Source organism: Quercus lobata, chromosome 12 (genome assembly GCF_001633185.2).
Source record: "Quercus lobata isolate SW786 chromosome 12, ValleyOak3.0 Primary Assembly, whole genome shotgun sequence".
In the NCBI taxonomy this organism is placed as follows: domain Eukaryota; kingdom Viridiplantae; phylum Streptophyta; class Magnoliopsida; order Fagales; family Fagaceae; genus Quercus; species Quercus lobata.
Window position 1 is genome coordinate 30,932,110 of NC_044915.1, and position 72,089 is coordinate 31,004,198.

Below are 72,089 nucleotides of genomic sequence, written 5' to 3' on the forward strand. Positions count from 1 at the left end.
TACAAATCTGAAAGAAAACATGATGGCAATGTTCACTTGTTCTAGGGACCCACAATGGACAACTTGAAAAACATGATGGCAATATTCACTTGTTCTAGGGACCCACAATCGACAACTTGAAAGCCATACACGGCCAATTCTAAGATTTAATATATATACAAATATGTCTCACAATGGGGTTAACAGTGATTTTTCTAGAATATGACTTACACTTTTTTAAGTTAGATTACCCACTGCTCATCACATATATTCCTGAGTTGAGCCAGAGAATTACAAGTTCTAATCTATGATTATGGCTTACGTTTTTATTTCGGATATATATATATATATATATATATAATAAGTCAATGATATTGCCCACCGTTTTTCATTGACCATATGCTGTAGATGCCTAAACCAAAATTTACAGCCCACAAGTGACCAATTGCTTTTGATCTCTTGAATCCTGTCACACAATTGTCATGAGTTCTGACTTCTGACACATATACGACTATTTGGCCAAAAGAGTAATAGCAGAAGATCAAAGGAGAATTTTTGCGCTATAAAAAGGTCTGCGTCTAAACTCCGAAGCTCAGTATATATGCGAAAGAAAAGGAATACGATACTTTGGTACTTTTTGGCTTTAGCAATTAGCAGTAGCACCCAACACTAATTTTTTTTTTTTTTTATAATCACCCAACACTAATATTAATACCCTCCTGGTCTCTGCATAATTTATTTTTCAGCTACTCTGTCTTAAATCTTCACTCTTATACCCTGGTCTTTTTCTGCCGTCATAGTCACTCACAAAAATGTTGACTTCAAAATCCCTAATAAACCACTATTCACCTCCCTTGTTCTCTTCTAAAACCCCAAACACCAAAACCCGCATCACCGCCTACCCATTTTCCCACTCTCCAAAACCACGCTCTCTCTCCATCATAAACTCCGCCAATGAATCAAACTCACTCTCGCCCAAACCGGGTCAGTTCCGAGTCGACGTTCTCTCTGAATCGCTACCCTTCATCCAGAAATTCCGGGGCAAGACCATCGTCGTCAAGTACGGCGGCGCCGCCATGAAATCCCAAGCTCTCCAAGCCTCCGTCGTCAACGACCTCGTCCTCCTCGCCTGCGTCGGCCTCCGCCCCGTCCTCGTCCACGGCGGCGGCCCCGAGATCAACCTCTGGCTCAAACGCCTCAACATCGAGGCAGTCTTCCGTGACGGCCTCCGTGTCACCGATTCTCAAACCATGGAGATCGTCTCCATGGTCTTAGTCGGTAAAGTCAACAAACATTTAGTCTCTTTGATCAACAAAGCCGGCGCCATTGCCGTCGGCCTCTCTGGAATGGATGGGCAGCTTCTCACGGCTCGGCCGAGTTCCAATTCCGCGCAATTGGGGTTCGTCGGCGAGGTCGCCCGGGTCGACCCTACCGTTCTGAGGCCGCATATCGAGAATGGGCATATTCCGGTAGTGACGTCAGTGGCTGCCGACGAGTCGGGGCAGCCTTATAATATAAATGCAGACACGGTGGCGGGGGAGTTGGCGGCGGCATTGGGGGCGGAGAAGCTGATTTTGTTGACTGACGTGCCGGGGATTTTGGAGGACCGAGAGGATCCAAGTAGTTTGGTAAAGGAGATTAATATTAGGGAGGTGAAGAAGATGATTGAGAATGGGAAGGTGGGTGGTGGGATGATTCCTAAGGTGAATTGTTGTGTGAGGACGCTTGCACAAGGGTGTAAGACGGCGAGTATTATCGATGGGAGGCTGCCCCATTCTTTGCTTTTGGAGATTCTCACTGATGAAGGAGCTGGAACCATGATTACTGGTTGAGGGTAACACAAACTTTCATCTGATTTTTATGTAACTTCTTGTTGTAATGGAGTTCTTGAAGTTGAATATCATGCTTTTGTTCTTGTCTTTATTACAGTTCAAGCTAATTGCAATGATAAAGGCATAGCAAAAGCACAAGTGAAATTAAGCGCATGGTACCATATCATTCTACCTTATGTATTTGTTACACTAAAGTAGATGCACGGAAGACACATGAATGGTGAAAAATACCTCAAACATAGATACTTAAGAATGGTTCTGAGGCAAGGTTAGAGCTACAGACCAAATCCACTAATTTATAAGCACTGCGTGGGTTTCTTGTCTCTTTTTCACTGCAAACCCCGAGGCCATAATAAATAGAAGACAATAATGCATAAGTTGGATGGATAGTCAAGTTGAATCTCCATTCTCCTAACTAAAACCTTGTACAAGACAACCACCTTTCAGCTATTTAGATAAACAGAGTTCATGGAAACGAGACAAGAATACAAGTTCTGTTTCCAAGATACAATATAGTGAGAATAAATTTCCATGACACTTTTAGAAGACGTTAGTGTTTCAAAATTTCGTCTGCATACAAAATTCATGGAAAAACATTTTAGCCTGTGCACTCACTTGAATGTTAGGTTTCACATTTCCAAAAATCATTTTAGCTGTCACTGGCCTCTTCTGCAGTAGTACCTGGGGAAGAACTTTCATCTCTTGATATCTCTTTGTTTGTACTTTCTGGTACGTTTTCATCATCTGAATCTTCTGAATCAGGTACCACAACAGAGTTAAGGGCAGAATTGTGAGTGGGTCTTTGTCTCAACCTATTCTTTGCACCCAAGCTTTTAGTTTTCACTACAGCATTCTCATCTGCTTCATAATTTCCTAGGTCACTACCATCATTAATATCATCATCCTTGCCACGATAATCAGCATCCTCATTCCCAGAATAATCAGCATCCTCATTTTCATTATCAGAATTAAATTCTTGAAGCCTGTCACTTTCAGCGTCATTATCCATGGAGTCACTTTTTTTACCAGAACTATCCTTTGAGTCTGTATCCTTTTCTTGGCCCCCATTAGAGTCGATGCCATTGCTTTCATGTCGACTAGCCTTCCTTTCAGCAGTAGTTTTCCCCTTTCTGAGACAGGAATTGAAGTCACAATCACAAAAAACAATTCCTTCAAATAATATGAAATGTGCAAGCTGAATTAGTAGAAAATGGTTCTATTAATAAACATGTTAAGTCTAAGATAGCATATTATATGAAGCAGAAGAGGTAATGGAGCACGACAAAAGTAGCAATAGCATATTACATCAAGTGTAATATAAGTGCTACAGTATCTAACATTATAAAAGATAACAATCTTCGATTTGGGGGAAGTCATCTTCCTCTACGGGAAATGGCTTTTTATTTTTTCCTCACCTTCCTTTCGTGGAGGAAAGCAATCCAAGATGCAAGGGAAAGCAAACTAAAGCAGATTACCATCCCAATTAAATGATTTCGTGTTAATGTGATGTCTTGGAGAAGCATGCATATACCTTTACCTATATTCTGCTTAGTCTTTGCATAACAAAAATGACTTCCACATAAACATTTCCCTAAATAATAAAGTGAAAGGTGAATTTATCCATGGGCAGAACAATATCAGTCACATTTATGTACATCAGTCAACCCAATTCAATGAGCAATGCAGTCACAACAGACATGATAACTACCATAAGCAGGTTGTCCAGCAGACAGCAAAATATTCAGAATATGTTTTCCGACAATATACTTTTGGGAAGTTATGAAAAAAGTAGTTACTTAGGCTGTGTTTGTTTTGACTTCAAATCACTTCCAAAAATGATTTTCCGTAAATGCGGATGTTTGGTTGCGCATAGAAAATAAATTTTCCGGAAAATATTTTCAGTTGACCGTGTGTTTTAATGGCTTTGACCCGGAAATTGGTTTCAGTCAAAATTCACTTCAAACCATTTCCGGACTCACGCGCAGAGAGAGAGAGAGAGCTCGAGCACGAGCACACCCACAAAACCCAGATCACGCCTAACCTCAGCCAAGCTCCGGCCAGCCCAACCAAGCTCCGATCACGCCGGCCCACTGCCCAGATAACACGCCGGCCAAACACCCAAGACCCACAAACACCGGTCCACCCAGATCTCAGCCCACCCCTCCCTCATCACCAATCCACTTCTCCGATCGCCAGCCATGCACTGACGAGCTCCGATCTTGACAACCGACCGCAAGCCGTGCTCCACCAGGAGCTCCAACGCACTAGCCGCCGCCACCGATCGCCGATCTGGCCGCCACCAACCACCAGCCCACTCCACTCCACCCCCAAACCCACCCGCTCTGACCACCGCCGCCTCCATCCACTCCGATTCTCTCTTTCCCTCAATCTCTCGCTCTTTCTTCCCCCTCTCACTGAGTTTGTGAATAAATGATGTTTTTGTTTTGATTTTTGTTTCTTGTGTTGTTTATATATTTTGATTCTATGTAATAATATTTGTTTGGATCTTAAGAAAATGTGAGAAACAAGATAAAAATGGGTTTTCTAGAGCATTTTCAGCAAAACAACCAAACACTAGAAAATATTTTCCAAAGCATTTTTTGGAATGCAACCAAACACTTGAAAATATTTTCCTTTCCCGAAAATAGCATTTCCGGAAAATATTTATTTTCCGGAAAATATTTTACATGAACCAAACACAGCCTTAAATGTCAGTTAATATAGATAGTATCTATTTTCAACATATTATCCAATTTCTTGTGCACATACAGAAGGGATTGTGGAAACTTCACTGCAATCTTAGAATGATCATATTTAACCTTTAAGAAAATCTAGCAACCTTCCTTTCATAAAAAAATTAACTAAAACATCCCAGTTGCTTGCTGATTACAAAATATTTTTTGAACCAAAAGAATAGTGTTGCTAAAACTACCTCATTACGTCAAACTCGATCCATGAGCAATGGAAATAGCATGGTAAATTAATCTATTAATCTATAAAGATAAAAGCAGTAAGTTTGCATCTCTCTTACTTTGTTAGTTGAATGGCCTCATCAATGGCCCGGTCATAATCATCTGCACGTTATTTCCAAAATTGAAAGCAGTTTGTTAACATAAAAGAAGTTTAATTTAAAAAAGAAGAGTTAAACAGTGCACATTTGAAAATATATATATCAAGGACAGAACATGGTGAGAAACACTGATATAATTTTATGATTCAGTACCTACATGGATTAAGTTCCAAGGATAGATTTCACTCATTTCTTGGACTTAATGATCTCAAGAAGAAAGTGATATAACAGAGATAATATATTATTGAGGCAAAAAGAGAACATCTCTAAGATGGTGGCAAACTGATGTAGCAACACTTCAATAAAAGGGTCAAGCAAGTTACCTGTTGGATTTAAAGTAGGCAGCCATATGTCTATGAAAATTCCTAATTGAGAGTGGATCTTTTTTAATCTCTCTACAGTGACTCGTAGGAAGCCACTTTATTAAAGCTGAGTTTCAAAACAAAGAATTCATGCTACCTTTATTCAAGAGGTTTCTTTGATAGGTAATTTAAGGTCAACAGATCATCTGGTACTGACATAAATGAAGCAAGGAACAAAGTTATCGGACTCAGCTCAGTTGAGATAAAACAATATTCAAGGATGGTTCAAGTTTACTAAAACCAATTATGGAGTAATGAGCAATTCCCACCTCCAGCCTCACCAAAATATATAAAGGATGGCACAAGCATACTTTCAGAATAAACTCAATGCCATTGGTGATATATCAATATTTGAAGATATCTAACACAAATTGTTTTAGGTTAAGAGAGCAAATTCTTTAAACACATATGTTTCAAAGCCAACCCTAATACTTACCTAAATTCATAGATTTTTTTTTGGATAAGTAATGAAAGTCTATTAATCAAAAAAAGAGAATAGCCAGGTACACCGGTGGTGTCATTGAGTAGCAGTACATTTAATCTCTCGAATTACAATGCTCTAATAAATTAGAACAGTGAAAAGAGTTAAAAGCAGAACTCCAACCCAGAAAAAAGTGAAGAAGAAGAGATTAAATTAATGCACAAAATCAGCCAAATTATTTCACCAGCCATTTGGTCCATATAAAAATTTTGTTCATGATGTTGTACCTTCACTATATATGGTCCAGTTTACAGGAGGCCTTAAACATTTTACACAAAGTTCCTGTTATTAAATGCAATCGAATTTGCACAAAATAACTGATAATAACCAGGTTTATAAGTTGGTTAGTAGATTTATTCACCGAAAAAATAGTTTGTGAGGTTCCCTCTGGATCTATGCTACACGACCAGATAATACAAGCTACAAATACAAACTTTACAACGTACCAAATGTGTAGTTGATAGGCCTACGAGTGCGACAAGTGCGAGTAATTCCAGCCCCATAAGGATTCGCAAAACTATTCAGGAGCAATGCTTTCCGTTGCTTTTGTTTCAGTGCCCTTTCTTTGTTCTTTAACGACCAAAGATAATATTATTTCTAATCAATATGAACAATGAATCACTACAGAAGCTTAAAACTGTTAAAATAAACTTTACCTTTTGAAGCTTCTCAAGAATAGGAATGGCATCAGTTTCAATTATCTTACAAACATCAACTTCTGCAACAACATCGCTACCTGAGAGTTCATCCTGCCATTGCCAGAAATAGACAGTGAACTAGAGTTCCTAGTCCAGAACAAACAAGAAAATTCAACCTTACCACAACTTTGCGAAATTCCTCAAGATTGGTTGCAAGAGTTTCCCATTGAAAGTTGATAGCTGATGGAGTTAAACAGCCTTTACCCTTAGAGTTTCTCTTTGATGGATATATATTCAGTTCCCTGTACAATCTATAGCCAATAGTTTTGTTTCCATCATACCTAGCATGAACATAATAAGAATAATCAACAGTGATCATGCTACTAATTGATAACATTCATAACACATTCAAACTTACCAATAGGAAGTCCCATTTCCATCTCCTCCTATCTTATCTTTGCGGAAAGAAGATACTTCATTTCCTTGTTTTAAAGCATCATTTATATAAGAAACTGTATCATCTTGCTGTGAACAAAAGGAATGGGTTATAAAACTCCCTCCAGCGTATTATTAGTTTGAACATCTCCCTAAGGAGAGAGAAACACTCATATACAAACAAAACAAGCAGTTAAAAGGATCTCTAGGTAGAAAGCATGCCAAACAATCCTAAATAATTAAAAAAGAAATTACTTAAGGAGGAAAAGCCAGGATATATTACATGAGCCCGGAGTTCACAAAGTGCCTTCAAAATGAGTAAACGATTAGTTGAATCAAGCTGTTTGTATCTGGGTATTATCTCCTCTCTGTGAAAGAAACAGCATAAAACAGCACTACGACCTTAACATAACATCAAATAAATAAAAAATGGTCAAATTAAAAACAAGTAATACATGACTAATACCCTTTAGCTGCCACCAATGGAGTCTCCCCTTCAGCTACCTGCAGTAAAAGGCAAATTAATGTCAAAATTGTAAAATCTTCCTATTTATAAATGGGTAAAAAGAGTACACAACAAGGTCGGCTTGCCTAAACGACTTACCCATGGCCACCAAGTATCAAGTTTCTTACAAAGTTCAGCCACCCAAGCATCAGAACTGTTCAATTTTTTACTTACAGGTGGTATTCCCTGGAAAAAATTCAGGTCATATACACAACAATAAAGGGAAGGACAATTTATAGAACTCTTGAAAAATAATTGAGAAACTTGTAAGCTTGCAATAGAATTTGAGAACTTGAAAGCAAAACCGCTCTATTTTGGGTTTTCAAGACATTTGAGCTCACTTTGCTACTGTTCAATTTTTTACTTACAGGTGGTATTCCCTGGAAAAAATTCAGGTCATATACACAACAATAAAGGGAAGGACAATTTATAGAACTCTTGAAAAATAATTGAGAAGCTTGTAAGCTTGCAATAGAATTTGAGAACTTGAAAGCAAAACCGCTCTATTTTGGGTTTTCAAGACATTTGAGCTCACTTCACTACTGCTTATCATTTTTATATATTTAGAAGTAAAATCTTCAAGGCTAGAACTGAAAATAAACCTGTAAGGAATTTCATAAATTATCCCATTTTTTTACTTTTTCCTATAACGATTAAAAAGAAAATAAGAAGAATTAAACAACATATACCATTGAGAAAAATACCGTACTCAATCTGACAACATCAATATAAGGCACCATATTCAGCAACCAGAAGATATGAAAGTTTGTATGTAGTCCAATACCATCAAAAAGTAAAACTTGAATGCACACACAATCAAGCTTCTGAAACATTGTCTTTGTATCTGGAATCCAGTAGAGATACACAGTAATATAATGGAGCTTCATTACACACAAAGCACAGTGCAAACTACACTACCCACAAAAAGAAAAAGAAACAAAGAGTATAATGTACAAGCTACTGCCTTGTCTATCAGGATATCCAATAACACAAATACTTAATATATCCCAATAAAGAAAGTGTCAACAAATAACTGCCGTCTCCATCATTCACCAACTATGCAATTAACCAATTTACATAATGTTCTAAAATGAGCAAGAATCATCAGAAAATAGAACATCTAATAGATATTTTAAGGCATTGGCTATATCAGTTCCTGCCAATACCTTACTAAGGAAACGCCTTAATAATACTATGACTTTCAACTTCCGCAAATTTCCTGATCACACCAACTCTTTACACACACACAAAAGGGGACATGGTTTGTGTTCTGTTCCACACAGTACAAGCCACACCGGACACATGTCCTGATTTAGGACGCATATAAGGTGTGGCTTGAGTCCGCTTCATCTTATGAAATTGACAGAGAAATGAGCAATATCAAACAAACAAACAATGAGAAGGTTCATTTACACTAGCAATAAGCAATAAGCAATACTAAAGATGCCAACAATTTCAACTACACATAGATCCATGATTTTTTTTCTAGCAGTGAAACTGAAGAAATGAGCAATATCAAACAAACAAACAAACAATGAGAAGGTTCATTTACACTAGCAATAAGCAATACTAAAGATGCCAACAATTTCAACTACACATAGATCCATGATTTTTTTTCTAGCAGTGAAACTGAAGAAATGGATAACACGCACAAACATTGTGAGAATAAATATAGATACGAGTAAAAACCTTCAAAAGCGCAATGTGAAGCTGAGCGAGTGAACTGTTTGGCTTAATCAAACCCATCTCAATCTCTTCCGCCGAGAGCCTCAAACCACTCCCAATCACAGGCTCAAAAACCTACCAAAATATCAACAAACAAACAAAAATCACTAAAACAAAGTCCTGATTACATAACCATGACCACATTATCAAACTAAAATATCTCTCTCTCTCTCTCTCTCTCAAAATCAGAAACGAAGATGATCTTACGCCGAGGAAGTTGAGAACGGAGGCTAGTTCCCAACGTCCACGTAGCTTCGCAACCTCCGATTCCAAATGAGACTCGTCCAGAACCACCATTGGTTCCTCTGCGCTTCCTTCTTTCACCACCACTGGCCGCTTTTCTTCCACGGCGACCTCGCTCGCCGCCGCGGCCCTGGTCCGGCGACCGCCGTTCATGGTTTCTTATGAGAGAGAAAACAAAAAAGTTTTAGAGAGAGACTGGAAGATTGAGAGAGAGAGCGTTGGAGGAGTTGTGTGTGAGTGTGTATAGTTTTGGGGTTTTCCCGCCTAAATCATTTTTACCACGGGTCAGAGATCGTGGTTAAGTTTGGGTTAGCTTTACATAGTTCTTTCTAGGGTTAAATTAATTTCAGAAGCCGGCTTTTTCCTTTTCCGCTTTTATTATTCCTGAACTACTTGTTGCGTTTTCTTCCCTCTGTACTTTAGGCTCTCTATCAACCGCACCGTTTTGAAGTTTCTCCAATCTCCCACACACAATACCATTTCGTCAAAAAATATCATTTTTATCCGTTAACCTGTTTTCCAAAACAAGTAACCCAAGTAGAGACACTATGGATTTTGGACTATGGAAAATGGGCTTTTTGAATCACGTTAGGTTCGAAAATGGGCTTTTCAAAAATTATTTATAAAGGCCTAAAGTTTATACTATTGATTTCATATTAGGTTAACTGTTTTTAATTTTGGTAATTAAAATCTCTAATTTATGAAATCGTTTCTGTAAGGACCAGATTTGAATCTCTAACCCAAACGATTGATGGGTCTAGACCCAAAAAGCCTAAAACAATGAATTTATAGAGAGTGGGTTAGAAAACTGGATTAAAATGAGTTGGATAATAAACAGAGTGAACTCAATTGACAAGAACAATAAAGTAGATTGGATTGATTCACAGAAAATCGTCCTCGGCAATGTCCGAGGAAGTCAGTTCTTATATGTTTCTCACAAGTTTGTTTACAAAGTTGGTTCCTGATTGCTACAGTGTTTCTCTCTTGATTTCTCGATCTCCTATTCATGAAGAGTCTCTTCTATTATATAGTTCTCTTTCGACAATCTTGGCCCTTCACTTGTTGATCATCCAAGCCACCACTTAAGTGCTTGTCCCATCAGACACCCTTTCAATCTCTCTGTGCATTAGGGTAGCCAATACAACACTGTTCAGGGGTTTTCTCCACATTAATACAGTTAGAAAGTTAGCTACAGAGCATTCAATGCGGTGGTAGCAGCTTTCCCCTTAGATATTTTAGGGCATCTCCCTGTCCTGTGTTCCCATAGTGCTTATCCGTATCAACAGAGTGTTCCAGAGATGTTCTCTCGGACGGCAAACCACCTCTATGGACCTCAGCCTTGGTTAGCCGAGGAGGCTCTCATCCTCGGCACAATCCTCTGGGCAGTTATGATCAAAATTGACTTCTCCGTTTGTTAACATGGCCTCTTTTGACAACGTTTCCCTCCTTGGATGCCTTCAATCCTAGGCTTGGGTCTTAGGTCCATTATATATATATATATATATATATATATAAATAATGAGCTTCGGGGCCCAATGCCCCTACAATAGCCCCTTGAGATTCTTTTTTCTGGATCCTTGGGAAGAAATGAGGATTTCGACGTCACTGTAGTTGCCCTGTGCTCTCTACATCCCACTTCTGCCAATGAAGATGCCTTTTTAATTGCTCAAGGCACACTCCTAGCGCTTTGGCATTCAAGACGCACCTTCATTAAATTCTTACTACTTCCTGTTCCCCATGTTCTATGGCATGATGCAAATCCAACGGCTGATGTTTTTGTTGGGTACCAAACAAGAATTTTCCCACTCCTAGCTTCCTCCTTGATATAAATACCTCTCAAATCAACTTCTCATCTCACTTGAGCATTCATTCCATTCTAGCGCATATACCTTGAACCTGCACACTTTTTCCAACTCACCTGATCCTTTACAAATACCAAAGGCCTGTCTAAGAACACCTTTATTCTTTCTGTAAGTCTTCTTGAACTTTTACTCTTTATTTTTCTATACACTCTTATTCTCTTTGCATTATTTCCTCGTTGTCTCCACTTTCTTTGCTCAATCTTTTTAGTTTCTCCCTACCTTTCCAAAAATGAGTAGATTCAAGAGTTTGGTAGACTCCGAGGAGGGAATGGAGAACTTTAGGGCCCAGTATAGGATCCCTCTTGGAGTAGGTATGAGGTATTGTAAGGAAGGGCAGTGGTTTGAAGAGAGGCAAGAGGGAGAAGTGGTAATCCCAATGATCACTTTCATAGAGGGAAAATCCCCATGGGTAGTATCACTAGAGACTATCTTAGGGCTCATAGGCTAGCTTCTACCCAATATGCACCAAACATGTTTAGGATTTTTGGGAGTATAGATGCCTTTAATGAGAAAATGGGCCTAAGGCTTACTCACCATGATGTTAACTGGGTTTATAATCTCCACCACCTAATGGGGCAAGGGTATTACCTAAAGTCTAGGTACGCTGAAGTTAGACTAATCCAATGCCTCCCCGACTCAAATAAAGGTTTGAAAATGGACTTTCTGATCTTCTCAAGGGAGTGGCATGATGGCCTCCCCGGCCTGACGAGAGAGGGGAAACCAGGTTGGGCTTTAGGTCCAAGCTTCTTATTTTGGAATCATTTTCTTTCTTATATATATATTTTTTTGTATCAGTATAGGAATTTTCTTTTGATTCGCTCTTTTTTTTTTTTTTTTTTTTTTGGCTAACAATGTTTTTTTGTCCTTTTTTATGGGTTTGCAGATCCGAACGCTGTTGTACCAAACTTTAATCTGGTAAATCGATCAAGCCTAGACCAGATTTCAAAGGCCGAGGTATTCGTCCATAGCGACGGCTAGCTTCGTGCAGCACATCTGATCCTCGGCTACGATCCTATCTCTAAAGCCTTCCAGGCGCCTAAGTGTGTCATAAAGGCAAAGGACCCCTGTCTACACCGGGTCAACGTAGCAGCTCCAGGCTTCCTCGTCACTGGTCTCGTCCTACAGGGTGTCCAAGATACTATTCCCATACTTAAAGGCATACCAAAAGTGGGAGCCTCCTTTTCTCGTCCAATCATCAAGGAAGAGAAAGAAGAAAAAGAAGAAGAAGAAAGAATAGTCGAAGTGTCCGATTTCGAGGACAATTTTAACGTCTTCAATCAGCCTCTGTCTCCAGAAGCTCCTATCAGTGACCTCGGCGATCCTATCCCTGTACAAGCAAGTCACATTCAAGAAGAGGTTGTCATCTCAGCAGACATGGGAATCCAAAGAAAACAAAGGACCGGCCTGTTAGAGGTGACGGAGCCCTCGACTGGGGGCCATGCACCAAAGAAACCCTTTCAGGCCAAACTCTCCCCCCCCCTCCCCCAACTCAGCCTGCTGACCACAAACGAAAAAGGGATCAAAGGGGGGCAGGATGTAGTGGAAAGGGGGAAGGGCCCATAGAATAAAGAAACTGTGCCTCCCAAGGGAGCCAAACAGCCCAGGGTGACTCAAACCCAGGCAGACAAGAGAGGCAAGTCCTCGGTGGTAGTCCCTGCTTGGACCTTGGCCATGATTCTAGATAGGGCCCCTCTCCCGGCTAACACCTCGATAAGAAATTTCCAATTGAGGAGGCCAACTAAAAATCCATTGGACTAACTTATAAATAATTGGGGGGGCCGATTCTAATTTTTTGGGAGGACTATATCCTATTACTAGTATAGTTGTAGGAGAAAAATAAATAAATTTGGGGGGGCCATGAATGTAGCTCCGCCCTTGTCCTAGGGTTCGGGAGAGTTAATGGATGTAGGTCCAAATTTGCCATCTTGATATCTAGTAAGACCTACCATACCTTACAGTTTACACAACTTAACAATACAATAATAACTTCAACATTTAATAACACAACTAAATGTTTATCGTGTAAGTCAATATAAAACACAATTTTAACACTGACAAAAAAGAAGAAGAAAAAATGATCACACCAAAATGTTTAATAACACGATAATATTAGTCTTTTTTTTTTTTTTTGTTGAGAAAGACGATAATATTAGTCTTTTTTGAAAGTCATGATAATATTAGTCTTAGTTTGTTAAAATGACAATTTAATAATACAAACCAAATATTTCAAATTTAATATGAACCATGTCTCTAGTGAGGGTTAATTTAATAAAAAATAGATACAACATTTAGTACAGACTATAATCTATATACATATATATATATATATATATATATATAACCGAAACTTTTGAAACTCCCACAATTTTCCACATCATCATTTTAATTTAAAAAAATTTTAATTTTTAAAAGTAAATAGTAAGAGAGTCCTAACAGGAGTCTCTTATATATATATATATATATATATAAGAGACAAAATCTTTGAAAATCCTAAAGCAATCTCCTCTGTCCGTCTCCACTAAGAGAGAAATCCCTAAACTTCAATTTATTTGGTATGCTTGCTATTGCTTTTTCTCTTTTTTGTGAATTAGTTTTTTTTGCTTTTGTTTTGTATGAAGTAGTACTTTACAATATATATAATATATATATATATATATATATAGACAAGTATTGTAGTAAGTTTGCTAACTTTTTGTGTGGTTCAAATATGCTATATTCTATATTATTTTAGATTCTATAACCTTAAGCTTTACCTTATGGAGACGTATGTACAAGTTTTCAATTCATTTTGTGTGGATATTTTCTCACAGCTGTGGAGTAAGGTATATGCACTATATGTTATCTTATGTTTTCTCTTATGGTGTCATGCTTCTTTGTTTATTAATTAAAGATTATGTTGGAAGCATATATTATTTGCACCTTCAAAGTGTTCGACAATGTTTGAACCAAAATTTTCATCAATTAGGAAGAATTGGATAAAAAAAAACTTAGAAAAGCTTTCAATCCTTACTAAAATTGTCTCGCAATAATGACTTTTTTGTTTTGTTTTGTTTTTATAATTTGTAGGTTCTGAATGTTTTGATTTTTAATTTTATTGTCTTTTGAAAGTTTGACCATCTAAATTTTTGGGTTCAATTTTTTGCAATATTTGAAACAGTTTAGCAAATTTCAACTGTTATAACTATGGATTATTCTTTTGAAGGTAACCTATCTTTCTCTTATATTTCTCTATTTGGTAGTCATATATATTTTGTTTTGTTTCAATAATTTATAGGCAGTGTCAGTAAATTTTCTGATTTTTTTCCCCTTTCGAACGTTTTAACATCAGAACTTTTTAGTTATTTTTTTTTCAATATCTAAATTTGGCTTATTCATCAAATTGTAAGTCAAAAAGATAGGAGCAATTCACGCAATAGTATAGTTTCATAATCAATTTAAAATTTTATAAAATTATTTTAGTTTATTATAAATAGGTAAGTTCCCGTGCGTTGCACGGGTTTCCAACTAGTGATTAATAAAAGTAAATAGAATTAAATGGAAGAATTAAAAGAACTCATTTATTAATTAAGGAATAAAATGCATCATTTGAAACATTAAGCAAATACATTCAACGTGTAAGCTTGTAGATGTAGTGTAGGATCAACATTATTTTGAAATCTCATTTAAAAACAAAAATTTGAAAAAATATGTAGTTTTTGCCTTAAGGAAGAAATAATTCTTTTAAAGGAAAAATAAAAAATGAGTATTTTTTAATTGGGGAAATTTAATGGATATTTTTAGAAAATTTTGATAAAAAAAGGAAAATTTTTTATTTTGACAGTTTTTATATAGTTCCAATGCAATTGGTATTAAATTTTATCTAAAATGACCTATTGGCAAAGAGAAATGTTATAGATCTCCAAAAAAATAATTTAAGTTGTAAATTTAAATTAGAACTAATAATTTAATTTAATTTAATTTAATTTGTTTTGAGGGATTTTTTTTAGGGTTTTGAAGGGTTGTGTACCGATTCTCATTAGCAAATATCTAACGGATCCTTTTTAAATTGGAAGAAAAAGGGGAAACGACATCGTTTTAAGTTCAACGTGAACTCCACTGTCGCTTTCCGAATTTTCCTCTTACTCCTTCCGCGAAAACCAAACTGGCACGATTAGCATATAGGAGTTTCAGGACAACTAAACACTCATCTTTCAGACACAACGGACATTCCTCCATGCTCAACCAATTTCCAAAACTCATTTCGTTTTCAGTTCTGATATCCCAAATCAAATCCAATCCAAAACCTCCCTTCTCTCTCTCTCATTCAAGAAACTTCCACCTTCTAAAACCCAAAAACAACACAACTCTCTTTCAAAACTCAAAACTCAAATCCCTAAACTCAACACTCTCAATCTCCATAGCCTATAGCAATGGACAAAGAGATCGAGATCCTCACTCGCCTCGTCGCGAACCACCTCCACCTAGCTCAGTTCGAGCCACTCCGAGCAGTTATCCTCGCTCTCCGATCCCGGAACCCGGACCTCGCTCTCGCCGTCCTCCAAACAATCGTGGCTCGATCGGGCCGTTTCCAGAACATTCTATGGTCAGACTCGTGTCCATCTCCGCCTCTCCTCACCTACATGTCCACTCTCGAACTCTTGCAGCAATTCGACGACAACAGCAATGCCTCGTCGGCGTGGAGCTTCGATCCCGAAACGCTCCGGCTACGCGCCGAGTTCTTGTTACTAGTTCAGCACCTGATCGACCGGGTTTCGGAGAGCATGCGGAACAATTTCGATATCCAAAGCTTGGAGAAAGAGGTGTTGAACGGGAGCGAGGGTTACGACGAGCGAGCGGAGGTTTTGGAGAGGGAAAAGTGCGAGGAATTGAGAGATGTGAATGGCGGATTCGATGAGTGTGTGAGGGTTTTGGATAGGGTTTTAGAATTGGGGGTTAAGAGGTTGAAGCCAGATGCTGATGTTGATGTTGATGGTAATGGCAATGATATTGATATGAGTTCAGTTGAGGAAAGCGAATTGGTGTGTTTGAAGAGAGTGATATTGGATTACGCGGATGTTTTCGATGCATTGTGTTGGAATATACAGCGGCAAGTTAGGGGTTGGGAAGGTTTTGATTCTGGTTTAGCTGAAACAGCGCGGTCTGAGGAGGAGGGGGAGGCTCTGAGGGTTTTGGGGTTGATTCAAAGGAGTGTTCAATTAGCTCACTTGGATGCTATTAAGGAATGCTTGAAGGAGGGTAATGTAGATGGAGCGGTTCCTCGAATTCGTTTTCTTCACACTGATTATGGTGTGGAAGAGGATGAGTATCGGTATGTATAGTGTTTGGCTTTACATCCCTTTTGATGCAATTTAAGACTGTGATTACAGTGTTTTCTGTATTTTTCCCCAATTTTTTCATCCAATGGGAAACTTCAACTCTCTTAGATATAATTTTCAGTTTCCTTTATACTATTTACATCATAATGGAGCTTGTGGGTGATTGGAGTTCATTCTTGGGGACATGAAATTGCCCGATCATGAACTTCAATCTGCTTTGCATTTGGTTGGAAGCTGGAATTATTGTTTGTTGTGAAGTATGACATTATGAACTCTGGTGAAATATGAAAGTATCTCATGATTTTTCTTGTTCTTGCTAATGTTGTGAGCACTAAGTTATACCTTTTAAGGTGATATTTTTGCTGCTCTCTTAAGTACCTATTTCTTTTGTTACAGTTCAGAATGTAGCTTATGATTGTATTTCATTTGTAATGTTTGTTTTTTGGGGGATTAGGTAATAAACATAGATTAAAAAAGTGCAAAAAGGTTGCACCACTGTAGTACACTAGAGGTTGACGTGAAAAATACAACTATACTAATGCCTAAAGTTTAGCAACTCTACGAAATCCAACATAGAAGAAAAAGAAAAACAACTTGTCACGGCTATCCATTCATATAATGTTCTAACAAAAGCTCTATGTATAGAACTACACTCTGTCCTTCCAATGTTCAATAATTCTGTTCAAGCCCAATACACCACAAAAGACCCAATGGCACAATGTTCTTATTTATAGCATTTTTGTGTTTCCTCAATCAATCTCTCAAATAAGCCAACAAATGTACCATAAAGTAGGACCACATTGGTTTGGTTTATAGACTTGCTTAAGAGAAAGGGATTTTGATTTTAACATGGTTCTATGTTTGTCACGTGCTTACACACACATGCACATCCTTGGTTACTTTTCATCGATAAAATGGGAAAGGATGCTACTCTTTTACAGGGAATGTATGCAAGAGTAAAACCACTTATTTAAAAAAGAAATTACAAGAGTAAAACCCAAAAGCAAAAGTAAAGATAAACAATTAATTTCTAACGTTCAACATTTGTAGAATATCAAGGAAACTTGCCAATGATGCCAACTAATGTGGCCAATAAGTTGGAGAAACTTCGGAGGGATTTCCTGTGGGGAGGCATTGGTGACACTAAGAAATTCCTTTTGGCAGATTGAAGAGCGGTTTCCTCCCCTGTTAAAGGGGACCTTAGTGTCTTCATATCTAGCTGGCTCATCATGGGTGAAGGATGGCGTTGGAATCATCGGTATATCCGTCCTTTCTAGGATTGGGAGTTATAAGATGTTGATACTTTTCTTGGGGTACTATATGATAATTGCCTACCTCGTTTGGTCAAGACCAAGCATTGTGGTTGCCATCGAAGAATGGAATGTTTGAGTGAGATCATAGTATAATGCTTTTAGGGGTCCTACAGGAGTCTCTTTCCTATGGAAGATCATCTGGATGGCTAACATTCCAGAAAAGAGAAAGGTGGCATTTTTTGTGTGGACTACAGCCCCTGGGAGAATTCAAATAGTGGATAACCTTCGGAAGCATCACATTTTAATTTTTGATTGGTGTTGTGTGTGTAGTGGGGAATCTATAGATCATTTGCTCTTCCATTGCTCTATGGCATCTGGTATATGATCCTTTTATCTTTACTTTGGTTGGGCATTGCTTGGGTGATGCTCAAATATTTGATTTAACTTTTGTAATGCTGTCAAGATCGGTTTTAGTGCCTTAGAGGAGCCAAGGTGTGGCGAGCCTTGCCCTTGTGCATCATGTGGAATCAATGGCTTGAAAGAAACAGACGGGTCTTTGATGGCATCAAAGTTCCTGCCCATATCATCAATGAGCATATTTTGCGGACATTGTTTGATTGGATGCATGCTCCAGGCTGCAACCCTTCATGTCTTTTGTTGATTTTATTGACACTCTTTCATTTTGAGTTATATTCTTTGAATTCAGCTAGTACACATCCTTTGTGTCTTTCCCTTTTCCTTTTCTAATACAATTATTACTTATCAAGAAAAGGAAACTTGCCAACGAGCTCTAGCTCAAATGGCACCTCCTCTTTGTGTAAGAGTAAGGTGGAGGGTAAGGTCTTGGCTTCAAGACCCACTGCGTACATGTGTAACTTACTAATTAAAAAAAAAGAAGAAGAAAAAGAAAATCCAGGAAACTTGTTTAAGATAGTGGATACATGGCCTTAGTCCACTCATGGAGAGGCCTTAGGAATAGATGCTTCAATCTCTCTACCATTGCCTCTCTTCCCTACCTACACAAATTATCTGTTGTAAGGATATTTCCCATCACCTTTGTCCATTCAAAAAAAGCTCCTCTTGGCAAAGCTTTAACTCTCCATATGATTCTTCAAGGTTATTACCCCCTTCCCCAATTTCAAAACTCTATGATAAAGTTTTTACTTAAAAACCTGGCTTGTTGATGGAAGCCAAAATCAAGAATCCAAATCATCCTAGTTAATTTAATCCGAACAATGTAAAGATCCTCTAAAATGAAGTGAAAGAGGGTTCCAATGAATGCCACCATTTGTCTAGTCTAAGTAATTTGCCACCTTTACGTCTGTATCCCTAATGTTATAAAATTTGAGATATGCATTCTCAAGGAAAGTGTCTCCTCACCAATCACCATTCTAGAATTGGATGTAGATCCATGCCGGCCTTGAACTGAGTAAACCTCAAAAATTGGGCCCGCCCATTCCCAACTTGCTTCCATAGACTCATTCCATATGACGTTAATGGTTTGATACACATCTTGTGTATGGGAACCATTTCCTTTGTTGAATAAAAATATTTTACTTATATATATAAAAAAACCCACTCCATATGGTCCTCTAACAATACCTGAACACCATCCACCCCAAGACATTTGTAATCCATTTACTTTTGTAAAGATTACCCTCTCTTGTATATACCTCTATAGCCATTTCCTAAGTGGTGTTTGGTTGAAAGCCAGTATCTTCCTAATCCCAAGCCACCTAATGAAATGGGGTTGCAAATCACATTCCAATTTACTTGATGGCTTGGGATTGCGAATCTAAAAATCATTTATTGGTACATAACCTGACTGAGGTAAATCCATTACTTCAATTCAGTTCTTTTTTTCTAGTCTGACTAATCAACCACCTGAACCTTGAATTGCCTTGTCTTATGACTCATCAAATAGATTTTTTTTTGAAAGAATTGTTCAAGAAACAAGTGATTCCTTTTCTCGCTACCAGTTGATCCCAGACATATTCCTCTCGTTCCATCAACCAATCTTATTCTTGAATCTTGTAACACCTCTCCCATGCCTTGCCATGGAAAGTTATTTTGGAGCTTTTTCATTCTATTCTCTGCACCAACTGGCAATGGAAAGAAGAAAGACAATAAGTTGGGAGGGTAGACAACATAATTTTTATAAGAGTAATCCTTTGACAAGTGCATTTTCATGCTATTAATGTTTCATGAGCTTTGGTGATCTTGATATGACTGCTCATTTTATTTTGAAATTAAGTCCTTGAGAATTGTTTTGTTTGTTCTATCTTGTAGTATGGAAAAGAGACCTTTGTTGACATCAGTCTTTAATATTTTTGCTTATTTCTCAATAAGATCCATGTCTAGTTTTTTGTTTTCTTGTCCTATCTCTTGAGAAACTTGTCTATATGTTTTGCTTCTCTTCTAGATATTTATTTGCATTTTCCTTTCTTGTACCTCACAGCATGGTTTTGCAAGATCTAATCAGAAGTGTTTCATCAAGAAAGGGTATTTTTGGAGACTCATGGCAAGCCATGCGAGAAAAATTTCTAGGGATCTATGGAGAAGCTCTCTCATCAAATTGCAGAGATCTTGTTCAAATGATTCAGGTAATAACTTTGCCCTTTTCTTGTAAGGAGTCTGATTGGTAGCTTCTTGGCCAGCTATGGCTGGCATGATATCAACATTAATTTTCTTTCAAGCAGATGAGTGAATCTGGTATTCTGGTAAGAGTATATGGTGAGTCAATCCCCTAATCCTGGGTGACTTGGTATTATCTGGCTGGTTTTCATTTTTTTTGCCTAGTGCACCTCAGGTCAAAGTGAACTTAAGTTAGAATTCATGTGAACTGGTTTAGCAGTAAGTAACTCACTTTGTTGAAGTCCCAGAATGTCCCCTTGGCTCATATGTGTATGATTCTGTTGTTATTTTGATGTTTGAAGCTAAAGATTTACAATGTAATGTACATTCAAAATAGATTGTCTTTAGACATTGTTAGTAGTGCCGAAAGTTGTCTCTAAGCACATTCTCTTGGATAAAGTTGAAAGATGATGAGTTTGAACATTATCCATTAATGGCTAATACATATTGTCAATTTTCTTCCTTGAAGATGTATTTGACTTGACTTGCTGCAGGTGATTCAAGATGAGTTTCTTTCTGAAGAGATTGAGACGTATAAAGCTCTTGATGACAGCCAGATTCCACCTCCTCTTGAGTGCTTTCAAAGATATCTTGCAGAGTTGAAATCTGATACAAATATACATGAGAAGACTTCATCGTTGAATGTGGCAGTCAGTTCTTGCATGAGAGATATGTACCATTACGCTCGTGTTTCTAATTTACATGTACTTGAATGTGTCATGGATAGTGCCCTATCTGCTGTGAAGAGGGAGCAGCTTCAAGAAGCTAGCAATGTATGTGTCCAGTTTTATCTTTAAATTGAATATGTGAGTATGAAATCGATGGTTTGCGTTATTGAAATTTAATTTCCAATGCTGAATTGATGGTAGCTGTACTCTTACAGTCCTTATTGGTCTGGTTATGTGGCAGGTTCTTATGTTATTTCCTCGACTTCAGCCCTTGGTGGCTTCCATGGGTTGGGATTTATTGTCCGGTAAAACAACAGCACGGAGGAGTTTAATGCAACAGCTGTGGACAAGTAAGTCTCAGGTACTTCGGCTGGAAGAATCTTCACTCTATGGTAATCAATCAGATGAGGTAATGACTTTTCCTAAAACTTTTATGGGTGCAAATCTTTTTGATACAAGATGATCACATACATAAAAGATCAGCAGAAATATATAATTTGTTTTTTGATCTTGGCAGATATCTTGTGTGGAACATCTTTGTGATAATTTGTGTTATCAGCTTGATGTTGCCTCTTTTGTTGCCTGTGTCAATTCTGGTCGATCATGGAATTCAAAATTCTCATTGTTGTTATCGGGAAAAGAACAAATAGCATTAGCAGAGGAAGTTGCCCAGTCAGACTTTTTTGTTGAGAACTTTGTGTTGGAAAGACTCTCTGTACAAAGTCCGCTTCGGGTAAGAATGTATGTACTTAATTGACTTAGAAATGCTAGGCAATATTATCTACCTATCTGAACTGGATGTTCACTTGTACTGAATATACACATTAGAGTATGTTGGGAAGTTTAGAGGTAGAGGACAGTTAGATGATTAAAGCGGGGGAGGGAGAAGAGGAGAGGAGAGGGAATAGTTATCAAATTCATTTTATAAAAAAGTTATAAAATATATTTGTTTGGATGTTTTAAAAAATAAAATGGGAGAGAGAGGAGAAGATATATCTTGCTTTGTCTTGTTACAAGGGGGATGAGGAGAGCATAAAATATTATATAAGTTTTACAATACAGTGAGACAAGTGATTTAGGTTTGTTTAGACATTATTGAAATTTTGATAAATTGTTAATGGTAAAAAGGGAAGTTCAGAAAAATTCATTAAACAATGTATCATCTCCCACCAAATTCCCCTATTTGAGAAAGCTTTTTAAAAAAGTGAATTTGAGAAAGAAGGTATCCCTCCAAATCCTCTAAAATATTCTCCTATATGTATTATTTCTTCTTCTTATATTATTATTGTTGTTGTAATTTTTGAAGTATTAAGTTGTGACACAGCATTTTTTCTGTAGGTATTGTTTGATGTTGTTCCGGGCATAAAATTCCAGGAAGCTATTGAATTGATCAGCATGCAACCAATTGCTTCTCCCACAGATGCTTGGAAGAGGTGTATATGCAAAATTTCTTCTGAATTGGTTATATTGATACTTTAAATTAAGATTTAAAAAAAAAAAAATAGTAAGTAATGTAATTCTATTAAAAATCAAATATACTTTATGTTCACGATGATGAACACAAAGTGTCATAAAAGTACAAAAGTCTCAAAAGGAAAATCTAAGAGAAACTTGAAATTCTAAAAGAGAAGAATAATGTGTGAAACCCCAAATCCAGGACCAATTGAAAAGAGTACGAAAGTTTTTAACTGATCCAAGCAGCTCTGTCTTCAAATGTACATCTGTTCCACTCCTTCCATACAAGCCACATCAAACATACTGGCACCATGTGCCAAATATCCAAACCATGTTTACCAAACCAATTTCTCCAGCTAAATAACAAAGAAGCAACATTCCCTGACATAACCTATTGTAACCCAAACATCTGAAACACATCACCCCACAAAGCATAAGCAGTGTCACAATGAATTAAAAGGTGATCCACCGTTGCTCTATTGTTGCGGTTTATACAACACCAATTAACCAATGACAAACCCCTCTTTGTAAGGTTATCCAAAGTAAGAATCTTTCCCAAAGCTGCTTTAAATTAAGAACTTGAACTTTTATGACATGATTAAAAAAAAAAAGATCAGCAAATGGGAAGCACAACTAGTTCTCATATGATAACACACTAAAAGAATTGTTTTCCATTCTCGATATTCATCAATGTCTATATATATTTGTCACTGATACCTAGATATGCACCTGATATTTTCAAGCCATTTAAAAAAAAATTGATTTTCCTTAATTGCTTCCAATATGCTGATATTTTTCTTTTCTTTTATATTTTTTTTTGGGGTGGGGGTGGTAGAAAGCAAGATGTTGAACTCATGCACATGCGTTATGCTCTGGAATCAGTTGTTCTTGCATTAGCAGCAATGGAAAGGTGTACGGGTGATGAAAGAGAAAGTCATCATCAGTTGGCATTATGTCATTTGAAAGACCTGCAGAACCATTTGGAAGCTATTAATAATATTGCACGCAAGGTCAGTTGCTCATCTTTATGAACCTTTTGCACTGTGATTTCCTTTTTGTGTTCTTAAGGCTGTTGTTATCTTCATACACTCTTGCGTGGCCATTTCAATATGCAAATTTCAAACAAGCACCTGTGGGTTGTTCTTGGCTGAAAATGTAGCATTTTGTTGGTTTTGCATAGTATTTTCAATTCTTTGAAAAACCTAAGTATAATAATAATTGATTTATCACATATAATACTAACTTCACCATGAGCTGTTTTATATCACATCTTGGTATCATTATCAGCCAAGAACAGCTCATGGTGAAGTTAGTATTATATGTGATAACTCAATTATTATTATACTTAGGTGAAGTTAATATCTTGCTAATTGAATCCATGCATATTGCTAGTGGATCCAATATGCGTGGGTTCAATTATTATTATTATTATACTTATGCGTGGGTTCAAATATCCAATATGCGTGGGTTCAAACTTCAAAGATCATATGTTTATCTGGTCTCACTAGCAAGAATTTGACCTTTGGACCCACACATATTGGAGCCTACACCAGATAAACAAGGAAGCAATCATAAATTCCTCCCAATGCCACTTATGTTACTCTAAATTAGTAGTAAAATGTCGATATTGTAGTAATTGGTTCCACAAATTCATAAGATTACCATAATACTCAAACAAGGGTTCCCCAGATTGTTTAGTGGTGGAAATCTTTTCATATAGCTCTAAAACCTAAGATACTTTTTTTTTTTGATAAGTAACGTAAGAATATTATTAATAATAGAAAAAGTGCCAAGCCGAGTACATTGGGGATGTACTATGGGAGCTCAAATCAGGAAACAAAAGTACAATGATCAAGAAAAATAGGAAAAGAAGAACAAGAAAAATGAGAAAAGACCACACTCCATTCAAAGAGAGTGCGCAAGAAAAAAGACTTAATTTCTAGTAAAGAACGTTCACAACCCTCAAAGTTTCTAGCATTCCTTTCACGCCAAATGCACCAAATCAAGCAATGAGGCACTAATCTCCAAACATCAATGTGACGATGTCGCGCAAACTTTCCTTGCCAAGCCTTAAACAACTCAAGAACAGTATGAGGCATAACCCATTGAATACCAAACACTATAAACCAAAGACCACTACTCCCAAGCTATGGAGCAATGAAGTAGAAGATGATTCACCGACTCCCCACATCTCTTACACATATAGCACCAGTCAAGCACTATCACACGTCTTTTACGAAGGTTGTCTGTTGTTAAGATCTTACCTAAGGAAGCAGACCAAGAAAAGAAAGCCATTCTTGGAGGAACCTTCGATTGCCATATCATTCTCCATGGGAAGGAAACAATAGTAGGAGGGTAGAAGGAGCTATAATATCCTCTAACCTCAAAATCTCTATTCCTTGTAGGCTTCCAACAAACCTTATCTGGGCCAAACGGGGCATTGTCGAAGAATAGACCAACCCCATAAACTGATCACAGACTTCTTCTTCCCAATCTTGTGGTGGACGACGAAATTGCACATTCCAGTGAAACCTCCCAACAGACCAACCCATAACTTCAGCCACCGAGGAATCCTTTGACCTACTAAGACGATAAATCTCCGGAAAGGCCTCTTGGAAAGTACCATCCCCGCATCACACATGCTTCCAAAATTTCACTCTAGTACCATCCCCCACATCATATACAAGGAGTTTAGAGAAGTTCAACCAGCCACTTTTAATGTATCTCCACAGGCTGACCCCATAAGGACTTGTCACCTTTTTCATACACCACCGACCCCAAATATTCCCATATTTTGCCTCTATAACCCTTCTCCATAAAGCATCGGTCTCCATGCCATACCTCCACAACCATTTTCCTAGCAAGGCAGAATTAAAGCTTCCCAAACGTCTTATACCCAACCCCCCAACTTGCAAAGGCTTACAAACCTTGGCCCAATTAACTAAATGAATTTTAGGTTCACCACCAGTCCCATTCCACAAAAAATCTCTCTGTAATTTCTCCATACGTTTTGCCACCTTACCCGGTAAAGGAAGAAGGGAAAGGAAATATGTAGGTAAAGATGAGAGTGAGCTTTTAATGAGTGTCACCTTAACCCCCTTTAGATAAATACATTCTCTTCCAGCCTGCTAATCGCCTAATCTCCTCTTCATTCTCTCTTGGATAGGATTCCAAACAGATAAATCCTTAAACTTAGCACCTAATGGAAGGCCCAAATATTTCAAGGGTAGAGAAGACTGCCCACACCCCAACAGACCCACCAAAGCCTCCAAATTGTGCACCCCACCAACAGGTACCAACTCAGATTTCCCCAAATTAATATGAAGCCTTGACACCTCCTCAAATCTAGCAAGAATCGCCCTCAAATTAGCAATCTGAGAAGGTTTAGCATCCCAAAAAATCAGTGTCATCTGCAAATAAAAGGTGAGACACCATCACTGATGGACTAGTCGTACTACCTGCAGAAAAGCCTGAGAATTGCCCAGCGGAGGCAGCCACATTCAATATACGACTTAATGCCTCCATCACAATATCAAACAACAATGGAGATAATGGGTCCCCTTGCCGAAGGCCCCTAGAACTTCCAAAGAAATAAGATGGACTACCATTGATCAGAATGGAAAACTTTACAGTTGAAATGCAATACTTTATCCATTTTCTCCATTTCTCTGAGAAACCACAATGTTGAAGCTTGTACATTAAAAAATCTCAACTCACATGATCATACGCCTTTTCCACATCCAATTTACACAACACACCTGGAACTCTTGACTTCAATCTACTATCAATACATTTAGAAACAATCAAGACGGAATCCAAAATTTGTCTGCCCTTCACAAGGCCATTTTGTGAATCTGAAATATGCCCATGCGCCACCCTACGAAGCCGATTAACCAACACCTTAGAAATAATCTTATAAATCCCACCAACTAAGCTTAATAGGTTGAAAGTCCTTTACCTCCACAACATCCACTTTCTTGGGAATAAGGGCAAGGAACGAAGCATTAAGACTCTTCTCAAACACCGCCTGAGTATGAAAATTGTGGAATACAACCATAATTTTTGTTTTCAAAACACACCAGCAAGACTGGAAGAATGCCATGGAAAAGCCATCCGGGCCAGGCACCTTATCACCATTAAAATCATTGATCACCCCAAACACCTCTTCCTCCTCAAAAGGCCTATCTAGCCAACTTGCATCTTCCACCGAGATGCTAGAAAAGTCCACATCATCTAAGACAGGTCTATGAGCCACGTCCTCAAAATAAAGCTGCCTATAGAACTGAGAGATACAATCTGCTATAGTTGCTAGGACCGAAGACAACTCCCCATCCACCAGAAGCCTATCAATAGAATTAACCGTCCTGTGAGAGTTAGCTATGCGGTGGAAAAATTTAGTATTTTTGTCTCCTTCCCTAACACAGAGAACTCTAGATTTCCTCCTCCCAACATATTTCTTCCAACAGAGTAGCTTTTTTTAACTCATCACGAATTCTTCCCACTTCTACCGTTTCCTCCGCTGATAAACCCCGACTATCCTCCATATTCTCTAGAACACTCAGGTCCTTCCACAATTTTTTAATCCGATCTTCAACATGATCAAACACCTCCACATTCCATCTTTTCAAATAACTTTTTAAGAGCTTTAATTTATTGGCTAGAACAAAACTTGGTGCACCATGAAAATGATAGGATTCCCACCAAGATTTAACCCTATCTACAAAACCCTCATCCTTAAGCCACATATTCTCAAATTTAAATGGCCTACTCCCTCTCTAAAAGATCCACCCTCAAGGACAATTGGAAAATGATCCGAGCACAACCTAGACAGTCGTCTTTGAGAAACTGTAGGAAACTTATCCTCCCAATCTGCAGAAAACAAGAATCTGTCTAGCCTAGCGTTCGAAGCAACTTCTCGAGAATTTGACCAAGTAAAAGTATCCCCTTGCAATGGCAGATCAATGAGACCCTGTTTCGAAATAAAATTGGAAAACTCCCGCATAGTAGCAGTGAAAGAATTAGACCCCAATCCTTCGGAAGGGAACCTATCCACATTAAAGTCACCATGCACACACCATGGAACACACCACCAACTATTCAAGCCACATAGTTCTTCTCATAAAAACCTCCTGTCATGGTGTAAATTAGGATCATAAACACCAGTAAACGCCCAAACAAATTGATCTGACACACTTGTAAACTTACAAGAAACGGAAAATCTCCCTACTGCTTCCTCCATTTTATTCACGACCTGAGTGTCCCACATCACTAACACCCCTCTAGAAGCTCCACAAGAACCTAAGTAAGACCAGTCAACATGTTAGCTACCCCACAAGCTACGAAGTACTGCTCTATTAATCAGCCCCATTTTGGTTTCTTGAAGACAAACCACATCTGGCCCCCATTTCCTAATCAAATTTCTATACCTAAGCCTTTTATCCCGCTCATTCAACCTTCTAACGTTCCAAGAAATAATCTTCACACTCAATTATAAGGCACAATAGCCCGCTCAATACCTGCACTCCTTGCTTTATTTGGATCATGCTCAACATTCAAAGATGACAACAAATTTTTCAACTCCCGCTGACCTTTCTGGCTTGACTTGACCAACTTCGTCTGATCACCCACCACAAGTTTCTATTTATAACTTTTTTTGGCCTTTATAGCTAATAACAATCTTGTAACTTGCTCCTCAAAACCATCCAACGAAGTGCCTATAGATTTCTTGAAAGCCTTTATCCTATTGGTTACCTATTGTGATAGTTGACTATTATCCACACTCTCCTTACACCCAATCTCCTTCACATGATTAGACACTAACTCCAAAGGACCTTTAGTGGCCAAAGGTACCACAACTAATGGCTCATCACTTCTCTGACAAGACCTCAACCTTTCATCAAATTCCCACATCTCATTCTTTGACCCAGGAACCACAGACGAAGACTCTACTAGTCCCTCACCCTCATCTGCCCAACTAACCCTCTGCCCTTCATTAGTAATAGAAGCATTACTTGGTACACACTCTCCCTCCAATCTTGAGCAGACCAACATACAATCTAGAGATCGATACAGTGACAGTGGAAGCACTAATTGCCTTCCATCACGCAATTGTAGTATCCAGTCTTTGGAATTACCCCAAGACTTATCCAAATCTCCGACCAATTCCCTAATAGTTGGGCCAGGTAGATGAGCTCCCTCAAAATCAAAATCATTATTTGTAGTTGTCAATCCTTCCGAACCCACAAAATTCTCATCCCCATCATCCGATGCCACTTGCAAAGTCAAAGACACCAGCGTCGACACTATCGAGTTAGTAAAGGTCATTACTGCTTCCGAAATCGTGGCCGAGGACACCACCGGCACCAACCTCGACCCACTTGGAGCACTGATCACCGATAGTGGTTCGTGGGAGGCTTGGGCCACCACCGTTGGTCCTGTCGGCACAGTGGGTGGCTGAGCGAGTCGAGCCGGGCTGTGCTGACCACTCTCACCTGCCACTTCTGTCGCTGCTAAGGAAGAGATCGTGTCCAAGGTTACCTTCGGCAACATCGCAAGCTGCTCCGATGTCGTAGGTGAGAACATTGAGCTCTCAAGTTCCTTCGTGGTAGTGAGTTCACTCCTACCTGAACTCGGAATAGAGATACCATTCTAGTAGGAAGGCTCTAGAGCATTTGGTCCACTAAAGGAACTCTTGCTAGCCTTAAAGTTAAGTGGGCTTGACAGACCTAGGCCCAAAATGGGTTTTATTTATTTATTTCCCAATAGAGCTTGGGCTTTCTGCCTGGATGGGCCCGGTCCCACTATTGTATTATGGGCATTATTACTTGCTACCCATTTGCCAGCTTGCTTACCACCCTTAACACCATCCCAAGATACTCGCCTCATTCCAAACTCACTGCCTTCCTCTATCACGCAACTTTCCAAACTCAACAATTTTTGAATTCAAATTGAACTTCAAAGGAATATTGAGATTATTTCCTTCTGGGATTTTCTCCTCAATTTTTTTCTTACCATTAATACCACTTTCTCCACCCTCACCACCACCCACGGCTGACTAGGGAAAACTTCTGGCATGAGTTTTAGAAACTACAACCCGTGTGTGAGAATTGTCACTCGGAAGCTCCACAATATTCTTCACGATACCATCCTTAACCTTTTCTTTGATGAAGGGCTGCTGAACAGGCTTCAACCTTGCCTACAAGAGCTTTGGCAGTTTCCACATAGGACCTGGCAGCACGAAATTTTGGGATCTGCTTAGACTTGTACGGTACAAAATTCAATACACCCAACACATATTGAGAAGGTTCCAATAATTTTCTTAATTCAATCCCAAAAGTTCTCCATCTTTGTTGTAATTTACTGGCAGGAATAATGATAGTTCGCCGCAGCCCACCTACCTTAAGCTTTGTCACTGATAAGTACTACCCAAACAAGTTGGACTCCTGTTGCAAAGTGTAAGCAGTATCACCTTCCGTGAAAAATTGCTTAGGATTAACCTCAATCACGGTGTGTTCCAGATTCCGCATTATCCAAAGAGCTGCACTCTTGCCCATAAAAACTGATTGCATGTAGTATTTTCCCCGTTCAAAAATCTTAAAGGGAGAAAAAATTCCCTCCTTCCTCAACCACCGACTAAAACAGCTTAGATTCAATAAAGAAACTTCGAAATCCATTCATACTGATCCTAGGAAATGTAAAACTAAAACAGGATTTCTGGCTAATTCGAGGTAGCCGGGCCTCCAAAGAACCTACTGCTTAAGGCTCATTTTAAAGATTTTTTAATAGAGTCCCAAATCTTCTTAGAAGAGTAATAAAATTCAACTGTAGTTGCAATTTGAGGTTCCATGCTATGCTACAACAATCTCATAACAACTGAATTCTCACTCATCCAGTTCTCATAAGGTTGATCTTTCTTATCACAAGAGGTATTTGTCAAATATTTCAACATTCATTTCCCTGGTATAAAGATTTTCATGGCTTGTGCCCAAGTCAGATAATTTATAATATTCAACTTTTTCAATGTAATAGATTTAGATACATCATCATCCTTGAGCAGTAATGTTTTTCTCTCAGCCATGACAATTAATTTTTCTTTAGTTGTATCAAACACCACTAATCCAAGGTAGAAAACTATTGAAATTCAGCACGTTAATAGTCAATCAACCGAAAACAAAAGAGGAAAACTACCGAATCCCAGCACTTGCATAACCCCAAGCCAGAAAAAATATTAGGTTCCCAAATTAGCCAACATTCCCAAAAAGTTAAATTGTAACAGAACTTAAAAAATTTCTGTTTTCAAGGCTGGTCAAACTTCCCAAAGTCATAAAACAACTCAACTTTAACAAATCAGCAAAGGAAAAAAAATTATAGAATAAAAAATCCTTGAAGGACTGAACTGTTGACACGCTCCAAATATACAGAATCGTTTGCCAAATTCCATAAATTAGCAAAGCAACTGTCACCTAAGGCTTCCTAAGTCTTATTCAGCTGCCATGGGAGTAAACCCAAGCAACAAAACCAACAAACAAACGAAAAACTGCAGATTGAAAAAAAATAGTGTCGAAAATATAAAAATAGAAAATAAAAACTCACATCAAATGACTTCAAAAATATATGGAAAAATCCCCATAATTATCACGAGAGGCTGGTGACTCAGATCATGTGGTTGCCAGAATCTAGCGATTGTGTTGGTATTGACATTAGTGATGATGTTAATGTATGGATGATGATCTTTAGATGTTCTAATGCATTTTAGGATTAGGACACTCTGATGCCTATAGATAGCAGAAAAAAATAGAAAGAATGGAGAGAGGGAGAGAGAAAAGGTCTAGGGCTATGTTAATCAGTCCCTCACCTTAGCACATATTTATATTAGGATTTATGACATGATTACAAGAACACTCTTATGCTAATATAAAATAACAAGAAGCTTCTTTGACATTTATATCCATTTGAATTTAAATTTAAATGCCTTCAATTTACAAGTTGTAGCAGCATATATTTAATGTTTTTTAGTTACTTTTTTTTTATTACTTAAAAAATATTTTTTAGTTACTTTTCCTCATTTTTAATATGGTTTAAATTAATTTGGATTGTATTCAATGATGCAGATATTGATGGTGAATGTCATAATTTCTCTTTTACATATGGATGATCTTTCTCTGAATTTGACGCATTGTGTCTCCCCAGAGAGAGATTCTAAATCATGCTACACCCATGCTTGGGAAAATAATGATCTCACTCCATGTGATGGAGGGAACAAAATGGTTATATCTTTCATGGGGATTCTACTTGATATATTAAATCGCAATCTTCCGTCAGCTGTGATTGAACTAGAGCAAGCATTGAGTGAGGACGTAATAATGGGTGGAAGACAGGCCTTAGAGTGGAGAGTCTCAATTGCTAAACGTTTCATTGAAGAGTGGGAATGGCGGTTGTCAACTTTGCAGCGCCTTTTACCGTTATCCGAACGCCAGTGGAGATGGAAGGAAGCATTGACTGTATTACGTGCAGCCCCCTCAAAGCTACTCAACCTGTGAGTTAAATAAACTCTTTTCTGAAATTCATAAGATGAGCAACTGGTTCTTGCTCATGATATGCATGCTATGTATCTTATTGAGTAATTCTAGTATGTCAGATTGTGGAATATAGAGCAAGTTTTGTTGCTCTAGGCCCTAGGTTAAAATTTGTCAATTACTTCTAGTTAGACTTCACAATTTTGTCCTGTTGAAGTGCATATTTTATGATCCTCTGCAATGTCTGCATTCCAGATTTCCAAATTTTGGTTGCTGATAAACAAAGTAATAAAATATAGTGGATAATAAAAAATTTTAATATTTGATATTAAGTTACTAAGAAAAGAGGATTCTCAACTCATCTATGATAGGGAATTGTGTAGTGGTCAGGAATTCTTAACAAGCAAATCTTTGAAGTTGTAGTATTCAATTTTCTGTTTCTTTTACCTTTGATTTATTCACTACCAATTGGAACATAAAGGTTCATTATTTTTTATTGGTTGTGGTAATCAAATTCTTAACTTAGGTTTTGGTTGTGTACAGATCTGGGAATCTTTTGTTGTTTAAACAAATTTGTTCCGTATAGGGTCAAGATCAAGTTACACCACCTTGTGTAACTCTTCTTTTTATTTTTTATTTTTTTGATCAGTAAATAAAAACTTTATTGAAAAACGGAAAAATACAAGAGGGAGAAAAACAACTTCCTTCGTACACAGGGAGTGTACAGGAAAGCAAAAGCCTACCCAAAATTACATAAATCTACGAAATCTAAAATAGAAGGTATTGCAAGACCACTCAAAGCAGTCTACCATTCAAATAAAGACAGAAGGAAAACGCTCTTCAACTCAATAATAGAATGCTCCTCCCCTTGAAAGATTCTATTATTCCGTTCTCTCCAAATGTTTCACATAATATACTGCAGAATAACATCCAAAACAAATGCTGACCTATGTCGCCCAACGCCTCTATGCCAACGAGCAACCAACTCAACCACTTGTTTAGGCATAACCCAAGCTATGAACTAAATACAAAGGACCATAAATCAGAGGCAAAAGGACAATGAATGAGCAGGTGGTCCACCGATTCTCAATCATTCTTACGAATATAACACCTTGTGTAACTCTTCCTTAATATTACATAACCTAATAACTTTTTATTGGATTAATATTTTGAAAATCGTAATGTTAAATTACATGTTCTCTATGTTGTTAACACACATGCCAAATTTCATATCAATTGGATGTTCTCTACTTTTTGATCTATAAACTCATGTTCTATATATAATTGAGATAGTTATTATTTCTTATTGTCTTGATGATTTGCATGCATATAGGGTTTAAGGTCGAAGGAGACAATGTAGTCCAATGGTAGATTTGTCTAAAAATAAATCCAATAAAAAATTATTGAGCAGTGTAATATTGATAAAAATTACCCCAATTGTACATTTTTTTTTATAAGTAATAGAATTTTATTTAATGAAAAGGACTACTCTATGTTCACAATGATGTATAGAGAGCACCTTGAAAAAATACAAGCATATTAGTCAGAAGATCTAAGAGAAAGCTCGAAATAAAAAATTGAAGTGCAATTGGTCAAACCCCATGTCCAAGCCCAATCAAACAAGGTACAGAGCAACAAAGACTTCAATTGATAAAGAGATCTCATAGTCTGCTCAAATGTATAGTTATTTCTCTCCCTCCACACTAACCACACCACTTGCCCCGACTCCAAATTCCATACATCTGAGGAATGTTTTCCAAACCAATTGCGCCATCCAAAAAAAAGGGATGCTACCTTGTATGGCAACACCCAATGAATCCCAAAAATCATAAACACTCAATAATGCATAAGCAATCTCACATTGGATCAAAAGATGATCTACTATTTCCCCACTACAATGACACATACAACACCAATTGACCAGCCATAAAACCCTCTTAATGAGGTTATCAATTGTGAGAATCTTACCACACACAGCTGACCACAAAAAGAATGACACCCTCTTAGGTACCTTAGTACACCAAATACTTTTCCATGGTAAAGAATGAGTATTGGTTCCACCAATAGCACCATGAAAAGAGCAATCATCAAAAGTGCCACTTCCCAGATAGCTTATCACCCCCCACCCCTGTTGGCAGCTTTTTATAAATATAATCTAAAAATGAGTACACTATCCCCTCCTAATCATGAAAATCTCTATGAAAATGCAAATTCCAACTTCTCACTATCCCCTGTGAGGGGGGATCCAACACATTCGAAGTGGCAATCAAACAGATCAGTATATAGATCCTTTAAGATCATGCCAAAACCGTATACGATTGCCTTCACGAACCACAAAAACTACCTCTGGGAGAAAATATTAATATTTTGAAAATCCCATTGTTAGATTACACTTTCTATTCGTTTTAACTCGAATGCTAAACTTCATGTCAATCGAACGTTTTTAACTATCTGATTTATAAACTCATGTTCAGTGTATGATTCTTAAAATACAAAAAATATGAAATTTAAACATTTCATAAATGATATGGTTATTGATATACAATGATTTTAATATTTTGCAAGCATTGAAGGTATAAGGAGAGGTCTCCTGATCAATTGCAATCTTTGTTGATCCGTACCCAGTTTGATTGGTCTTGGGAATAGGACTTTACACATTGTACTTCCATTTTTGGGTGCCAAAACTCTTTAGGATCTTTTTTCTGATTGTTTGTAATTTTTTAAATACTTTGTGTTCATCATCGTGAACATGAAGTATTTCTCGTTTTCAATAAAACTTTGTTACTTATACTAGGTTTAACTTGATCTTGACTTTCACACACAAAAGCACTAGTTTATCCTTTACTCCTATATATTTAGTACTTTTAGGTGGGTGTTTTGTCCTAATCCATCTCTTTGGTTGGGCTGGCATATACATGCTTTGGTTAGGGGTAGATTGATTGAAATTTTGAAAGCCTGTGGGGTCAAGGTAGGGGTAAAGAGGTTCCTAGAAGGGTGTCTTTTTCTTATGGACAGCTGCTAGGGGTGGGATTCTCACAATAGATGACCTTGTTAAGAAGAACTTGCCTCTTGTTAATTGGGGTTGCCTATGTGGTGTGAGGAGGAAACTGTGGATCATTTATTACTGCATTGCAAGTTTGTCCATACCTTGTGGAGTGAAGTCTTCTACTTGTTTGGGGTTCAATGGGTGATGCTGAAGACAGTAGTCTCTCTACTTCTACATGGTGGAATTGGTTGAGCATTCATTCTTCTAATGTTTGGAATATGGTACCGGTGTGTCTTATGTGGTTAACTTGGAAGGAACACAATGCCCGAACATTTGAGGACACTGAAAGAACTCTGGACCTATTGAATTCTTTACTAACTAGGACTTTGTTTGAGTGGTCTCGTATTTGGCATTTTAGGCATTGTACGTCTTTGCTTGATTTTATTAATTTTGTTAGCTTTTCCCTTTGATTTGTTTGTATCCGTTTTTTTGCAGTAAGTTTACTATCGTAAACTCATTGTACTTTTCTTATCAATAACATTTTTATTACCTATCAAAAAAAAAAAAAAAAGAAAAAAAAGAAGAAGAGGTTTTTTATTTAATTGTGCCGGACTTATGCCTGTCGTGTTACCCTGTTATAGCTAGACATTGGATGAGGACCCCAAGTAAGCCAAGTTGAATCAGTAACTACAGAAGATTATCAATTAATTGATTATATTGATGATGGTGATACCTAATTGTGCAGAGGTGAATATGATTATGTTCTTCTATTGTGCAGTTGCATGCAAAGAGCAAAGTATGACATTGGAGAAGAGGCGGTTCATCGATTTTCATTATCTGCTGAAGATAAAGCAACCCTTGAAGTAGTTGAATGGGTAGATAGCGCCTTCATAAGAGCTTCTGTATGATTCAGATCATCAACTTTTAACTATAAATTTAATGCTTTCATATATTACTTGTATATCTACAAATTGCTGTTTTCTTTTCATTTTGTACTTTGAGCCAGTCAATTGTATTTTGTTCATCATCGTGATCAGGATATACTTTTTTTAATGAAATTATCTATTACCTATCAAAAATATAAATTAAAACATCAGAGGTTCTTATAGCAGCTAAGTTGTGGATGGTATCACCGAAGGTAGTAAGTGAAAGCTATGATGGTAATCATTGTTATTGTGTGATTTCACGGCCTTTGGCATTTCAGACTGTTGCATGTGGTTGCTGTTAATTGTTCAAAGAATTAAGGTGCCCAACTATGTATGAATTATTTGAGGATGCTGTTGGGAGCATCTTTCAAAGAAAGGGGGATTTGGAACTTAATCATAGAACATGTGGAAATTGGAATGAAGATTGGGTGGTTGGAAGAAGATTTATTTGTCAAAGGAAGATTAGCTCTCTTGAAGAGTACTCTTTCTAGTTTGCCTATGTATGTTATGCATTTGTTCACTATTCCTACTTGTGTGGCGAATAGAATTGAGAAGTTGTTGAGGTATCTCCTTTTTTTTTGTTTGGGGGGGGGTGGTGTCTGAGAGATGACTTTAAGTTTCATCTTGTGGGATGGAATACTTTGTGTTCTCCATTGAAAAATGGAGGATTAGGGGTGTGAGGAAATTGGGAACTTCAGTCAAGCACAACTGGGGACATGGTTATGGTTCTTTGAAGAGGAGGAAAACCATCTTTGAAGAAGTGTGATTGGTGTAAACTATGGGGACGAATGGGGGCGTTGGATTGCAGAGAATGTTGGAGATCCCATGGGTGTGGTTATTGAAGAGTATAAGAGCAGGAGGGGACAGCTTTGTGAGCTACACTAGTCATGGTTGGGGATGGAAGCAGGGTTGGACATTGATAGGATATTTGGTGTGGTGACTTTGCATTGATAGAATTGTTTCCATAGTTCTCGATTGTGGTTGATAGAGAGGCTTCATATTATGCTTATATGAAGTAGCTGGAGGGACTCCATGAAATATTAGATTTCTGTGGTTTTAATGATTTGGAATTGGAGTCGGTTGAATTTTTTTTGGTATCTTGTATTCTAATATTCCATGTGGAGATGCCAGAGATCATCTGAAATGGTGTTTGAAAGGTAATGGGATGTTTGTGGTTCTAATGGTACAAATTCTCCATGAAGGGGCATAGGGTGTACTTAGGTACCAAAGAGAATTGCTTTCTTCGCCTGGTCAGCAGCATGATGGAGGATTCTGATAGGGAAGAGTCTAATAAAAAGAGGCATGGGGTTAGTAAATTGTTGTTGTATGTGCAGATGCACTACCGAAATAGTGGACCATTTGTTACTTCATTGCTGGTTGCTACTGAGCTGTGGTCTTTTACTTTTGCCATGTTCAGAATACAATGGGTGATCCATAAGGGAGTGATAGATGTTTTATTTGGTTGGTGTAGTGGATTTAGCAAGAATAGAAGCTCTTTTGCGTGGAAGTCTGCCCCTCTTTGTTTATGTGGACAGTATGGAAGGAGAGGAATAACTGAAGAAAGTAACCATAAATAGTCAACTGGTCTAGAATTGAATTCTGGTTTCTTAAGAGATTTGTTTGAGTGATTTGCATCATTGGCACTAATGATTTGAATTCTGTTTTAGACTTTATTTATTCACTTTCCCTTTAAACCTAATGATTAGTTTTTGTATTTTTTATGAGTATTTTTTGTGCACCTTGCATAAAGTTCCCCCCCTCCCTCCCTCAATAAAGACAAAGTCATTACTTATAAAAAATGATATTTCTCTCTAATCATGCTATATATGCACCATTAATGTTTTAGCATATATTATGTGTTGGATTTCTCTGTATTGTGATATTTGATGTCTTTTTGTTGACTACTGATGTTTAGTTCTGAATGAATCTTGTCTTGGTTGCAATTTTCCTCTCACATGTGAAATGATGTTTGCCCATGGTTTTTTGTGCAGTGAGTTTAACATCGTAAACTGATTGTTATTTTCTTGTCAATAAAGCTTTGATTACCTATCAAAAAAAAAAAAAAAAAAAAAGATGTTTGCCCATGGTTTCTTTAGTCTCTTAAAAAAGGGATACATTTTTATTTTATTTTTCTAGGTAGAAGATGTAGTGTCTCGTGCTGCTGGTGGGACTTCTGCAGTACAAGATCTAGATTTTGCCTCTTTACGCTCCCAATTAGGTCCTTTGGCTGCAGTAAGTGCCCGCAATGTTAATCTCTGTTCTCCTATTCTCAAATTCTGTGAAAGTTAATATTTAAATATCTTCCATGTGCTTATTGACTGGTGTGTGTATTTTTTGCCAGATTCTTCTTTGTATAGACATTGCCACTACTTCTGCAAGGTCTGCAAAGATGTCCCAACAGCTTTTGAATAAGGTAATGCTCAAAACCTACAAACATGGAATATTTACTTGGTGTGGCTGTAGTCAAAAGAATGGTATATCTTTTTTCTTCAAGTAATCTTTGTCTTGGTTTTGAAGGATTATTTGAATTTCTAGTTCCCTAGCAAATAAGAGGAGTTATTTAAAAAATTGTCAAGGAATTTTCACATGTTCTTTTTGATAGAATGATAGTGACACCTGTTTCATACTACTTCTTTAAACTTTTCTGAGAATTTAATGATGTGAAGGATATAGTGGAAATTCCTTTCTCTTCATTTTTGTTTTTGTTTTTTAAATTATGGGTGATTCCTGTTGATCCCGTACCAAAATTTTCTTTTACCATTAATATGTTACTTTCCCTACACAAAGCCTATCCCATAAACCTTTTCAGCATGCAACATTCCTTTCTTAAGTACGAAGTTAGTATGCAAGAATAAGCATATGTTTTTGGGAAGAAATAATTTTCCTTCATTGTTATCATCTGTCAGTAATGACTTCGTTTACTTGTACCAAAAATAATGTCTTCATTGTCATCCCTCAGTCTTCTTCTTTAGACTTTCTAGATTTTTTGAGCTTGAGATTGTAATTCTTTAGGAGTAGGCCAATTTGCATTTTGTGTTCTGATCTATCTTCTCTTTTGAATTAAATTATTTTTACTGCATCTGCCACATACTGAGCTTTGTTAGTTTCCCAGTATCAATTACTTTTTGAAATGTCCTTTACTTTGTCTTTTGAAGGTTTTAGCCATAGTTTTTTTTCCCCTACAAGATAGATGTTGCCTTGTGGCGTGGTTCTACAGTATGCATTGACTTGTATCATATGCAGGCGCAAGTTATGTTGTCAGAGATATATCCAGGAGGTGCTCCAAAGATGGGCTCCACTTACTGGGATCAAATCCTTGAAGTTGGAGTGATTACTGTTTCACGGCGTGTCCTCAAGCGTTTACACGAGTTCTTGGAACAGGTAGAAGTTTATCTATGTATGTATTTTATTTTATATTATGATGGAGAAGGAGTTCTTGTTAATATTGGTGTAGTTCTATATCTGAAGACTTATTCATAATTCCAGTTAATTGACTGAAGTAACGAGAATCTGTGGAGAGAACTTTATCCTTACCTATGTCAATGGTCTTAAATTTGCCTTATAAACTTTTACAAAAAAAGTAAGCAAGAATATACTTGGTTATTGATCCTGCTTTGTGGTCTGCTCTGCAGGATAGCCTTCCTGTCCTTCAGGCCCTTTTGTCTGGGGAAATGATCTTTTCTTTGTCTAAGGAGTCCCACCGACAGGGACAAAGGGAACGTGCTCTTGCAATGCTACATCAGATGATTGAAGATGCTCACAGGGGCAAGCGGCAGTTTTTAAGTGGTACATTTTTCTTTTGGGGGAGGGTATATTATGGACTACCAGTATTTCCTTCTTTTTGGACATCTATTTTTTGACAGGTGGAGCTATGGGTTACACTTACTTTTTATTCCATGGCTTTAATATGCCTTTATCCTGTAAAATTGCAGGTAAGCTTCATAATCTTGCAAGAGCAGTTGCTGATGAAGAAACAGAGCCTAATTTTTCGAGAGGGGAAGCCCCATCATCTGATCGAAAGGTTCTCTCCAATACTGACAAGGATATTGTTCTTGGGCTTGGGTTAAGAGCTGTGAGACAGATACCCTTAAGCTCAATGGCTGGGGAAACTGGTGCACAACCTGTTAGTTATGATCTAAAAGATACTGGGAAGAGGTTGTATGGTTTAAGTACCAAGGCCACAACGTATCTATCACAATTTATTCTCCATATTGCTGCAATTGGTGACATAGTTGACGGGACTGATACAACTCATGATTTCAATTTTTTTTCCCTTGTGTTCGAATGGCCTAAGGATGTAAGATCTTTTATTTCGTGCATTGAAGATTATCTTTGTTGTTTTGCTTATATATATAGATAGCTTCCATATCAATTGTAAGTTAACTTTTTGGAGAATGGAGTCTGGAAGCCTTATAGAGTGATAAAAAGAATAGATTAGAATAAATTTGGAAGTTCTTAAAAATTTAAGGGAGAAATAATTTAGATGCAAAATGCATCATTAGCATGTAGTGAGCCTGCACATCATAGCACATCACTTTGGAACCGGGGAATATGTCCCAATGTGTTTATGCTCAACATTTACTTGTGTAATAGCCAACCAAAATACAAGCTTCTATAAATGTTATATGATGAGCAATAGCAGAGCACACAAAAGACTGACAATTATTGGAGCCATACCTTTTGACGTGCCCATCACACATGTTAATCAAGTTAAATATATGTCTATTTAATTTTTTTCATTTCATGATAATTATTAAGAAAACATAATTCAATGGTCCTTATGGATGAGGGTAATAGTGATAAATTTGGGGAATGCCCTCTAATTTAATCATGATTTTTTTTTGATTCTTACTAATTTTGTTAAATACTTCATATTACAAATAAATATATTAAAAGTCAGCTAATTATTCAATCGCAGTATTGATAGGTTAAGCCTTATATTTCCAATTAATATAATTAGCATATTAATTGTATAAATCATGCATAAAGTGATTATCTATATGAAATGATCAATCCGACTTGAACTTCAGCAAGGACAGGTAGGAAATAAGGTTCTCATTTACAAGATTATCTTTCAGCAACCCTCAATAACCTTATCTTCCTTTTCGACCTGATCATGTATATGCTAATGTATTATTGTGGTATTTTGTAGCTTTTAACTCGTCTGGTCTTTGACCGAGGCAGCACTGATGCCGCTGGAAAGGTTGCTGAAATTATGGGTGCTGATTTTGTGCATGAAGTGATTTCTGCATGTGTACCTCCAGTTTATCCTCCGCGGTCTGGCCATGGATGGGCGTGCATTCCTGTCATTCCTACCTGCCCCAAGAGTGGCTCTGAAAATAAACTACTCTCCCCTTCTTCTAAAGAAGCTAAACCTAATTGTTACCGTCGTTCCTCAGCGACCCCCGGAATCCCTCTATACCCCCTCCAATTGGATATAGTAAAACATCTTGTTAAAATGTCTCCAGTGAGGGCTGTCTTAGCATGTGTTTTTGGGAGCAGTATATTGTACTCTGGCAGTGATTCTTCTATATCAGGCTCCTTAAATGATGGATTAGTTCAGGCACCTGATGCTGACAGGTTGTTTTATGAGTTTGCGCTTGATCAATCTGAGAGGTAAGATACATGCACTAAGAATAATTTACACCAAGTTACACCTATATCCAATGTGCATTATGGTTATCTAGTTTAAGCTTGTAATTTGATGTCCAGGTTCCCAACTTTAAATCGATGGATACAAATGCAAACTAACCTTCATCGAGTCTCAGAATTTGCTGTAGCAACCAAGCAAACATCTGATCATACCAAGCGTAAACCTGAAGCAACATCTGCTATTAAGAGACTCCGTGAGCATGACAATGATACTGAGTCAGAAATCGATGACATTGTTTGCAGCACTAATGTTTCAACTGCTTTGCAAGACTTCAATGGTCAAGGGGATGCAGCTCCCGATCCTTGGCGTGATTCTTCAAAATCTGAGTTTGCTGAACTTGATAATACAGTTTTCCTTTCTTTTGATTGGGAGAATGAAGAACCCTATGAGAAAGCTGTTGAACGGTATCAGTGCTTATTGTTTTTTGTTTCTGCATCCCTTACTATATATTGATGGTTATCTTGTGTAGTTTTTCCACTTGTCTTCTTTGGTCATCTTTGTTCTGGTGTTGCAAGTTGCATATGATTTTTTAAGTTTGCTTCATCCTGATATACTTGTTTGAAATGTAATCACCACCAGGATTGCTTGGATGTTTCAGCTATTAAATCTGGTAACTGTGATACTTAATTATGATTTGATAATATGAGAAATAAGAAAATAAAAAGGAACAAATAAAGATGCATCAAATCTTAGATCTTAATTAGAACTTTCTGTACAGATTGTGAATTTCATTTTAAGCCTCTAGGAAGTTTGTATGTAGAAGTTTCCAGTTTTCTCAGGGCATATTGGTGAGAAAACATGTGGATGCTAATAGTTTTTAACATGACAAATAAACGAAATGAGTGCTTCTCCTACCAAGTTTTCCTCTTAACATAGTTTTCGCATTGTTATTGGGGTTCCTTTTTTTTTTTTTTTTTTTTTTTGTGTGTGTGTGTGTGTTTTTTGTTTTGGGGTGGGGGTTGGGGGCTTTACAAGGCCCTTTTTGTCATATTTGAAATTTTTTACTGTTTATAGTTGTTTTTATCGCTACTTTTAGTAATATTTGTTAGAATTATGTTTAAATGATTAAATTCACAATTTCCTAACAACTCAAACATTTGGGACATTTGGTAATTTAACATGGTATCAGAGCATGAGATCCTGATTTTGATTATTGACTTTACTCTACCTCTCATTTAAAATGTTAAAAACCCCACATTTTAGGCCCCACTTATTGAGGAGTTTAGGCCCACACGTGAAAGGGGAGTGTTAGAATTATGGTTGAATGATTAGATTCATTATTTCCTAACAACTTAAGCTTTTGGGACAATCGGTAATTTAACAATATTCTTGACCCTCGTTATCTTTAATAGGTTGATTGATGAAGGAAAACTAATGGATGCTCTTGCACTTTCGGATCGCTTTCTACGTAATGGAGCCTCAGACCGTTTACTTCAGCTACTCATTGAACGTGGGGAAGAGAATCATTCAATCCCTGGACAGCCTCAAGGATATGGCGGCCACAACATCTGGAGCAATAGTTGGCAGTATTGCCTGCGGTTGAAGGACAAACAACTGGCTGCTAGACTTGCCCTCAAGTATGTATGGGTGTTTTCCATTAATGTGGTAAATGCTTGCTTAAATTTTGGAATACACCTAGATAATTTTTTATGGCCAGCTTCTCTTTTTGATTTTGTTATTCAAATGTGAAGCAGTTCTTTTTTTATTCTTTCTCCTCGTTAGCCCTTGCCATCTGATATTTAAGAATTTAAAACTGCTACTCTGTTAGTGTCTGCTTGATATACATTTTTTGTCCACATCCTGACCACTTGAGCATTTACTTAAGAATTTAGGGTTATTAGTTTCGAACATAGTACCAGAGCTAACCCCAGAAGTAGCACAATTGGCTGGAGATGACGCTTCTTGTAGTTAAGGTCTCCAGTTAAAGACTTGAAGTTTCCCTTTCCTCCACCCCTGGGGCTGAAAACTCACTTAAAAAAAAAAAAAAAAAAAAAAAAAAAAAAAGTACCAGAGGTTGGTTTGTTTAAAAGGTCTAGTGGTCGAACCCTGGGTTGGGAGCCTACTTGTTTAAGATTTGGTTTTGGTGTTTGTTTTTGTTTCTGTTGCCATTACGGGTCTCTATGTGTGTGCGCACGCGCATGTCTATCCTTTTTTTATCCTGTCCTCCCATACCTTTGTGATCTTTGCCTTTTGTTCTACGTCACATTTTACAACTGGCAAACCTTTCTTGCAATATATTACTCTCATTGTATCTTCTGTTCTACACCATTGATGGGGATATACAATATACTTGCATTTGTGATGATTTCTGAGAGATGTTATGCCTCTCCCTGTAAGTTGAATCTTAGGACTCACATTTTATTCCAGGTATATGCACAGATGGGAGCTTGATGCTGCTTTGGATGTTTTGACTATGTGCAGCTGCCACCTGCCAGAAAGCGATCCACTTAGGAATGAGGTGCTGGCTTGTTTGTTATTTGTTTCATTGTATTTTATTTATTGTAAATTGTTGTGTTGATTTGTTTGCATGAAGCTTGGTATGTTACCTTTATGCTGGTGTTAAATTTTCTTTGGTAACATAATTTTTTTGGTTGCTTAGGTCTTGCATATGAAACAAGCTTTACAGAGGTTCAGCCACATATTAAGTGCAGATGATCATCATAGCAGCTGGCAAGAGGTTGTTATTCTCTCCTGTATCTGCATTAAGATGAAAAGTTTGGAATAAGTGGTCTATAAGTGGTACTTTCCTGCTAGGAATTATTTCTCCCTAATACTCTTTAAATTGCAGGTTGAAGCAGAATGTAAGGAAGATCCTGAGGGCTTGGCACTTAGACTAGCTGGAAAGGGAGCTGTTTCTGCTGCTTTAGAAGTGGCTGAAAGTGCTGGATTATCTATAGACTTGCGGAGAGAACTGAAGGGCCGGCAACTTGTGAAGCTTCTCACTGCAGACCCTCTAAATGGTGGAGGTCCAGCAGAAGCTTCTCGGTTTCTTTCTTCACTACGTGACTCTGATGATGCTCTACCAGTTGCCATGGGTGCAATGCAGTTGCTACCCAATTTACGGTCAAAGCAACTTCTTGTAACTACTTGTTGCCCTTTATTTTGTAGATGTGATTGGATTACATTCGTTTTTATTTATTTATTTATTATTTTTTATATTTATTTGGGTTTAGCAATTTTTTGTTCCTTCATTATTACTTTCTTTTGTGCCTTTTCGAAGGTTCACTTTTTTTTGAAGCGAAGAGAAGGAAATCTCTCAGATGTTGAGATTTCGCGGCTTAACTCATGGGCCTTGGGTCTTCGTGTTTTGGCTGCCTTGCCTTTGCCGTGGCAGCAAAGATGTTCTTCATTGCATGAGCACCCTCATTTGATACTGGAGGTGCTTCTGATGAGAAAACAACTGCAATCTGCTGCTCTGGTATTGTAATTCTTACTTGGACAACTTCTTAGATGCCTTAACTAACATGCGTTTCTCTTATAAATGAATAGATTGATCATGCCTTTTGTTTTCCCCAATATATATATATTTGCTTACAACAAGTGGGGTGGGGGCATTTGAACTCAGGTTCTGTCCATGGGAAAACTGGGCAGTTCCTTTGTGCCACAAGGCTCTTGGCATATTCTTTTCCTCTGTTACTTATTTACATTATGTTTGGATTATATTTGTTAACAGATCCTAAAGGAATTTCCTGTGTTGAGAGACAACAATATAATTATTGCATATGCTGCAAAGGCTATGGCTGTCAGTATTAGCTCTCCCCATAGAGAACATCGCATATCTGTTTCTGGAGCAAGACCAAGGCAGAAAACAAAGGCAGGCATTCCTCCGAGGCCATCTTTTACTAGCAGTCTAAATAACTTGCAAAAAGAGGCTCGCAGAGCTTTTTCTTGGGCTCCACGAAATACTGGAGACAAGGCTGCTCCAAAAGATGCTTATCGTAAAAGAAAGAGTTCTGGTTTGACTTCATCTGAAAAAGTTGCTTGGGAGGCTATGACTGGAATTCAAGAGGATCGTGTTTCATCATATCCTGCAGATGGGCAAGAACGGCTTCCTTCTGTTTCAATTGCTGAGGAATGGATGCTGACAGGTGATGCAAGTAAGGACGAATCTGTTCGTGCATCTCACAAATATGAAAGTGCCCCCGACATTACCCTATTTAAGGTATGCTAGTGAAAGTGGTGAAACATGTTTGTTGCATATGTTGGAAGCTTAGCATTTTGTAGTATTATATAAATTATCAATTTAGTGCTGGCACTGTTGCAGGTGGGTAGTTGATTACTATAAATCTATACTGGGATGAGCATTAGTCAAAATAATGAGATTGAATTATGGATGCATATAACTCATTGCACATGTGAGAGATTATCTATCTCAAGCTCAAATAGGAGCACGCCGCTAATCCTATCCAGGAGTTCATCTTTGGGGCTCATGGTGGGATGGGTCAGGCCTCCATGTTTAGTGTGTTTGGGACTTTGGGTGTATTATTAAGTATATATGTTTTATACTACTGGTGCAACACAAACTAGCAGATAAGAGATGTTTCTACTCTTTGTATGTGAGGTTTTAGTGCATTAATTGGTGGTTAAATCATGCACGATTCTGCTTAAACTATAGCTCTGATGTATGTTAGAATTTTCTGACCAAATTTTGAATTAATCTAAATACAAGGTGGAAGAGAATTATGAGAAGTTGTTACCGATAAAAAAAGAAGAGAATTATGAGAAGTTGTGGCTTATTTATTTGTTGAAAGATTTGATATTTGAATTTTCTCTCTTCTGTGGAAGCATAACAACACACAATATAATATATTAAAGTGGCTTCTCTTGGCCATGGAGTGTGCATACTGTGAATTATGGTATAATTCTTATGTGGTGATTTGTTTACAAATGATTTTTATTTTATGCATGCTGCTGTGAGTCTGCTGAAGGTTTGGGTATTCTATTTATAGGCACTGCTTTGTCTTTGTTCTGATGAGTCGGTGTCTGCCAAAAGTGCCCTGGACTTGTGTATTAATCAGATGAAGAATGTGTTAAGCTCCCAACAGTTGCCTGAGAATGCGTCAATGGAAACAATTGGTCGTGCATATCATGCCACAGAGACAATTGTACAGGTATTATTTTTGCCAAGCCCCTGTAATGCATATTATATGAAACAATGTTTTTATTTTTATTTATTTAATTTAAAATTTTGCTATTCACATGTTAAAAATCCAAGGTCAAAATAGCCAATAGCATGCATTTTTGCTTTCCTTACATGCAGATAGTTATGGCATCATAGTTCAGTTGCCTTTACATGTGATTAGTTTGTAATGCTCTTGAGTGATATGACATGTTGAATGCCAGGGGCTACTATATTGTAAATCTGTGCTGAGAAAGCTTACAGGGGGTAGTGAAATCTCCACCCATTCTGACAGAAGTAGGGATGCTGATGATGCATCCTCTGATGCTGGTAGCTCCAGTGTGGGCAGTCAGTTCACAGATGAATTATCTGAAGTTCTCTCACAGGTGGAGATCTGGCTAGGACGTGCTGAACTGCTTCAAAGCCTTTTGGGATCAGGGATTGCTGTTTCTCTTGATGATATTGCTGATAAGGAGTCATCTGAACATCTCCGTGACCGGTTGAGTGTAGAGGAGCGATACAGCATGGCTGTATATACTTGCAAAAAGTGTAAGGTAAATATAGTGTCCAGGCATTGTGGTTTATACTGCTGGTCTTTAGATTGAGCTTATGTATGTTTTTGGATTCTCCCAGATTGATGTTTTCCCTGTGTGGAATGCTTGGGGACATGCTTTGATACGGATGGAGCACTATGCTCAAGCTCGGGTGAAGTTTAAGTATGTCAAATTTATTTAGATAGTTGCTCAATAAATTAACAAGATTTAAGTTCTCTCTCTCTCTCTCTCATATTCTTCTAAAGTGGGATGCAGAGTGGTCTTATTCTTTAATGCCTATTCAATGGCTTTCAGGCAAGCTCTTCAATTGTATAAGAGTGATGCTGCACCTGTCATTTTAGAGATTATTAATACAATCGAAGGAGGTCCACCAGTTGATGTTTCAGCAGTTCGTTCCATGTAAGATATCATGTAGCTTTTATGTCAGAATTCCTATATTTATTGCCACAATAAATTTCTATTAGAGTTGTTGAACTAGTAGCTTAATCAATGTTGGCTTAAGATCCATGATAGGCTAGGTTTTAATTTATAGGAGGTCTACAGCCTCTGCAGATTGGACCTTGCTGTGATGGCAAGTGCCTTCAATGTGTTGTGGCTTCAAGTCTGGGAGTTCGTCTCTCCAAAATTTGAGAGTAAGGTTGCCTACCAACCACCTCTCTCAAATTTTTCAGAAGTGGGGAGCTTTGTGCATTGGACTACAGCCTCTGCCATTGACAGTGTTGCCTTGATAGTTTCTGAAAATCTTGTATTTTGGATATTATAATACAATATCAATGACTACTTATAAAAAAGGAAAAAAAAAAAAAAAAAAAAACAATATCAATGACTGTAAAAAAGAACACGTAATTTGTTGGACTTACATTAGTTCACCTATAACTACTGCCATTAGCTATCAATTATCATGCACACATACACTTCAGACTATAATAACCTATAAACTTTGATCTGTTTGGATTTCTTGGATAAGAAGATAGGCAGAGAACTTGATTGTGCTCGGCACTTTCCCATTGCTGTATAAACTAAAAGAAAAAAAAGAAAATCAACTTCCCAACTCTTAATCCCAACTGGATGGGGTGGGTTGCATGGAACCTTTTTTGCCATGGAAGCCCTGTTTGTGATGATGAAGAAGCATTTTGATTGTGAAATTTTAAGCAAGGTATCTCTTTGAACTCCTACCACTAAAGATCATGAACCAATGTTGATGAAGATTTGAAGTGGTATCTTTAATTGTCTGCATCAAATTTAACTATATCTTTTAGCAACATTACTCTTTGAGAATTACTGTTTACCAGAATGTTGAAAGATGTTGTGTTCCTTAGTCTTGCACCAGGTTATGCATGTTGAATCCTTTTGGTTATGTTTCTAAAAGACCTGCTATTCTGATATAATTTTAGTGGTATACTGTTCATTGAATATCACCTTTTAGTTGTGAACAGGCAGGAGTACATTTAAGCTAGTCAAGCCTAAATTTCTACAAAAAAAAAAAAAAGGATACAATTTTAGATGCTAGTCATTACATAGGATCTGACTGATGCAACTTATACTGCAGGTATGAGCATTTGGCTAAAAGTGCACCGACGATATTGGATGATTCTCTTTCTGCTGATTCATATCTCAATGTTCTATACATGCCATCCACCTTTCCACGTTCAGAGAGATCTAGGCGGGCTCAGGAATCTGAAAATAATAATTCCTCCCTCAGTTCAGAATTTGAAGATGGACCTCGCAGCAATCTTGACAGTATTCGATATGTTGAATGTGTGAACTATTTACAAGACGTGAGCTTCATCCTTACACTGATCAAGTTTTTGTTTTTAGGCTGGCACTCAGATGCCAGTGCCTTTCTATTTTCCCCTGCATCTGGAGTCAGTGGTATCTCTTGGCTTAGTAGCTAATTTAAAGTTCTTATTCTGTATTACATACATGCACGTTTATTTACACAAATAAATCTAGAAGTTGATGATATATATATTATTATTATTTTTTTTCCATTTTAAAACTATTTAGTAATGGTTCTAGCTTGAAGTTTGTTTCTGTTATTTATTTAACCTGGAATCTAGAATTCTGTTAAATTTCTCCGTTATATTTTCTTTTTTCCACCATTGGTTGTTGACACCACCAGCGATATGGTTATGAATATGACTATTCTCAGTATCTCTCTCCTGTGCCATGGTTATTATTAATTTTCTAGCTTTATTCATTGTAATCAGCTTCTTAATACGTTTTTTTAACCTTTGCAGTATGCACGCCAGCATTTGCTGAGTTTTATGTTTAGGCATGGTCACTACAATGATGCTTGCGTGTTGTTTTTTCCTCCAAATGCTGTTCCTTCCCCTCCTCAACCATCAATATTGGGGGGAGTAGCAACTTCATCTTCATCCCCTCAAAGGCCAGATCCATTGGCTACAGATTATGGGACAATAGATGATTTGTGTGACTTGTGTATTGGTTATGGTGCAATGTCTGTTCTTGAGGAAGTGATTTCAACAAGAATGTCATCAGCAAATCCACAGGATGTGGCAGTAAATCAGTATACAGCAGCAGCCCTTGTCCGTATTTGCATCTATTGTGAAACACATAAACATTTCAATTATTTATACAAGTTTCAGGTAATTTTCAGACCATATATTTTGATTTTAAACTGAATATATTATTAATACTACTAGTAGTTGTGAGACCAAGCCCCTTATCCTTGGTTGGAGACTGACCTCCGCATCTTTCTCTATTACATCTACTGCTACCTTCTCTCTGCCCCCAACTAAAGGTGTAGGTTTGGGTGGATTTGATAGCAAAATTCTGTTTAATTACTTTTTTTTCTTCTTAAAACACACACATATATAGACTCATGTATTTCTGTGTTCTTTGGGGTTACTTTTTCATTAAGTACACAGCTTGTGGTGGTTTTCTGTTGCGCGAATGTTTATCCCTATATGTTGAAATTTTTTATCACTTACTGAAAAAGAGACTTTGCAGTCTATTTCTAGTATTTTATCTATACAGTTATCTATAGGGCCATTAAAAATGTCTATTGCATATTTTTGTGTTTATTAATCTTGTCATGGGCATCTTTCCATTGGGAATGTTCACACAGCATACCTCATGTATCCCTCCTATTTTCTTTGTTTACTTTAAGTTAGCGGCATTTTCAAGATTAAAGCTGCTGTGCGATTCAATAAGCTGTATAGAGATTGTTAAACAATTCTTACAGATATGGTATTGAATTTTTTCTGGTGTGAGGGGAAAAGGATGTAAGGTAAATAGGATGCTCTTATGAATTTTTTACACAAATTTTTTACACTCTATTGAACAAAACATCATGTTCATTTGACATGGTTTCAGCAGAAAAGCTTGTGTGCTTGTCCTTTCTATATTATAGCGTTTAATTTAAAAGTATTTAAAGACCTTATGAGCTGTTCTTTTCTTTCTCCTTTTAGCAGCATTCCTTTTTGGTCAAACTCAAATGCATAAGTTGCAAATTCTAATTTTAGCTTTACAGTTATGACTTGAAATAGCATCAGAATTCAATTATAGATTTAGTTGATTTTTTATTATTTCCCAGATAAAAATGATTTTTTTAGTGGTTGAATTTTTGTTGAAAGCATTTTCTAGTTTCAGATTAAGGTTCATTTAAGCCAGATTAAGCCAAGGTTTACTTGAATTTACTCACTGATCCAGGTTATTAAAAAGGACCACATCACTTGTCCTTCCTATGTTGTAGAGTTTAATTTAAATGTATTAAGAGACTTTATGAGCCGTTCTTTTCTTTCTCCCTTTAGCAGCATTCCTTTTTGTTCAAACATATAAGTTGCAAACTCTTATTTTGGCTAAACTTATGGCTTGAAATAACATCGCAATTCAATCAGAGATTTAGTTGAATCTGTATTATTTCCCAAATAAAAATGATTTTTTTAGTGGTTGAATTTTCACTGAAAGTATTTTTCTAGTTCCAGATTTAGGTTCATTTAAGCCACAGATTAAGCCAAGGCTTACTTGAATTTACTCACTGATCCAGGTTATTGAAAAGGACCACGTTGCTTGTCCTTCCTGTGTGCTTGTTCTTTCTATATTGTAGCATTTAATTTCAGAGTTAATAAACTTTATGAGCTGTTCTTTTATTTCTCCTTCTAGTTGCATTCCTTTTTGGTCAAACATATAAGTTGCAAATTCTTATTTTAGCTTTACATTTATGACTTGAAATAACATCAGAATTCTATCGTAGACTTTGTTAAATTTGTATTATTTCCCAGATAAATTTTTTTAGTGGTTGGATATTCGTTGAAAGTATTTTCTAGTTCCAGATTAAGGTTCATTTAAGCCAGGTTAAGCCAAGGTTTACTTGAATTTACTCACTGATCCAGGTTATTAAAAATGATCATGTCGCTGCTGGACTTTGCTGTATTCAGTTGTTTATGAATTCTTCTGCACAAGAGGAAGCTATCAAACATTTGGAACATGCTAAGGTATATCTTTATTATTGCTCTGGAGCACCCTTGTTTGTTCTAATATATAGAATAATGGCCTTTTTTAGATAACTTGGGATTTTCAGTGCCATGGTTTAAGAAATAGGGTTATGTTTTCTGGATATTATGTTTGGGTGATTTTGTGTTGATAGAATAGGATTGTTGGAGTGCAACTAAGATTTAGGATGTGATGTCTTCAATGATTTGTTGTCCAGGTCTTAGAGAAACTAGAAAACAGGATATAATTGCATGAAATAGAGGCAAGAGGAAGAAAGATAAATTTACAATATGCTCTTCTTTTTTGATAATTGCAATAGACATACTAGGGAAAGCTTCTGTTGATGAAGCTTAGATATCTTCGTTGGGAACAACAGTATCTGCCAGTTGAGATATAAATTATAAGGCTCTTTACTTATCAAAAAAAATTATAAGGCTCTTGGAAAAACACTCTACTTTTATTAATCAACTTCATGTATTCGTCAAGAACATTGAGCATAAATATATCTAGGACTTTTTCTTGATCTAGTAGTATTAGAACTCCTAATTTGACTAGTAAATGTTTTGACAAGTCCAAATTTGACTAGTAAACTAAAACCTAATAAGGTAATAACTGATAAAAGACTAACTTGAACCCAAAGAAAAGAAAACCAAAGATGCTTAGGATCTCCTAGAAAATTCTAGACTCAATTAAACTATTAAAATATCCTTAATTTGTAGAGATTGCAATTTTGCCCTTGAATACAAAATTCACCATAACTTGTTTAATAAAAACCTAAATTAAAAACTGTTAGGACACATATAACTAGATCTTTATAATCACACGACTTTTACTTTAATTGGACCATGTGGACCCCAAAAGATAGATCTTAAATAAATGAATTTGCAAGGTAGTAACAAGTCAATCAACCATTGCTGCATCAGTTGCCTGAACAAGAAATTGATGTCTGCACAGTTTATCTATATATTTAAGTTTCATCCTTCCTGGGTTTGTATAGTTTCTCTTGTTTAGTTTATATCCATTTTATTTCCTTGCTGATTTTCATATATTGCTTTGGTTATAGATGCATTTTGATGAAGGTTTGTCAGCACGACATAGAGGTGGAGATTCTACTAAGCTTGTCACAAAGGGCATTAGAGGAAAAAGTGCCTCTGAGAAGCTTACTGAAGAGGGACTTGTGAAGTTTTCTGCTCGGGTTTCAATTCAGGTAATGACATCTATTGATTATTGAGAAAAGTTTATTACTTTTAAGGAGATAGCAGTCCTGGAAGATGGTCTTTAAATATTAGGTTAAGACATCAGAGGTTGACAGGTACGTTGGTTAGTATATCTGGAAACTTAAAGAAGGAAAGGAAAGTAGAGAAAAGATCGTCTGTTGATTCACAATTTCTCATATTGTTTCAGGAGATTCGTACTTATCAAAAAAAATTTATTTCAGAAGATTCCTTTTCACTCAAGCCCTTGTTGAAATTAGATTCACCAAAGTTATATGCTTCCTAACTACATGCATAGAGTGTTCTTTTGTGCAAGTTGGCATATTTGTATGTGCGTGTGAACATTTGACCTACTTATGCTTTCTGCCTCATCTTTAAATGTAATGCTCAGAAGGTAGCAATTGTACATCTAAATCATTTGTTGCTCTCTCTCTCTCTCTCTCTCTCTGTTTTCTACTCATAATTGATTGGAAGTAATGGATTAGTTTGAAGTTTACACCCAGTCGTTGAGGTAGGAACTTTGCCTTGTGCTTGCTTTTACTTTTGGAATTAGATCCTTGGTATAAGAACCGCTGGGAAATAAATATGCTGACATCTCTGTTACACACACGGTCAAAGCAAGGGTCATATTTCCTGTAAGCTTGGACCATGTATCAAACATATCTACTCAATCTTAATAATGTCAGTTAGCAAGCTTTCACTTCTTACTAAGAGACAATCTTCTATCAAATATTTTCTGGGGTGGAACCTTTTTTAATTGCCTGGTGTCTCTTTAGTCAGATTGTACATTGGTTATAATACTCTATATAAACCAGATGAGTAGATAATATATTTTTTATTTGTTGAAAACTGAAAATCAAAGAATCTAAGTATTTATTTTATCTGTGTAAAAATATCTTCTCTCTCTAACAATTTCGTAGGTCAATTTTTTCACTTATTCCCTTTGGATTATTTATATATTATAGGTGGAAGTTGTGAGATCCTTTAATGATTCAGATGGGCCACAGTGGAAATATTCGCTTTTTGGGAATCCAAATGATCTTGAAACATTCAGGTATATGCCTTCTTAGAGGAAGTTGGTTTCAATCTGAAAGTATAAAAAGCGGATGTTGGCTTTAATTAGTATAGTTCCTTTTCTTTTTGGTAATTAAATAGTGTTATTATTCTATGATGCATGATGACACACTTGTACATATGCATGCATATATATATATATAGAGAGAGAGAGAGAGAGAGAGAGAGAGAGAGGTGTACACACACACACACACACACACTTGTACATATGCATATATCTAGAAAGCACAGGTGCGGCTCCAGGGCCGCTGCAGCCGCACCTGACATGCACGGACGTGGCGTGCGGTGGTCGATGCTGCTGACCGCGCATCCGTGCCGTGTTGCTTCTTTTTTTTTTTTTTTTTTTTTTTTCATTTGTGGATTCGTGCTGATTTGGGTTGAATTGGATCATATCGGCCAACGGCCGAAATTTGCCGAAACATGCTGAAAAGGGCCGAAACCGGCTTTGAATCAGGCCGAAATTCTAGTAAAAAAAAAAAAAAAAAAATTTATGCAAAACTCACCGTTTTGAACTTTGAAGCTCTCTGCCTACTGCCTCTCTCGTTATCTCACTCTCCGTCTCGCCTCTCTCACTCCCTAACCCACAGCCGCTCACTCAGAAGTCAGAATCTCTCCTTTGCCTCACTGCCCAAGCTCACTCTTCATCTCTTGGTCTCAATCTCTCCATCTCTCGGTCTCAATCTCTCCATCATGGAATGTTTTAGTTTCTAACTTGTGGGTTGTATTCTAATTTATGAACATCATGTTTTAGTTATTATCTACTATTGCTCTTAAATTGGTATATGTTTATATAATGTGAAAAAGTATGCTTAGCAATATATAGAAAATAAAAATAAAAATATTTTTAATAATTTTTTAATCACTGCACCCGCACCTGAATCCGAAGCCGCACCCGTGCCTCATAGGCATATACGTAGATAGAGGGGGGGGGGAGGAGAGGATCAAGTTACTATTGACGTCACTTGGTTAATGTTATGCCACTTAATATTTTTATAAGTATCAACATATTACCAAATCCTCTATTAGATCACATGTCCTTCCCATTCTTATCACGTATATGAAATTCCACATCAATTGGATGCTATTTAGCATTTAATTATAAACTCAAGATACTTAATTTTAAAAATTACAAAACTATCATTTTTAACATTTTATAGATGAGGTTCTTTGTTGCTTCTAGCACATGGCCTGTGTGCTTTGTTTCCTTTGTATTTTTTTACTTCTTTTTTCAATGAAGTTTATGACTTATAAAAAAAATATATATATAGATGAGGTATCTTTTAAATTTTGATTTTCTTGACATTTGATGTTACAACAGGTATGTGGGGAACGTGTAATGCATCAGTGGATTTGATAAAGTGTTGCTCAAATCAAAAGTTATTGGCTGGTGTAATATCTATCAAGTGTTATGCATACATACATAACAGGCATAGGATCTCCTGTTGTTGATAAGGAGACTGATGCTTTAGGCTATGAAACTTATATATCTTTATATTTACTTAATCTAAGCAAACTTGGTATCCTCAAGGCCGAAGGGTCACAAATTTTTAATAAATTGATTCCAAACTAACCTGGCATTTATTTATTTCTGTAAAAATGATTTCACATTTGTACATTTTTCTTTCATGGCATATAGTGCTCCAGAAATGTATGGACATACTTGGAGAGACTTATTTGCTGTTTCTCTGCAGGAGAAGATGTAAAATTGCTGAGACTCTTGTGGAGAGGAATTTTGATTTAGCTTTCCAAGTGATCTATGAATTCAGTCTTCCTGGTAGCCATTACATAATAACTTCCGATTCAATCTAGTATTTCTTTGTGGTAATTTAGCATTTGGAATTAGTGCAGTTGTGCTTATCTACATCATGTCTTCTTCTCATACCATGCAGCTGTTGATATATATGCTGGTGTTGCCGCATCACTTGCTGAGAGGAAAAAAGGCAGTCAACTGACAGAATTTTTTAGAAATATAAAAGGCACAATTGATGATGATGATTGGGACCAGGTAATACGATTACATTCTTTTAGTATTCTGTGTATGGCTAATAAAGGCAAAAGAAAAAGCCGTTTGATATTCTCAATTGTTTGCTAGTTGAAATGCCCACGCTTAAGCTAATCATTAGAAGACAGCAGAAAATTAAGTATGATGTTTAATTAAGATTCTTAGTACTAATTATCATGCTGATATGTCAACATGGTATCCAAGTTGTTACTTAGTTTTGAACTCTGTGTGTACTTGCCACAAAAATTTTGAATCAGATGTTTCGTACATGTCAATCACTTTTCTCTTTCTGCAAGATTGGGAAGTTTTATTATTTCTTTTTTTGTACAGTATGCCTGTTTTGTCTATTAAAATAAGAAGACTACGTGTGTATCTGAAATTGTGTAGGTCTTGGGAGCTGCAATAAATGTTTATGCTAATAAACACAAAGAACGCCCTGACCGTCTCATAGACATGTTAACCAGCAGCCACAGGTAATGGTTTCTACTAATTTATATGCATTTGATAATTTTGCATAAAAAAGATCTTGCACCGTCTGTGATCCTTTTTAGAATGAACTTAAAGGCGTGTTTGAGCTTTCAGCGTAGTCTGTCTTTAATGCACTTATACTCATTGCCTGTTTGACCTTTTCAAAATGGGTAACTCTAAATGCAACAAATGCAAACAGATTGTGGGCAGTTTGTTTTCAGGTTGGGTCCATGAACTCATTTAACGCTTTTGCAAAATTTACAACTTGGTATCCAGAAGAGTTTAGGTTGGCTGACTTGTCAAAAACAAATGAAGGTTGACTTTCTAGTGAGGATACAGTAATACTGCTTTGTTTAAAAGAAATTAAAAGTTGAATTTTTCTATGTATTTATCTATGCTTATTACTTTTTTAAAGTGTCACTTGTGATAAACATATGAGAATGGTTGCATCAAATAGGTGCTTTAATATAAGGCCATAAGATTGACAATAACATGACTTATATCTTAATATATGACCATTTGTCTGTCTGTATTCCTTTATTATCTTTTTATCACTATGTGAGACCTCCGTGCTTTGTATCTTGACTTATGTGAGCAGGAAGGTTTTGGCTTGTGTGGTTTGTGGTCGTTTAAAAAGTGCTTTCCAAATTGCTTCTCGAAGTGGAAGTGTAGCTGATGTTCAATATGTAGCCCATCAGGTTAGCCTTCCCCCTCAACTTCTACTTTGGGAATTCTAACATTATTGTTACTGTTTAGTTAAATTGTGGTGCTTCTCATTTTGAGATTGAGTTTTGGTCATTCAAATTCAACACCAAATGCAATTAATAGGAACATGTGCAAAGGCCCTTTTGAAACTAGTGGTTGTTTAAGTCAATGGCATAGTCCAAAATTTCGAGATTGTGTTGAAATGAGCCGTCTGTCTTGTTCAATTTAACACCTTACCTCAAAACCTCTCCTCATTGCGGGCTTCTATCACTTTTATCTCCTTTTTCTGTCATTGATTTTCCTTGGAAAATGGTGTGGCAATCAGAGGTTTCTCCTAGAGTAGCGTTCTTTTCTTGGACTGCTGCCTTAGGTAAGATCTTAACTACGGATAATCTTTGGAAGAGGCATATTGCAGTGGTAGGGTGGTGCTTTATGTGTAAAAGGTGTGGGGAATCGGTGGATCATCTTCTTCTTCATTGTCCTATAGCATATGAGTTGTGGTCTATGGTTTTTTGTTTGTTTGGTATACATTGGATTATGCAGTATAAAGTTAGTGAGGTGTTAGCTTCTTGACAGGGGAAGTTTGGTAGACATCGAAATATAGGTTTATAGAGGTTTGTGCTGCATTGTTTGTTTTGGTGCTTATGGCAGGCGCGGAATGCTAGATACTTTGAGGATTGTGAATGGTCCATTCTTGACATTAAGTTTTTCTTTTTCCGTACTCTCCTTGAGTGGAGTTTAGTTTTGCCTTCCTATTCTTGTTTTTCTCTCCCCGATCTTAAAGATCGTTGTAATTTGGGTTTTTGATTTGTGCCACTATAGTACACTTCCAGTGTACTTGGTTTTTTTTAAATAAAATTTCTTACATTACTTATCAAAAAAAAAAAAAAAATTAACACCTTAATTTTGTTTTATTCTCTGATTTTAGTCACACTGGATTGTAAGGAATTTTTCTTATCCTGGTACCTACTTTTTTTCAGGCATTACATGCGAATGCACTCCCCGTGCTTGATATGTGTAAACAATGGTTGGCTCAGTACATGTAATTTGTTGCTAGTGAAAATTACAGCTAAAAGAATTTGGTTTTGGGCAAAGTGGAATTTCTGTTAACTTTCAAATCAATGAGGTTTCAACAGCCATTGCTTGGGGAAAGTGGATTGCAACGAGGTTACTTGAAGACGCCATCTTCTTGAAATTGACAACCCTTGAGACATTGAAAAAGAGGTGGTTTACCTTATTGGTTTTTGTGCTTGTCACCTTTTTGGTTCTGTTGCCCTTTTATCTGCTACGTGGCATTGGTGAGGCTGCTTTTAAATTGTCATAGATTTGAACCATTGGGTTGGCCCCATTTTATGGGTAACATGCTGTAACGTGGTCAAAGGTTGAAGGATATACAAAGAAAATGTAATCACAAGGCTGAATAGGACCGCAGTGAGTCAGGAATCATCCCAAGATGCTCATATAAGTTCTGAGGTTGAGACCATTTGGATGTAAAATATAACGGCACGGCAACAGCTATAGTGGATTTCCGTTGCTCTTTATAGATTGTGAGAAAGGAAAAAGTAAAATAGAGATGTGTATGTATGTATGTATGAATGTATGTGTATCTATTCCCTCTAAGGGGTTAAATTTTGCCGTGTAAAATAATTAGCTTGTGCATCTCTTTTGTTCCTGTATTGAGTTCTATATATTCCTTCATGATTCCCCCAGGGAAGAATCTGTTCACTTTTCACTAATGCTGTTTAGATAGATCTTCTCAGAGTCCTCTCCATTCAAATGATACTCATCAGTAATAATTTTATGCTTGTACAAGGCAGTTCATGATTCCAGCCTGCATGGATTCATTTTTGTTGCTGTTAATTGCGCACTGAACCAAATTCGATCTCATTTTTTTGGTTGCGGTGGAACAAAATCCATTCTCATCTCAACTTGTTTTCTGATAAGGAAAAAAAGATTCTTTAATTATGCTTTAGTTTGTTGTAAAAGCTATCCTCTCTTTTTTCATAAAAAGGGAACTTTTGGCCAATTAGTTCTTATTCGTTCAAATGAAAGTCTTATATCTTCGAGTGAGTGATTGTGTGTATAACTTACCAATAACATTTATTTATTTTTCCCAAGAACGGAACTGATGGTAAGCATTAATTTACTGATTTCAAGAAAGGTTAGAACTTAGAACTTGTGATTTAAATGCAAACTAACAATATATACAAAGTATCCACATTTCTCGGATGCTCTGTAAACATGGACCAGGCCAAATGCCAACTGAAGGATTTGAAACTGGTTCCAATGTTAGCTCAAAAGAAAAAACAACTAAAAGCGCAAACAAGGAGACTACAATATTGATAAGTTTAAAGCAAAGTCCCTGCACATGCGTTATTCCTCGATGATACCACATATTGGCGAGATGCTGGAGCTTACTTAGTACAGATAATATCGACACCACATTCTTATACATTTGCTTTGATATCATATAGTAAGCTCAGCATAATGTCACTATAACAACAGAGTATGCTATATTATTTAAATATACACTTTGGTTTCGGAAAATTCTTAGGTACTTCCAGAGCACGGTGTAATGGTGCTCCTTCTCTTTACTCTCACATTCATAAATGTGAGAGGAGGGAGTGGGAGCACCATTTCACCATGTTTTAGGAGTGCCTAAAAATTACTCATTGATTTCCAATTATAATTTATCAATAACAATAAAAAATGAATGTGAGAGGAATGAGCAGGAGCACTATTTAACCGTGCTCTAGAAGTACCTAAAAATTACTCCTTGATTTCCACTTATAATTTATCAATAACAATAAAGACTATGCACTAGCATTGGAGGGTGTAAAAACCCCCCCAATTGCTATTTTACCATATAAATAAAAGGAGAAATTACAGTAAACCTACCTATGGTTTGACCTGTTTTCACTTTGTCTACCTATGGTTTAAAACTTAACACTTTGCCCACTTGAACTTCAATTCGTTTGCTCTCTGTTACCCATCTCACCCTCAGACGTTAGAAAAACACATTTTTAAAACAAATCAGAACATAACACGGATAAAAAACACGAACCATTGAAACTTCTTCTCACGAGCCCTAGAAACACGAAAAACCCTTATATTGAGCTAGGGTTTTGATTTTTCTGATCTTGGTGCATAACACTTTCATGTGAGGGTGATGTTCTGACTTTGGATTGTCTTGATGCATTGAATATTCGAAGATACATCATCACTAGGTACTAAATTTTTGCTTTATGTGGGTCGGAGTTTCAACTTTTGGTGCTAGTTTTGATTCACAGGAAATTTGGGCAAAAGTTGATAAGCAATGTCTTATTTGAGTGGGAATTACTCAGGTTCAAGTGGGCATATGTGTACATATGAGACTTGTGTGCTGAGAACAAGTTTGACAGTGGATAATTTTGGGAGAAGGTTTCCAGGTTGTAACTGATATAAGGTAAGTATAGTTTTTACTTAATCTAGTTGACTCAAGTCAGTTTGGAATGTGATGTGTTCAATTCACTTTATGAATAGGTTGGTCCTAAGTGCCCTTTCTTTCATTGGATTGATAATCTCACTTGTATGCATGGGAATGAAGCTGCCCATTTGGTGCAACAAAAGTTGGATTTACTGCGAAGTGAGCTGCAACTTGCAAATGAAAGGGAAAGAGCAGCTACCCAGATAGCAGCAGAAGCTACATAGATGACAACAAAAGATACCCAAATGGCAAAAATTGCTCAAGAAATGGTAGTAAAAGCCACTGAGAGGGAGAGAAAGTTTCGAGCTTCCTCTTTTAAAGCCAAGAAGATAGCAGTGAGAGCTTTAGAATAAGAGAGAGTGCAGAATTGCACTAATTCTGTCTCTTTTTATTTTTATTTATTTTTTTGATTTTGTTTTTGTTTTGTTTTGTTTTGGTTATGTTGTTTTCATGTTTTGGCTCAAGTGAGAATGTTGGAATAATGAGATTAAGTCTGCCTGGTGGGTTGTAATGTATAAGCAGGTCTTCAATTGTATTGTAGTAGAACTATGTAAGATGTTAGATGCTGTTGGCTTGAAGCCACTTTATAATATAAGCTTTTTAAAGATAAAGTGTTATTTATTTTAGATGTTGTTGGTGTTTTTGTTTAAAGTGAATTGACAACTTGTGACTTGTTGTTTTGTTGGATGCTGTGAACTATGTTGGATGTTGTGACTTGTTTGTTCATAAAGTGCATTGTGTGAAGATAATTGCGTTGAAAGTGAATTGTTTAAACTTTAAGGTGCATTGTGTAAAGTGTTTGTGTTGAAAGTACATACACCTGCAGTATTCAAAAGTGACTACTATATTAAATACATACACACATAACTCTGCATAATCAAGTCTCTGCTATATTCAATACATACACATATAAATTTGATATGTTCAACTGCAATAATCAACCACATGACAACAACTAATCAAAATAATAATTTTGAACACCTGCCATTAAGTTGGGAAATTGTATACACATAAGGTGGCATTGAATATTGTCTTTCATCAACCATCAGTTAATATAGGGCATTTGGTACAACAACAACCGAAACAGTTGCACACGCCCTTGTTTACAAAACTTACAAAAATACAAATAAATCCCAACAGTGTTTTAATAGCATATATAACCAACAATTGTTTGCCCTGCCATTGTTTAAAAATTACATATAATCCTAACACTACATATACATAGCAACAATATTGTCTTGACATAAGTTTCATTTACTACCCCTGCCTTTCCCACCATAGCTGGCATTTCCACCTCTTATTTTACTTTTTTGTGTCCTAGCTGCATTACTCCTTCCTCTCAAAGCAGCTCCTCTGGTAGCAGGTGGTCTTATAAGCTGTGATGATGGTGCTCTAGTGTCCCATGTTTCTGCAAGGGTATGTATTGCTAGTTGGCTTGAAGAGAACCAAGGAGCTCCCCTAACTGTATACCTAAAGTTTGAAGAGTACCATTGAGTTGGTTGTTGTAACCATGGAGTCTGACCTAGTGGTTGTGACCTTGCTGTCCGGTAGGATGAGGCCATAGTATGAGGCCGATGTGTTGGTGGGGGCTGAGATGATGCTAAGGGTTGAAATGAGGATGGGGCTTGAGATGAAGATTGGGCCTGAGATGAAGACTGGGCTTGTGATGAAGATGGGGCCTAGGATCCTTGTCTGCATGTAGAAGGCCTTCCCCTTTCTTGCAACCAAATATGAGCATGTTTATAGTGTCAGTTATTGGCATTTTGCATATAATAAAATTTTACAAAGATATAGATTTCTCTTTTTACACTCTCTTCCTCCTCTCCCATGGTGTCTCACCAGTGACATTAGCCTTGCATTCCCTTGCCTTTCTTTTGACACTTTCCACACCTCACTGACTTGTTTGCTCTAGACACCCTATAAGCCTTTCTTGGCTCATCAGCATCTATCTTCCTCTTTATAGGTGGCCTGTCTAGTGGCTTATAAATAGTAGGTGCAACAGGCTTGGGTTGGCCATTTAAGATCCACTCAGACTGGCCAGACATGGGAGGTATGGATGTCTTGTATGTCTCCACATAAGCATCCTTGTAGTAGCATGAATGGGTGTAATCCTCTGGTTTCTCACAATTCACAAAAATGGCTGCAACTCCATGCTTGCAGGAGATTCCTGTCAAGTCCCATACTTTACAACTGCATGTCTTCCCTACCAAGTCCACCACATGCCTCTCCCTCTCATTGTCAACTTCATACATAAACCTCCTAGATGGCATTGCATAAAAGTTCTTAGACTCTAATTTCAACTTCTCCAACTTATCCTGTATGCTTGGACACAACTTACCACCAGACTTTTCTATGCCAGTCTTTTTTATATACAGCCTGCTCATTAGCCTAACTCTGATCCACTTTAGCATTGATAATATTGGCTTGTCTCTAGCCTTCACAATTATAAAGTTAAAACTCTCACTCATATTGTTTACCAGACAATCTGTCAAAGCCCTTGGAGAAAAGTGGGATTTGGTCCACTGTGCAGGCTCTATATTTGCAAGGTACTTCCAAGTTTCTTCATCAAAACTCTTAAGATACTCTATCCCCCTCTCAAATTCCCTAACTAATGTTGTGCCAACACATCTCCACAGTACACTCTTCAATGTCAGCATTCAATGTAAGCATTCAATGTCATAAACATTCAATGTAAGCATTCAATGTCAGCAAGTAAGCATGTAAGCATTCAAGTAAGCAACTATGCAAGTAAGCATTCAAGTAAGTAATCAAGTCATAAACATGAGCTAGATGATAATACTTTCTGCTTGTCACTGATGAATACTAGATTGAGATCCTCTGGCCTGCCAATGTCATCTGTAAACAGCTCCAAGAACTAGATCCAGTTGTCTTTATTCTCTTGCTCAACCACATCTATTGTCACTGGGAATATATTGTCATTTCCATCCTTGGCAGTGGCAAACAATAACTGCCCACCAAATCTGCCCTTCAAGTGGCATTTATCTAGCCCAACAAAGGGTCTACAACCACCTAGGAACCCAACTTTTTGAGCATTGTACCTAATGTACATCCTTTTAAACTTGGGTTCTACATTCTCATTTTCCATCTCTGTTTGCAGCATCACCTTACTTCCTACATTTGTCTTTCTTATCATTTTTGCATAATCTTTAAGTAGGCCATACTGAGCCTCTTCATTCCCAGTGATCAAACCCCTAGCTGCCTTTCTTGATCTATACACCTGACTAAGACTTAAATCAACTAAAATCTGCTGCATTACATGGTGTTTAACACCTGAGACCTCCTAGCTAGGATTCTTACTAAAATCCTCCAAATACTTATTTGCCACATATGCTGATGTAACTTGCTAATTTTGAAATGTTAGGGGGCAGGTACACTGAGGATTAAGTGTCTTGATCTCAAATGTACACTCTCTAGTCACCATTGAGGCATAACACCTCCATCCACAGTTGTTCTTACAATGTACATTCTTCTTCTCATTTAACTTCCACTTGATATCAATGTGATGCTGAATCACATATTCCCTCAAAGCCTTCCTAAAAACCTTAAGAGTTTGGAAATTTCATCCTTTACCAATTGAACATTTGTCATATCAGTCTTCTCATTAAATTCTGGGTTTTCAGGTCTATGCTCATCATCAGAACCATTTACACTTGCAATATCATCCTCTAAAGCTGGTTCAACCCATTCTTCATCTAAATCTATGTTAAAAGGTGAAACATTGCTTGGCTGAGGTGTATCTGTGTTTGGCTGAGGTGGAATAATGTTTGGTTTAGGTGGAACACTGTAAAGTGGAGAAGACTCACCAAAAATATCATTAGCATAGTCTTTTCTTTCCAGACCTTCTTTCAACCAATCAAACTCCTCCTCTACCTCCACACTAGCAACACCCCTTGTAGCAACTCCTGCACCACCTCCTTGACCAACCCCTCAATATATTCCTTCACCAACCCCTTCAGGAATTTCAACTGCAAGTGGAGCATGACCACTCTCCACATACAGTATGATGGACCCTCCCTCATTAAGCTTACACATAGACATTACATCTGTATCATCATGTATGAGCCTCAAGTCTTGCTCCAAGTTGCCCCCAGGAGCTAAATAATGAACCCTAGACGATTCATCAATCCCCAATTCCTCACATATACCTTCTATTTCAAAATAACTAAGCCTATCAGGATCCTTATACACTTTCAACTTTCCCACCAAAGTATTCTAAACTTGGGTTCCACAGAAAAGTATCCCCATAATGAACCTTGAATTTCACTTCCTTATCATCGATCTGCAATAACAAACTACCATTTTACACAGACAATTAAAGAATTGTAAAAGACAGACACATAAAGAGTAAATACTTGTATGTTTCTGTTTTGCTTTTGGAATGCAACACACATCAGAGGGACCACATTTTCTCTGCTTTGCTTTTGTTTTTGTTTTACTAATAAGTACACACAAACATTGTTTCACTAATAAACCCAACAGATTCGTAGGGTCCACTGTGAGACACAATGACCATGACAGACAAAATGCCCATAAACAAACACAAATCCAAACAACAGGTGGTCACATTTTTCATAAACATCAACAAACACAACCAATATTCTCATTTCGTTACATATAACATTGACCATTGACTGATTACTCAAAAAACTATAAAACAACCACAAACCCAAATTAAAAATAGTTTGAAAACCCAAACAGTGATTGATTTCTTACTAGGATTTTAGTCCCTTGAACAACTCGTTGCTCGTCTAGGTTTATTCTTGCAACACGATTTCAATATCAGATGCAGATGGCGTTTTTCATGTTTCTAGGGCTCGTGAGGAAAAGTTTCAATGGTTCGTGTTTTTGATCCGTGTTATGTTCTGCTTTGTATTAAAAAAGTGTTTTTCTAACATCTGAGGGTGAGGTGGGTAACAAAGAGCAAACAGATTGAAGTTCAGATGGGCAAATTGTTAAGTTTTAAACTACAGGTAGGCAAAATGAAAACGGGCCAAACCACAGGTGGGTTTACTGTAATTTCCCCTAAATAAAATCATACTATATCTGGGTATGTAAACCCAATTTTTTTTTCCATCCTTGCTACAGTAAAGGTTGCATATATGCAAAGAGCACTAGCATCTAGGGATGCAAAAAAGTATCTATTTTACATTCTCAAAACTTATTTTATCTATTTTACTATCTCATTTTATAACTCACCCCACATTTCAATTTTATTTTTACATACAACTCATTAAAAGAATATAAACTATACCAATAAATAATATAAAAAATTTAGTTTCTCTCTCTCTCTCTCTCTCTCTCGGGCGTGCGCGCAAACCCACATACCACTTAAAATAATAAAATTTAAGTTTAGGCAACTTATTGTAGCAAGGTGGCATATTTTTTTACAACTACATACCCGGATAGAGTGAATTTGGTTGTAAAATAGCAACTTGGTCCAATGCTAGTGCTTACTATTCATGGGGTTGTAAACCAAAATAGAATATTTTAATCTCTCTCTCACTCTCTCTCTCCCTCTCTTCCTCTCACTTTTAGATTTTATGGAGTATTTTTTATTTTTTTATTAGCTAGTTTATATTATTGGCGGAAAACCCATTTTCGTCCCTACATTTTCACGTGATTCTCACTTTGGTCCCTATCTTTTATTTTCACCGCTTTTAGTCATTATTTTAAAAAAACGCGTTCCGTTTTAGTCCTTACCGTTACTCATTTAACATAAATGTCCTACGTGGCAAACGGTCCAACAATAAATGCTGACGTGTCTATTAAAATAATATTAAAAAAATTATTTACATTTTAAAAAATGCCACCTCAGCAATTTAATTTTAAAAAAAGCCACGTCAGATAAAAATAATATAAAATTTTTTAACCTAATTATTTTTTTTTAAAAAGAAAAGAAATTAGTTATGTGGGGGGTAAAAGACCAGGAGGTCCATGTCAACGTTTACATTGGGCCACCCAGTCCAAGGAAAAACCCCTCATCGGCCATGGAAAGAACCCTCCTCGACATGGATGTAGCCGAGGACAAAGGGGGTAACCTGCTACTGGTAGTGACACTCTAGATCATTCCACGGAACAGGAAAAGTACTAAAATAGAAAAGGACAACGGAGAAAATGGAAATGTCTGAGGGAAAGGCTGCCATTATTGCATTCAGTACCTTGTGCCTGACATAGCCATGCTTTTCTGCCTTTACAATCACTCCCAACAACTGGAGGGAAAGGCTGATGGGACAAGTACCTACCCTAGGAACCCCATTCAAGAGGAATGAAACTACTATAAAAAGGGAGTAGAGGGAGATTGAAAGCGGGGCTGAACCCCCCCCCCCCCCCGCAACACACCAGAGGCACCAGAAAAAGCTGCTCGGACCGTGTCGAGGACCAATCCTCTCTGGTAAACCTAGTCCATCTCAACTTGATCGTGAAGAACACCGTGTTAACCGTTGTCCATACACTAAAGCCTAGCTCTTTGACCCACTCTCTACAAATTCGTTGTATTGGGCTCATTGGTCTAAGGTCTCATGCATCTTGGGCCTGGGTTGAAAAACGTGACCCTACAATTGGCGCCGTCTGTGGGAAGAGCTTGTGCGTTAGTGAATGTAATGGTTAATCATGGTGGGATCAAGCTCCTATCAGTAAGAGTCCCTCAAGAAGACCATTTTGGCGGTGGTACAAGTTACATGAAAGCCTCTCCATTATTTTCAAGAACAAATCGTCATTGTCGTAACTCAGTTTCCATTTAGGTCCACACTTCGAAGCGTTGATTACGTGGGAAGGATTACTAAACAAAGCACGGTTCTAGGGGCTTCTGACGTTAGATGTGTGCCCTGTGCATTTGTTAAGGGGCTAATTCTCGCGGGTCTAGTAGTTCGGTTCACTGAATTCCCTTCAGAGAAAGAAACCGAGGGCCAAACCAAAATTTTTTGAAGTGGTTAAACAAAACCTTAGCTATGTCGAGTCCTTGGACCTCCGGATTTGGGAAAATTGATGCGCACTGACAACTTTCTAAATGACCAAGTACTAGACAGAATCAAGGTCTTGCATGGTTCTCGGACTCAAACCTATGGGGAAACTAGCTACTTCAAGAAGGCCCAAGTACTAGACAGAACCAAGGTCTTGCATGGTTCTCGGACTCAAACCTATGGGGAAACTAGCTACTCCAAGAAAATCTAAGTACTAGACAGAACCAAGGTCTTGCATGGTCCTCAGACTCAAACCTATGGAGAAACTAGCTACTCTAAGAAAATCTAAGTACTAGACAGAACTAAGATCTTACATGGTCCTCGGACTCAAATCTATGGGGAAACTAGCTACTTCAAGAAGGCTCAAGTACTAAACAGAACCAAGGTCTTGCATGGTCCTCGAACTCAAACTTATGGGGAAACTAGCTACTTCAAGTAGGCCTAAGTACTAGGCAGAACCAAGGTCTTGCATGGTCCTCGGACTCAGACCTATGAGGAAACTAGCTACTTTAAGAAGGTCTAAGTACTAGACAGAATCAAGGTCTTGCATGGTCCTCGGACTCAAACTTATGGGGAAACTAGTTACTTCAAAGAAGAACCTAAGTGCTAGACAGAACCAAGGTCTTGCATAGTCCTCGGACTCAAACCTATGGGGAAACTAGCTACTCCAAGAAAATCTAAGTACTAGACAGAACCAAGGTCTTGCATGGTCCTCGGACTCAAACCTATGGGGAACTAGCTACTCCAAGAAAATCTAAGTACTAGACAGAACTAAAGAAGAACCTAAGTGCTAGACAGAACCAAGGTCTTGCATAGTCCTCGGACTCAAACCTATGGGGAAACTAGCTACTCCAAGAAAATCTATGTACTAGACAGAACCAAGGTCTTGCATAGTCCTCGGAATCAAACCTATGGGGAAACTAACTACTCCAAGAAAATCTAAGTACTAGACAGAACCAAGGTCTTGCATGGTCCTCGGATTCAAACCTATGAGGAAACTAGCTACTTCAAGAAAAACCTGAGTCCTAGACGGAACAAAGGTCTTGCGTGGTCCTCGGACCTCCGGCTTTGTGGAAACTAACACGTGACGGTACCTTTCTAAGCGTTTAAGCTAAGTTCAATCATGCCTCGGTCCTCGGACCAGACGCCTAAAGCAAGTTAAAACTATAAATATCATCGGAAACGTGGAAAAGAACCCTAGTACTCGACGATCCCCTCGGACAGTTTACTTTAGGTTACACGTCCTTGGGCGGTCGCCCTGTTCGCAATACAGAACATGTGGTTGTTTTCCTGGTTAGTCTTATATAGTTAACTTACTTAAAGTCGGCATTGTTGTGCCCATCAGTTTTGATAAGTTCAGGGTGACAACTCTTTACCATCAACGGCATCAGTTCTAAGTACTATTCAAAAGAAAAGACACCAGCACACCCATTCATAAAATAATTATTGCAGAAAAGAAAAGGTACGCAAAATGAAATAAAATTGTCTTTTTATTAGATAAAGAAGAAGTACAATGTACATAAAAGGGCTTGGACAAGCCTATATTAGAAGCTAACTATAAAAAGCAGTACACAGGAATGATAAACCCTCAATCTTGCTCCAGCAGCAATCGAGCAAGTATGGATGGCACCGGCGGTAGAAGAGAAGAAAAAGCAAAGACGCCCGATCCATGACCTTGCTCCAGCAGCAATCAAGCAAGTATGGATGGCACCGGCGGTGGAAGAGAAGAAGAAGCAGGAACGCCAAATCCACATACTTGCTCTAGCAGCAATCGAGCAAGTATTGCTCTAGCAGTAATCGAGCAAGTATGGATGGTACTGACAATGAGAAATCCAAACCCGTACACGCGTGACATATGGCGCTGGATGAAAATCCAAATTTTGTCGCACCAAAAATCTGATGTGACCTACACCTGCTTCGGATTTTGGCTGAAGGAAGAGAGACTTCTTTCTTGTCTAGTCGAGGGGGAGAAATATCTTTGGCCTTTGTCTCCCTTGCCCTGACTGGGTCATTTTGAATCTCGGAGACACCCGTGGCTTCTGAAGAGGGTTTGGTTCCTTCACCCTTATCCTTGACCATTTCACTCCCTAAATCTCAATCATTGTCATAATGGGGACTTTGGGAACATTTGGAGAGTTAAAAGCCTAGAAAACTCAAGGGTTTGCGAATAAAGGAGAATGATCTCCCCCCATGTGTCTTATATAGGGGGCAAACCTGGTGGCAATCAATTCGCCCAAATCTCCAAGAAGGAATTACAAACGAGATAAATCTCACTCAATTTCCAAAGCAGTCTTCAGCCATTGGATTTGCGTCATCTCGTGAAGAGACCTTAATGAAAGCACACCTCATGTACCGAAACGACAGGAACGCGGCTTGGATAAACTAAAAGAATGTCTCACAGCCAGGAACGTGCCTCAGGCAAGCGAAGAGGCTCTGGCATTGATGAATGACAAGATTTGGCAAGCCATGACAGAGGCTCGATGTCACCAAAACCCTCCTCTCCGTCCGAGGGGCAGGACAACAGGATTTTGAGAGGCTATTGTGGGGGGTAAAAGGCCAGGAGGTCCATGTCAATGTCTACATTGGGCCAAGGGCCCAGTCCAAGGAAAAACCCCTCCTCAGCCATGGGAAGAACCCTCCTCAGCATGGATGTAGCCGAGGACAAAGGGGGTAACCTGCTACTGGTAGTGACACTCCAGATCATTCAAGGGAACAGAAAAAGTACTAAAGCAGAAAAGGACAACGGAGAAAATGGAAATGTCTGAGGGAAAGGCTACCATTATTGCATTCAGTGTCTTGTGCTTGACATAGCCATGCTTTTCTGCCTTTACAACCACTCACAACAACTGGAGGGAATGGCTGATGGGACAAGTACCTACCCTAGGAACCCCATTCAGGAGGAAAGAAACTACTATAAAAAGGGAGTGGAGGGAGACAGAAAGCGGGGCTGAAACCCCCCCCCCCTAACACACCAGAGGCACCAGAAAAAGCTCCTCAGACCGTGCCGAGAACTAATCCTCTCTGGTAAACCCAGTCCATCTCAGCTTGATCGTGAAGAACACCGTGTTAACCGTTGTCCATACACTAAAACCTAGCTCTTTGACCCACTCTCTACAAATTCATTGTACCGGACTCACTGGTCTAAGGTCCCATGCATCTTGGGCCTAGGCTGAAAAACGTGATCCGACAAGTTAAATTAATTTTTTTTCATTTTTTTGGAAGAACATGAAGAACTCAAATCTATGTGCTCTTCATTTTCTTGGTTCATATTGTTAAAATTCTCCTTCAATCAAAATAAACCCAAACCACCAACCACCAGGTTCTCTCTCATCCTCAGGTTCTCTCTTCCCACAAACCACCAAAGCCATCGAGCCCCTCATCACTCTCAGGTTCGTCGGCGTGATTTGTCTCCAGGGCCGTCGCTACTCCTCGACGACTCGACCTCCATCATTGTCGACTTATCCATCGATTCTTGGTCAGGATTTTTTTAACAGCTACGTTGTTTTTTTGGCTGGTTTGTGGGTTGTGGTGGGTAGCTGGGTTTGTGGGTTGTGGTAGCTAGGGTTTTGGGTTGCAATGGGTGGCTAGTGGCTGGGTTTGTGGGTTGTGGTGGGTAGCTGGGTTTTTGGGTGGCTGTGGTTGGGTTTGTGGGTTGTGATGGGTGGCTGGGATTTGGGGTGGGTTATTCATGGCTTTTCATTGTGTGTTCTACATGAATTTTCTGGTAAATTGTTGTGAGTGATTCACGCTTTTCACTTTGGGTTCTCTTCTTCTAAAAAAAAATTCTAGTAAGGTAATTCTCGGTTTGAGTTTTGGGAATGATAATTTATGGTTTGATTCAGGGGTTGGGTTTTGTTTGTCATTTGAGTTTGTTCGTTAAGAATTTTTGAATTTGGGTTTATTTTGATTGAAGGAAAATTTTATACATTTTCTTTTTTTTTTGGGTTTTGGAAGAACACATAGATCTGAGTTCTTCATGTTCTTCCAAAAAAAAGAAAAAAAATAATTTAACTAATTTCTTTTCTTTTTTAAAAAATAATTAGGTTAGAAATTTTTATATTATTTTTATCTGATGTGGATTTAAAAAAAAATTAAATTGTTGAGGTGGCATTTTAAAAAATGTAAATAATTTTTTTAATATTATTTTAATATACACGTCAGCATTTACTGTTGGACTGTTTGCCACGTAGGATATTTCTGTTAAATGAGTAACGGTAAGGACTAAAACGGAACGCGTTTTTCAAAACAAGGATTAAAAGTGGTGAAAATAAAAGATAGGGACCAAAGCAGGAATCGCATGAAAATGTAGGGACGAAAATGAGTTATTTGCCTATATTATTTTATTGAGTTATATGTAAAAATAAAAATTGGGATATAGGGTGAGTTGTAAAATGAGTTGGTAAAATAGATAAAGTGGTATTTGAGGATATAAAATAGTTTTTAGTTTTTTTTTTTTTTTTGTGTGTGTGTGTGCGCGCGCGCATCTCCGGATGCTAGTGCTAGCGTGGAAAA

The 72,089-nt window shown here is 37.5% G+C and overlaps 3 protein-coding genes across 6 annotated transcripts; 2 read left to right on the forward strand and 1 right to left on the reverse strand.

Moving 5' to 3' along the window:
* The first annotated feature begins 569 nt into the window (after positions 1-569).
* Positions 570-1,959, forward strand: LOC115971501 (acetylglutamate kinase, chloroplastic). The gene has a single exon (XM_031091462.1). The coding sequence runs from the start codon at positions 792-794 to the stop codon at positions 1,809-1,811; it is 1,020 nt and encodes a 339-aa protein (XP_030947322.1). The 5' UTR covers positions 570-791; the 3' UTR covers positions 1,812-1,959.
* Positions 1,960-2,189: 230 nt separating this feature from the next.
* LOC115971500 (DDT domain-containing protein DDR4) lies at positions 2,190-9,677 on the reverse strand. Its single transcript, XM_031091460.1, has 11 exons — positions 9,235-9,677; positions 8,992-9,102; positions 7,402-7,488; positions 7,264-7,301; positions 7,081-7,165; positions 6,781-6,887; positions 6,544-6,703; positions 6,381-6,473; positions 6,171-6,294; positions 4,843-4,885; positions 2,190-2,941 (listed from the first exon to the last, which is right to left on the reverse strand). Exons 1-11 carry the CDS (start codon positions 9,421-9,423, stop codon positions 2,461-2,463), a joined length of 1,518 nt encoding a protein of 505 aa, XP_030947320.1. The 5' UTR covers positions 9,424-9,677; the 3' UTR covers positions 2,190-2,460.
* A 5,587-nt stretch (positions 9,678-15,264) lies between these two features.
* LOC115971497 (protein DDB_G0276689) lies at positions 15,265-58,960 on the forward strand. 4 transcript variants are annotated; one of them, XM_031091453.1, is made up of 36 exons: positions 15,266-16,440; positions 20,159-20,303; positions 20,829-21,107; positions 21,244-21,411; positions 21,520-21,735; positions 22,341-22,435; positions 23,293-23,467; positions 31,568-31,992; positions 35,737-35,860; positions 38,021-38,116; positions 38,226-38,297; positions 39,128-39,265; positions 39,517-39,670; positions 39,817-40,181; positions 41,037-41,500; positions 41,597-41,941; positions 42,890-43,114; positions 43,905-43,995; positions 44,137-44,214; positions 44,326-44,616; positions 44,758-44,955; positions 45,211-45,699; positions 46,487-46,648; positions 46,881-47,210; positions 47,290-47,372; positions 47,505-47,609; positions 48,760-48,988; positions 49,451-49,819; positions 51,569-51,670; positions 52,732-52,875; positions 53,848-53,936; positions 55,648-55,730; positions 55,846-55,961; positions 56,346-56,431; positions 57,025-57,124; positions 58,112-58,960. In XM_031091453.1, the coding sequence occupies exons 1-36, from the start codon at positions 15,542-15,544 to the stop codon at positions 58,175-58,177; spliced, it is 7,596 nt and encodes a 2,531-aa protein (XP_030947313.1). In that variant the 5' UTR covers positions 15,266-15,541; the 3' UTR covers positions 58,178-58,960. The 4 variants fall into 4 exon arrangements, with proteins under 4 accessions (XP_030947315.1, XP_030947313.1, XP_030947314.1 ...); XM_031091454.1 differs by having other exon boundaries at positions 35,737-35,833; XM_031091455.1 differs by lacking the exons at positions 55,648-55,730; positions 55,846-55,961; positions 56,346-56,431; positions 57,025-57,124; positions 58,112-58,960 and adding an exon at positions 55,275-55,641 and having other exon boundaries at positions 15,265-16,440.
* The last annotated feature ends 13,129 nt before the right edge of the window (positions 58,961-72,089 follow it).

Coding starts and splice junctions, on each gene's coding strand:
- LOC115971500 (XM_031091460.1), bottom strand. CDS start 9,423: ATGAACGGCGGTCGCCGGACCAGGGCCGCGGCGGCGAGCGAGGTCGCC. Junction 6,888..7,080: donor TTTGTGAACTCCGGGCTCAT/GTAATATATCCT, acceptor TTTTGTTCACAG/CAAGATGATACAGTTTCTTA. Junction 6,295..6,380: donor TTCTTGAGAAGCTTCAAAAG/GTAAAGTTTATT, acceptor TGGTCGTTAAAG/AACAAAGAAAGGGCACTGAA.
- LOC115971501 (XM_031091462.1), top strand. CDS start 792: ATGTTGACTTCAAAATCCCTAATAAACCACTATTCACCTCCCTTGTTC.
- LOC115971497 (XM_031091453.1), top strand. CDS start 15,542: ATGGACAAAGAGATCGAGATCCTCACTCGCCTCGTCGCGAACCACCTC. Junction 46,649..46,880: donor CCACAGAGACAATTGTACAG/GTATTATTTTTG, acceptor GTTGAATGCCAG/GGGCTACTATATTGTAAATC. Junction 56,432..57,024: donor ATGTTAACCAGCAGCCACAG/GTAATGGTTTCT, acceptor TTATGTGAGCAG/GAAGGTTTTGGCTTGTGTGG.